This window comes from Mustela erminea, chromosome 16 (assembly GCF_009829155.1).
Source record: "Mustela erminea isolate mMusErm1 chromosome 16, mMusErm1.Pri, whole genome shotgun sequence".
NCBI lineage: Eukaryota > Metazoa > Chordata > Mammalia > Carnivora > Mustelidae > Mustela > Mustela erminea.
Window position 1 is genome coordinate 76,880,859 of NC_045629.1, and position 71,477 is coordinate 76,952,335.

Sequence of the window (71,477 nt, forward strand, 5' to 3'; positions counted from 1 at the left end):
TATCTCTCTCTCTGTCTCTGGCTAGACGGGTGATGGGCATTCAGGAGGGCCTGCTGCGGTGAGCATCGGACATAGCAGGGCATGGATGAGCCCCTGAATTCTACTCCAGAAACCAATATTGCCCTGTATGGTAACTAAGTAAAATTTACATTATAAATAAATAAATAAATACATAAATAACAAAGACATCTGTCTCCAAGACAAGCATCACCAGCGACACTAGATAAACAGCATGCCGCCCCCCCCCCAGAGGTCCCCTTTTAGAAAGCTGGGGGGTGGGGGGACAACTCGAAGTGACCCCACTCTTCCCTTCCCAAGGCCTCATTCTTGCTTTTAGGTTTTCAGTTCACCAATAAAGAGGAAGCCTGCCAAAGCCCGGCACCCCACCCCTCAACCCCAGGAAAGGCGGGACCCCAGTATCCTCACTGGCTCAGATCTGGGTCCCGAGGGCTCAGCATAAGAAGCCAGGAAGGGGGGTGTTCCTAGGGTGTGTCCCTGGAAGTCGTCCTGGTGGAAGCCCTACCCAGAACAGTATTTGCAACTCACCGCTGGAGGTCCGGACTGCTGTGTGTCCACAGGGTCCTAAGCACCCTCACGTAAAGCAGCACATCTGACCCGCATGACTTCTGGATGAGGATGTCACTACTGCTGTCTTTGGTGCGTTTTGCCCACGAGAAAACACGGATCAAGGCAGGCCCAGCACCTTGCCCGACATGGTACATACAGTGGGCCACAGAAGTGTGATCTGAACTCAGGCCTTCTGCTTACACTCTTCATCTTGCTCTTAAAACTCCTCCGTGGCTCGCAGGAGAGTGGTGTTAAGGCCGGGATCCTGGGTGGGCCTTGCCCCGTCCTGCTGTGGCATTTGGACTCTGTCCCAGGAGAGGCATGGACACTGAAGACAGGAGCGACATGACTGGACGCCCTTCGGGAACAAAGTTTATTGGTCAATGTCCAAACGCTTCTCATCCAGACATGACTGGAATAAAAATTAGTCATTTGAGGCCGACTCAGTCTGTGGGCTTGGCTTCCCAAGCACAAAGGAAACTTCCATGCTTCTGGTGGTCTGGTGCCCACCCTCCCTGCCTCTTGGGGCACAAGTGTCACCCAGGCCTCTGGGCCCGGCCACCATGGTTATTCCGAACGTGCGTCCTCCTGTGGAGGAAAGGTTTCCGCCTCAGCCGGACACCTGTCCCAAGCCGGCAGGGAGGCCAGTGTGGCTTGGCTAGGAATAACAACGCGGTGACGTGTCACACTGACTACCGGCCAGGCACCGGGCCTGGCTTTGTGCGCCGCGTCTCACCCTGACAGGCCCTCACGGGAGACGGTCTCCCTTATGGCTGGGAATCTGGGAGGCAGAGCTAGAGAGACACAGACGGAGGAACCTCCAGACCCACCTCACGCAAGACCTATTATGATGAACCCTCAGAGCCCGTAGATCCCGGGGGGTCCCCCACCCCTGCTGGGTGGGACTGGCCCCATCTTCCCAGGGAAGAGAGGCTCAGCAGGTTAGGGACTGCACCGATGCTTGCTGCTTCCCCCCTTCCAGCCGGGTTATCAGCCAGGGCTGGACCTTTGAGCCCCTTAGGGAGGGCATGCACCATTGCCCACTGCCCCGGTCTCAGGTGGGTGCCGGACCTTTCTGGAAGATGCTAATCTCCTGCAACCACGGTGAAGAGCATGTGATTTGACATCCAGAGCATCCGTGGGTTCCCCACTCTGTTCTACAGACGAGGCAACAGGTGCAGGGAGCCTGGGGCTCCGAGGGCACTGGGACCAGTGAGGGACCGAGGAGGGCTGCTGCTGGAAGACACGGATCTGCAGCCGGGTGGGAGAAGGTGCGAGCAGAGGGAGCAGGCAGAAACCTGCGCTGTCACCAGGTCTCCATTCCTCACCGCTGGCTCTCCTGTGCCGGCTCTCGGACACCGCTTGCAAATGATGTGTGGACGGATGAGCCTGGGGGACTGTCTGGGACTGGCGGGGGTGTTGGGGCTCAAACACTGTGACCACGCAGTTACCATCCCCTCTGGTTTTCTGTGTGTCCACCTCCACCTGCTAGTGAGCCCAGGTAAAGCTCGTGCAGAGCAGTCCCGGGTTGTCCCGTGCTGGCGATGTCCTTTGGCCCTTCTGACCTTGGCCACTCGGGCTGTCTCCGACTCACTGCTCTAAAAGAATCAGGCAGCAAGGATCACGGACAGGCAGTATGGCCAGGGGCCTGGGTGCCGGAGGCAGACCACGTGCCTGGAGATCCCGGCTCCTCTGCTTACTGACGGCTGAGCAATCTGTGGCTGAGTTACTTAACCTCTCTGTGCCTCCACCGGCGACGAAACAAGGAGCATGACAGCAGCCGACTCCCAGGGTGGCTGGGCTGGAGGAGGGGGGGGGCGGGCTAAATGTGCTGATGCTTGGGGCTCTAAGAAGAGCACGTGGCCCACAGGCAGACCTTTGTAATTGTTGGCAAATGCTCTGCCAGCACCTGCACTCCCGAAGTTTGTGTGATTGCTCAGAACACACTCCCGGGAGTGGGATCACAAGGTAGAACTCTTGTGGAATGGCCAGGAAAGTGCCTTTCAAAGTCCCAGCAGCACTAAGAAGAGCAAAAGTCTTTAGGTCTCATCGGTTAGCCCAAGAACAAGGACTCAGAGAGCTCGGAGGAACCGGAGGGCAAGTCCACCCTCCTAGAGCCCCAGGATCCCCGCTGCCAGCCTTCCCGCCAAGTCTCCATCCTCAGCCTCCTGCTGTAATGAAGCCCTGGTGCCCAGTCACCCCTGCGGCCCCAGGGTCCCCAGGAGAGAAGGCATTCTTCCCGACCCTGCAGGAAGCCTGGCCCAGCCCAGGGAGGCTTAAGTTCCAGCCCTGGGCTGCAAGCCACTTTCCTAGGGCTGGTCTTGTCTTGTCTTTTCTTTCCAAGACTTTTTCCTTTCTTCTTTTCTTTCCTTTTCCTTTTCTTCCTTCCTTCCTTCCTTTCTTTCTGATTTTATTTATTTGACAGAGAGAGAGCACAAGAAAGGGGAGCAGCAGGCAGAGGGAGAGGGAGAAGCAGACTCTCCGCTGAGCAGGGAGCCCGACGTGGGGCTTGATCCCAGGACCCCAGGAACATGACCTGAGCCAACGGCAGATCCTCAAGCAACTGAGCCACCCAGGTGCCCCTAGGGCTCATCTTTCATTTTAAATCCGTAACTCGTATCATTATTTCTTAAAGAGAACGCCCAAACTGCATTAGCTATGGGCCTCCCTGTAGCTCAGAGGTGCATCTGTGCCTAGCACCGATCTGTTAATTTGTCTGTTTCTCCCACTGAATTACCACCATCTTGTCTCACTCGGTTTTATCCCGTCCTCGGCACGGTGCCAGGGACCCAGGAGTGTCTGCTGCCTGAGCGAACGAATGAATGCTTGAGTGGATGAGAAGGCAGGCAGGAACCCCACGGCCCCAACTGAGACCTCTCTGTGAATTCCACTTGCTCCCATGGATTCCCTCCTTCAAATCGCCCGGTGCAGGCTCGCCCTTCTGCACCTGCCAGCCCTGCAGCTCCTCGAAGCTGGCTCCCCGGTATCTCTCCCAGGTCCCTGTGCCCACAACTGTTGCTCTTTCTTTAAGGTTATCAGCAACAGAAATCCCACCCTGCTGCCCATTTCTATATCTGTGACCGCTAAGACCGCCTCTTATCCACTGAGTGCCTTGGCCTCCAGTTCACCTCTGGGCCAGCTGATAACATTTACATTTTTTGGAGGAAATGCTTGAGCTCTGAGGGAGAGAGAGCCCATGTATGTGACTCCTCAGGCCTGAAAAGATGCACAGGAGCAGACAGGCTTCGCTTTCCAGGGTGAAGCCCCTCGGGGAGGGTAATGAGTCCTCCGTGTGTGCTCTGATCAGCAGCCCGGGCTCCCTGTCTTTGCTGCTGTGCTCTTTCCTCTGGGCAGTGTGACGGGATTCCACCCAGGGCTCCTCCGAGTGCCCCTCCAGGACCAGCACGCCACACATGCTCTCCGTCCCACCCCGCCCCACGCTACTGATGTTCATTTACGCCCTGGCTTACTGTCCATCTCTTCCCCTTGCCCTTCTCTGGCTTTTGGCTAACGCGTGAGCTCCCTGGGGCTCTGTCTGCCCAGGACAGTGCCTGGCACACAGAAAGAGCTCAGAAACAGCTATTGATGCACGATCAGAAGTAGCATTTATCAAGTTCACCTCCTACAAGTGCTCTGCTGGGAGCCGGGACACAAATGTGTTTCCAGTTAAAGCCTCTGGGCTGTAGCAGCTCAGCCTGGAATGCCCCACAGCAAGAGAGGAAATGCGCTCTCCCCAGAGAGGCCCACTTCTGCTTTTATGCCCGCAACCTGAACCTGATCGAGGGCTTGAAAGCACGGGACCGCAGCCGCCCACCCCTGCCAGGAAAAGGCTCGAGCACACACAGCCCCATGCAGATGCCCGAGAGGCAGCCGGTAAACACCTGCCGGGAGTGACGGACGTGGGCGTCACCAATGCGCCATCTCCTTCCTGCCGCTAGGAGCCTCAGCCGTCTCGGGTCTGTGGGACAAACGCTCCCGTCACCCTTGGCTTGGGTTTTCCTCTGAGGCACCGGCCTCCCCACAGGCCATCGGCTCTGACGCCAACAGGCCAACAGGCACTCAGGGTACGTTTGCCTCACTGGCTCGTTGTACAACGTTGCAGAAGTTAATTATCTTTTCGGAGTCTTGTTTCCTCATTGGGACTTGGGCTGCTTGAGGAGCAGTAGCAGCAAGAGAAGGGTCTGGAATAGGGTCTGACCTGTGGTTTAATAAATGTGGTGCTCGGTGGTATTGGCCGTGAGACTGGGCCAGCATCATTGAGACAGACGTGGGTTTCAAGAATGTTGCGGCTAGCTTCGCCAGTGTGCGCTCACCGTGGTTTTAATATGCATGTGTGCTGCTTTAGAAACGATCTACACGACGTGCCTCTATAGGCATATTCACACATATATATGATGGGTACGCACGTATATGCTGATACATATACACAGGTCTATATATACAGATATGTGTATACGCATAATATATACGCACACACGGAAGCATGCACACACCCCCACACTCCCTATTTCCCAGCTCTGTCTGCTCAGAGGGCCCAGGGGGAGGCTATCTCGGCAGCCACGGACATATCCATGACCAGATGGTATTTCTAGACACCATTCTCCACTGAAAGGAGCCAGGCCCCTTGACCATTGGCTGATGCCATCATTAACCAAGGAATAAGGCCAACACTACAGTAATGGGACAGACCAGCCCCGGCCCTCCACTTATGAGGCATGGAGGACACCCCCTGAATTCTGTGGGATGCCGGGCAAAAGCAGGAATGTAAATGGAATCACGAGGGAGCATCAGGCAAGCACCAACCAAGGGACACTCTGAAAAATGATTGGCTTAACGTGTCAAAAACATGAACATCACGAAATACAAGAGTGAAGAAGTTTTCCAAAAAGGCCATGTGCCCAGTAGGTTTTCTTTTGCTGGATAGGACCTCACTTGGGGGCCTCTGGTGAAATCAGAAGAAGTTCCGAGGCTCAGATAACAGCCGCGGACCCGTGCTAAGTTTCTGACTTGGTTGTATCACAGTTTTAAGAATCTTTGGGTTTCAGAAAAAATAGAGAGAGGACAGGATAGAACAAATATAGTAAAATGTTAGGACTTAAGGAATCCAAGTGAGGGGTATCCAGGAATTTTTTGGTTCTTCTTGCAACTTATCTGTAAATCTGTAATTATATCAAACTTGAGCAATTGGAAAAAATGTAATCGAAAAACATGCTCTGGGTTCATGTGCTGAGAAAAAGTGACTATAGTGCTTAGCACAATAATCTGAAGCTAGTATAATAACAATTATTATTACCAGAATGGTGTACATGGCACACAATGAGCTTGAAATGGATGGACGATATCATCGCTGTTAACATCATCGTCACCACCACCTCTGTTGTCCCTGGTGTGCTCGATACTATGTAGCAAAAACCAGTATCTTTTCTAATTGTTACTTCTAATTACTTCATATCTGCTTAAACTCCACTGTTTGAAAGTCTGCTGTGGAAACACCTGTTTCAAGTGACTCCAACACTCACCGGCAATGGTGAAAACTTAAAACCCAACCAAGAGGAGAGAGGCAGGGCCCATTTCCAATCCAGAGGTACAGATACACATCAGTTCAATTCTTTTCCATCATCTGAAACTCTGCTTCGTTCTTGCTAGTTCTGGGGGAACCCGAGGCCAAAAAAAAGCCCAGATCCTACAGACACAACGTGGAGCCTTTGCCCATAGTCCTCCTGGCCACCTAGAGTTTCTTTTCTGACCTGTCCATAAGCACCGTGCAGCTCAGTGACTGGCCCTCTTCTTCAGCACTGCACATTCCCTTATTCAGCAAGTAAAATCTTCGATTATGCTTCCAGTCCTGACCCACCCAAGATGGCGGGACTATTTCCAAGTCCAAGCTTCTCCCCATGGGTCTGCTGTATAGAACTGGCTGTACTCAGCCTGATTCTGAGATGGGATAAGTTCCCAATCGTCATGATTCTGTTTAACACATTCTTTGAGAGTAAACCCATGGTCCCTCCCTGTCATCTTTTGTCTCTAGCATTCCTCCTTCTTCCAAGACTCACAGGCCCTGTATCTTTAGCTCACTTTCTTCCTCTCACTGTTTCTTATCTCTCTTGCTCCATCTTCAGCCGATGGGGAACACTATGGCCATTGCTTCATTCCCTTTACAGGAGACCCAATACTGTGTCTGATCTTCCTGTGACCATGGGAAGGCTCATATTTGTATCAAGGTACCTGCATATGTAAAACTGATAAATCTCAAGGTCCAAGTGGCTTAGTTTTTACACAGACTCACATACAGTGGCCATAAGTTGGCTGGCCAAAGAAATTCTAGAAGTAATTCCATTTTTATGGATAGGTAAGTAGATAAATAAATAGATGTACTCACCAATAATCCTATAGAACAGTCATACACACACACACGGACCAACCCTCCTTCTTCTACAATGGCCGCAATTATATCCAAGCTGAGTCAGACACTCAGAGCAAAGAGAGACACCCCAGGACGACCATAGTTTTCCCAAGACAGCTTTCCTTGCTGATGGAAACATTCTCAATGTACACTGTTCAAAAGGGAGCCACCAGTCATATACGGTTATTGAGCACTTGAAATACGGTGAGTGTGACTGAGGGCTGCATTTCTCCTTGTGACTAATTTCAATGAATTAAAATTTAAATAGCCACACATAGAGTGGCCTCATGTGGACAGCTTAACTCTAGATCAGGAGCAGGCACACTCTTCCCATGAAGGACCAGACCGTGAGTATTTTCGGCTTTCAGGGCACACAGCCCTCTGTCACCACTGCCGTTGTGGTGTGACACATATCTGAAGGAAGGAGTGTGGCTGGGTACCAATAAAACTTTATTTATAAAAAAAATGACTGGGCCACTTTTGTCCTATGGGTCAGAGTTGTTTACTGACAGTCACTACAGTACGGTGTCATTTCAGACCTTCTCTGGGATGGCAGGCACTGGTCACAAGAGGCTGTTTCTAATCCAGGTTTTACTTACTTGTTTAATGAGAACACAGAAGGCCTTCCTCTTAAGAAAATGAGGCTGCTTGATATGCTAATGACCCTGCATTTTTCCTGAGGTAGAAAGTGTCCCCTCTTAATGGCATATCCCTGGGAAAGAAGGCCAAATTACAAAGATACCAAGATACAAGGGAACACCTCTCCCCGCCTACTCAAAGTCAATCTATGGAAGAAACCAGAAAAGACAACACATCTCACTCGTGCTGGAGGGAGAGGGTGGTCCTTTACCTCAGGAGGCTGAGGGACTGTCCATCTCTGGCACTCAGAGGAAACCGTCCTGGTCACGAAGCTCAAAGTGTTTGCTCACCACACCTCCTGGCGATGATTATGACATCTATTGGCATTTCCAGGTCAGAAAAGTTGATCCTGAAAGTAGTCCCGGCTGGGAGGGAAGAGGAGAAAAGTTCAAGTCAGTTTTGACATTTAGTTCATCCACTGCCTTGTGACGATTTTATTCACTTATTTGAGAGAGAGAGAGAGAACGAGAAGGGGAGGGTCAGAGGGGGAAGCAGACTCCCTGCTGAGCAGAGAGCCCAATGCGGGACTCGATCCCAGGACTCCAGGATCATGACCTGCACCGAAGGCAGTCGCTTAACCCGCTGAGCCACCCAGGCGCCCCATCCACTGCATTTTGAAGATGACAAAAGACCATTAGAAGGCATTCGCCCATCACTCCACTCACTCACCCAGTGATTTACACGTCAAGGTTTTTGTTTTGTTTTGTTTTGTTTTTTTCCAATAAACACCTATCCTGTTCCATGCATGCAGCCGAGTACCAGAGACAGAAAGATGAGGAGACCATAGTTCCGACCCTCAAGAAGCTCAGCCTCGTGGAGAAAACAGACAGATAAACGAACAACTCAGGGCAATGTGACACGAGGATGGGAGTGATATTTGGGAGAGCTAAGGGAGGAAAGACCAAGCCAGTAGGAGAAGAGCACGTGGGTTTTTAGTTGTTCTTCGCTCAAGGGAAATGCTGTGTGGCAAAAAGAAAAGGTTTGGAGAAAGTGTCTCTGAGGGGCGTCCGCGTGGCTCAGTCGGTTAAGCATCTGCCTTCGGCTCAGGTCATGATTCCGGGGTCCTGAGATCGAGTCCCGCCTCATGGCCCCTGCCCCATGGGAAGCCTGCTTCTCCCTCTGCCTCTGCCTCCCTCTCTCTCTCTGTATCTCATGAATAAATAAATAAAATATGTTTTTTAAAAAAGAAAATATCTCTGAGGAAGAGGATAGGGGAAAATGTAACTAGTGAACATGTGAGATCAGGGCTAGGAAGCACAACCAGGCCGAGGCCGGGTGGGAGAAGGCTCTGGAAGGCCCCACCTGAACAGTAAAAACAGAGACCCCCAGTTGAGCTCTTAACTACGTCCCACACACTGAGGGATATACTGACGCACGTTTCCTCACGAAATCCCGGAGGTGGTCTCAATGACTAGTCCCGCTTTATGGAGGAGCCGCCCGGGGCCTGGACCCATTCTGTCCAGCTCCGCAGTCCTCATCTTAGCCCCTGGGGCAGGTGCAGAGAGTAACGGCCCCCACCGGCTTGGGCCACCTCAGCAACATGGCTTTGCTCTGCCTCCCCACAGGGACTGAGGTCCACTTCTCCACCCTCTGAATCTGAACTTGACCACATAACCTGCTTCGGCCAGTGGGTCAATAACAAAAGACACAAATAAATGCTTCGACAATGCTTAGGCACAGAATATCCTCCTTTCTCGCGCCTGGAATCTTCTGCAGCCGCATCACCGCAGCTGAGCTGGTCCCCAGGAGGCACGGGCCATGCCCCTGAGCCCCAGCCATGCTTCCCAGACACAAGAAGTGTCCGATCAACCCAGAGAATCAGGAGAAATAATGAACGCTTGTTATTGAAGGCACTAAGGCCCGGAGCTACTTGTTATGCAGTGAAAGCTCACTGATATCACCACCAGGGAATCCTGACATGGCCAACAATGGTGATAAAACACAATAAACTTGCAACCTAGAAAGATCTGCCAGGAGCTGATGATTGCCCTGAGATGTGGAGAGCCAGGACCGAGGCAGGGTGGCTGTGGATGGCGGAGAGATGGAAGATTCAAGAGCTATTTTATTGTATTTAAATATTTTACTTATTTATTTGAGAGAGACAGAGACAGAGAGAGCAGAAGCAGGGGGAGCGGCAGGCAGAGGGAGAAGCGGGCTCCCCACTGAGCAGGGAGCCCGGTGCTGGACTCGATCCCAGGACCCTGGATCATGACCTGAGCTGACGGCAGACGCTTCACTGACTGAGCCACCCAGGCGTCCCTCAAGAGCTATTTTAGATATAAAATCAACAGGATTTAGTTACAGACTGACCCAAGGCTTGTCTAAGGCGCCTGGTGTCGACAATAAATAGATTCTATTTGGAGCTCGCCGGCGGGTGGGGCGCAGGATGTTTCCACGGGAGACACACAACGTGGCCTGAGCTGGAGAAGTCAGGGCTCAGTGTCACGGCAAAGGCAAGCTCCCGGAATGAAACTTTCTTTTCAGTCCCTGATATTTGAAAGAATTAAGGCGGAGTGCTCACTGCCCCAGCCTCGGACCTGCCGTCACCTCCTCTGAGGCCAGCGTCTGCTCGTAGCAGCCCACGGAGGGACCCTTGTAAGCTGTAACCCAGACCTCCCTCCCTCCCTCCCCTCCCCAGCTCACACTGTCCCCTTTCCCTGTGCACTGCCTCCTCACGCATTAGATTTCACCAGTGACGGCCCTTCCCAGGGACATCTTCACGGACTGCCCAGAGGAGGCCAGGCAGCGTGACTACCCAGGATTCCTTGCACTCCCAGAGAGCAGGTGTCACCGGCCTGATAGCCACCTGGGAGCACAAGGGTGCCTGTCCCACACCCCACGCTGCCACCACACTGCCTGCCGCGCACCGCCGGCCACGTGGGAGAAAGTCAGTTTCTAGCTCCTGAATGAGAGAATGAGCAAAACAATCCGTTCACCTATCACTCACCCCAGATGTTTCCTGCCACCTGCTCCCTTCCACACGCCAAGCCGAGTTACCACCTTCCCTTCAGCTGCCCAAGGCTTCCTGTGTGTCTCTCCGTTCCTCTGCGCTGGGATTCCCAGCCCCGACTGGCACACTGGCAACTAGGGGACTTCCACGAGCTAGAACCGTTCCCCAGGTGTCACCCACCCTCCAGACCCTGGTGCCCCAGCTCCTGACACAAAGCTGGGCTGCTAAATACACAGAAAACATACCTATCTCATGTTCCGTATCTGCTTAACGATCTACAGAGACTCTCCTTGGCTTTTATGTTTTTTTTTTTTTCTTAGGATTTTATTTATTTATTTGCGAGAGAGAGAGAGTGAGACAACACAAGCAGGAAGAAGAGGGAGAAGCAGACTACCTTCTGAGCAGGGAGCCTGACCCCCAGGACCCTGAGACCATGACCTGAGCCAAAGGCCAAAGCTTAACTGACTGAGCCACTCAGATGCCCCTGCCTTTTGCTTTTTAACCTGCACCCTGAAAGTTTCTTCTGGAATGTGACACCACGGCTCTCTTCCCACGCTCTGCTATTCTGCCCTGTCTCCCTGGATCCCACCTGCTTCCCCACCCTGCCCTCCCCCTGGGCATTCACCCCTTCCTTTCTATCCGGAGGACTGGCGGCCACCAGGTACCGGTCCGGGCCCCCAGCAGCCAACTGCTTGGCTAAACCAGGAGACTAAGCCGCAGGAAACACGTCCACCAGCTCTACCTACCGCACAGGAGGTGAGGGCCCATAAGCCACTCCTTCGCCCCTAACAGAACGTCACCATCGACAGCCCCTGCACCATCATGCATGAGAACGTGATAAATCTCCTGAGAGCGGCTGTTCTCCGATTTTGGTTCTTTGGGGAGCAGAGCAGAGGACCGGACCCGAAATTCCTCACCACTTCTAGATTGCTTAAGAAATCCCGGCCTTTCCCTCCGCTTGAGAAGCGATCATCTGGAGAATTGTGAACGTGAACGCAGGGCCCCGCTGAATAATAGTGCTGCCCCTTCAATACAAGGACGTCTCTTCTCAGAGGCCTGTGGCCACGTATTATCTTGAAACAGGGTGCCCCGCGGCTGCTGTGTCTACCAGGAGACACTGTGCAAGCCAGGATGTGTGACGGCAAACAGTCTTCCTCGGAGTCTGAGTTGGCTCCTTGTTAACACAGGCACCGTTCCGGCTTCAACTATTTTGCAAGGCCGTACCGAACAAAAGTGGATAAAACCAACATGGGATCACTTAAAAAACAAAAAAGGCAAAGTAAAACTAGTAGTAGAAATTGGGGCAGATACCACTTTAAAGGGCTGGCTGGCACTTTCCCAAACTAAGCCCTTTGTCCCCAAAATCTCTGCTCTTCTTCACAGTGATGTGACGCCCGCTGTCATGTGTATCATTTTGCGGATGAGCAAGTGGAGGCTTGAGGAGGGTAAGCAACTTGCTCAAGGTCACGGTCAAGATCGGAGCCTTGGTTGATAAACCAATTCCTCCCAGGACGAGTGCAGTGCACTTCACATGGGCGCTCTCTGAGCCCCTCTGCGGTGCCCTGCCCTGGTGGGACAACAACACACTCTCAGGGGTCAGCTGGTGGGGAGCCCACTGTGTGGGGAGGGGTGCGGGCACACGAGCCAGCAGCTGCACCACCCTGCGCAGGGGTCAGGCGGAGACGGTCAGCACACAGGTGGGTGGTTTCTTAATCTGAATTCCTGTCCAGAACACAGTGATCTCGGAGAGTGAGCTCAGCACGGAGACTGTCTGGCAGATCTGTCTGCGGAGGGGACAGGTGGCCCAGATGTAGGCAGGTGCAGGGGCCAATCAGAACCCGGTGGTGAGATGACCCAGAAATACCTGGAGTAGGAGCTGGCATGCCTGGAGCAGGGCTGCTGGCCAGGCTCGGTGAGGGGCGCAGGGCGGGGGAGCCACGGTGCTGGGGCTGACGGAGGGTGCAGGGCCTGAGCGGCCCCTTCTTGATGGGGCTGCATCTCCCCTCCTGGCCCCGACAGCTGATGTGAAACACGCCAGACGGGGCAGGGAACACAGCTGCTTGCTGGTGGGAACAGTCCTCCAACGCGGACCCGCCCCCACCGGGAGGGCTTCAACTGGGAGCAGCCCTCGGAGTGAGGGGATTTCTGAACGCGGAGGGCAGGTGCTTCTCTGGGAGAGGTTATCACTACCAAGGGCGAATGGATGAGCGCACAAGGACGCCAGCCCGGAGCTAAGCATCTCGTGCACCTGACTTCACGCAGCCTTTGCAGCAGTCCTCTGGTGGGGGCTGAGCGGGGGTAGGCAGATCCCCATTTCACAGATGTGCAAACTGCGGCTCTGCAAGAGTCGGGTCTTCTGCCCAAGGCCACGGGGCGGGAAAGCTGCCGAGGAGCTGTTCAAAGCCAGGGCCGCCGCCTACAAGTCCACGGCCGTTTTCCTCCTTCTCCAGCCTGACTGGGCCCTGGAAGGTCTTCAGTCCGTGTTCCCTCGCGCACACACCCCCACAGATCCACGAGTGGGGGGCGACACAGTTTACTGGTTTGTATCTGTGCTCTGAGTTCCCAGCTCTCTCCAAGCAGCTTCATCTTTGGGTTCCCAGCACCGAGCGTGGTCAGCTCTCAGAGCCCAGAAAGACAAAGACATGGGTGCTGCTCGCATGTGGGGGACAGACACCCCGACACGGCTGGTGATCTCCCCCAACATGTCCCAGTTGCGGGGCTCGGGCCACTCCCTCCTGGCCGCTGCCAGCCTCCATCCGCTGGGGTTCCTCCCACGTGGGTCTGGCTGAACCCCTCCTAGGGGCAGCAAGGGAGACCTGCGCCGCCCCTCATTACTGAAACAATGCAGGCCGTGCAGGGCTCCCAAACCGCAGCCTTGGCCATTTCCTCTCTTTACACCCCCTTCCTCTGAGCACATGACAGGGAGGGGCCCAGTTCCATGTCAGGGTTCCTCCAGAGAGGGCACTGGGCCTCTCTACCCTGACCGCCACTGTCACCAGGTCTTTCAGCAGGAACCTGTCTGTCCTCTGGGGCTCCCCTCATCCTCTCCTGTTTTATTTCTCTCAACTCCTAACCAGAATGCTGGATGGTTTTACCCCAGAGCACAAGTGGGGAGACTGAGGCTCTGACATGGAATTCACCTGCCCCAGTCCCACAGCTGCCCCAGAGCCCATGTTCTGCGGGCCCTGCCCTCCCCCTCTGCCCCCAGGCCTTCCCTGCTGGGGAAACGGAACGTGCCTTCAGAGCAGGGAGACGCAGGTCTCTGGGCTGCCTCCGCCTCCTCTGGGCCCCACGGGTTCCTCGGTGCTGCCCAGAACCACACACAGAGCTGGGAGGAACGGGGAACCGCGACGCACGGGTTTGTTTGCCAGGCAAGCACAGGCCTAATTCGGGAGGCCTGACTACGGACTTTCAAACAAGATTCTGTGGATGAGAGGGAGGAGGGAAGCTTGTGCTGAACAAGGGAAACCTCGAGCCAGAGGACAGGGCTGGCCTCACACAAAATCTTTCCATGCTGAATGTGACCTGGGACACCACCCTGAACCGTCCTATTTATAGTCCTTTGAAATATGGCTTGGGCTCCATCAGAAAGGATGAATACCCAACTTTTGTAGCAACATGGACGGGACTGGAAGAGATTATGCTGAGTGAAATAAGTCAAGCAGAGAGAGTCAATTATCATATGGTTTCACTTATTTGTGGAGCATAACAAATAGCATGGAGGACATGGGGACTTAGAGTGGAGAAGGGAGTTGGGGGAAATTGGAAGGGGAGGTGAACCATGAGAGACTATGGACTCTGAAAAACAATCTGAGGGTTTTGAAGGGACGGGGGTGGGAGGTTGGGGTACCAGGTGGTGGGTATTATAGAGGGCACGGATTGCATGGAGCACGGGGTGTGGTGCAAAAATAATGAATACTGTTATGCTGGAAATAAAAAAAAAATAAAAAATAAATTAAATAAAAAAAAAAAAAAAAAAAAAAAAAAGAAATATGGCTTGGGAAGGGGGGACTTTGTTCTTTTGGCTTCTTATCTGATTCTCAAGAACAAAGGGGAGGGAGGTGTAGGAGGGAGGCTCTGACCAGCTGTTGGTGTGGGCAGTGGGAGCAGACACACTGGACCCAGGAAACTTCTGGTCCATGTGCCCATGGGGAGACAGTCGTGGTGGGATGCGAGGGGGTCGTCCCAGCCCCCGACTCGACCCAACCTGGGGGACCTTAGGTCAAACAGCCAATGCCAATGAACTTCGGTTTTCCCAACTGTCAAAACACCAATAAGAGGAATGACCACAGAGCCCTGTTGAGGTTAAAGGAGTCCAAAACGTCCAGTACATGGTATTTCCTGGGCAGAAACTCAGGAAGGAGAAAAGGGCAGAGAGCAGCCAGAATTCACAAAACCCAGCACGGGCTTGCTCGGAGGGAGGTCTGCAGGAGCCTGTGGGCACCGGTGGTCTGGGACGTGGGGGTGTCAGAGCCCACCGGCAGCCCGGTGCAGGGTGTCTGTGGGAGACCCAGCCGCTGGGGTCCCTGGCTGCCGGCCTGCGGAGGGCGCGGGCGTCTCGCTCTCTAGGACATCCTGAGCTTCCCAAGCCGAGAGGAAACCCAGCGGGGAGGCAGGACTTGGCAGCTTGAAACTGCGGGCTGGCTTCCAGCCCTGGCTCTGCCTATTAACAGGCTGAGGAACCGCACAGGTCGGGCCTCTGTCTGAGCCGTCTGCTCAGCTATGAGACAGGGGGCAGGGAGTACCCACAATGCCTTGTCCTAGGTGTGCTCACCTGACCCTAGGGTCCAGTGGGCACATCACAGCCCAGCCCACGCTTTCAGCCTTAAATTCAGATATCTCCGAAAGTTGCACCCTACCACCTTCTCCGGGAAGCCCTCCATGATTGGAAGCTCTGTGTAAGGAAGAGCTGCCTCATCCACAGAGGTGTCCAGAGGACAAAGGGTCACTGTGTGGGGCACAGATCTAGTGATCAAGTGGACAGAAAAACCACCACATGGGAGAGTGCAAGTGAGGACCCAATTCGTGGGAGATCAAGCAAGAGGCCTCTAAACGTGCATGATGTTGCAGATGATGGCAGCACGCACTTAGAAAGCCCTTAGGGTGGACACCCTGCAGGGCACAGAGAGGTAAAGCAGCTCCCTCAAGGTCACACAGCTAAGGAGTGGCAGAGCCAGTGTTTTTTATTGGGCAAATCAATGAGTGAGTCAGAGAATGAATAATTGAAATCTTGGACTAGGGGAAGGTTGAAACAAGGGCACCGCTAAGCCTCTTTGCAAATGCTGGGATTCTACGATTCTTTCTTGTTTCGTGCTCTGCAAATACGCCACCTCTGTCACTTTGTTATCATTCAGTCTACTCACACACCCCTTCCCTCCACCCACTCCTGTAAAGGTCACAGCTTTTGACACCACAGCCCCCCACTCAGAGAATAAGAGAAACTTCTTTACTTCATCCCCGGGGCAGGTCGGCAAGAGGCAGACATACTCATACCCGAAACTGTTGTTTGGTTTGGGAGAGACATCGGCTTAATTTTTCTAATCCTAGAGTTCCCAGATCGGTTTTCTTCGGCTCAGTTTGTTCCCGGCCACAGGTAGAGAAGGAAAACTAACAGCAGACCTTCTGTTGGCACTAATTCTTCAAACAGCTCCGAGAGGCTTGTTTTTCATTTGAAATTTCTCTTAGGCGGTGGTGCATGATCTCACGGGCTTCTCAAGTCCTCTTTTGATTTAATTTCCTTTTTCACCAAAAGACTGAGGTTTGAAATTTCAGATTTTTGCTTTAGGAACGACCAGGAATACTGCCCTACCCCCCCCCCCCCGCCCCCCAACAAGGACATTCTTGTTTGTGGTAGCGCCTGTGTTTCCCAAGCAATGTCTTTCTTCATCACACCCTCCACCAGGTGGTAGGAAACAAACGGAGGGTTTCGGAGGGAGGGGAGGGGGTGATGGGTGAACTTGGAGGTGGGTATTAGGGAGGGCACGTATTGCATGGAGCACTGGGTGTGGTGCACAAACAATGAATCTTGGAACACTAAAAAACTGAAATTAAAAAAAAAAACACACAAAAACCAAAAAACAGTGTTTTCAAGGAGGAACAACAAGCAGACCTTTCTCTCCATTGTGACGATGTTATTAAAAGGGAATTTTTCAATGTTGCCAGAGCAACTTTTACTCATCACTTTACTCGGAGCAGGCCCTGGAGGTGGGTGGGTTTACACGTCTGGTGACAAACAGACTGAGCCTTCCTGCTCACAGCCCTGTCTGTGCTCTGCGACTGGCTCCCAGCCCTTTCTCAATCCCCAGGCACCGTGGGGCTCTCTGAATTCCATGTATGACAACAACGCAGAGGGTGAGGGCTTCCAACCAGCAACACGGGGACTCCGCGCAGATTTAAACTCCCGTCAGACAGCCACGGGTTAGCTAAAGAAACCCATCCAACCAGCACAAGTGGGGAATATGGGAAGAGGCTGGGAGCCCCACCCGTGGACTGGGACGGATACCCGGTGTGATGTGTTCTCCATCCGCACCCCTTAGGGAAGCTGCCTCACCCTTCCCAGTCTCCCTGATGTAGAGATATGTGATGATCCCAGGGATTACACGGGTGGAGAGTTGGCCGTTAGGAATTTGGGCTCTGCCAACTTTCTAGCTATGTGACTTGGGGCAAGTGGCTTCGCTTCTCTGAGCCTCAGTTTTCGCATCTGTAAAATGGGATTAGAGACAAAGTATGAGCAGTAATTTTATAGGGCTGTTATGGAGACTAGGAAAGTCCTATTAGAAGAAAGGTCAAGTCTGCTGATGGAAAGCACGCCTCCTGGCCCAGCCCCATGTGGAGATGCTGAGAGTAGACCCCAGCCACAGGTAACCCAAGATAGCCATCACTCTAGCCTCCACAGTTCAACTCTTGGGGTTTTCTAGGAAATCCACCAATGGAAAGGATATTCTTTGAACTCCGTGTCAAGGACAGAATGCACACAACCTCCCAGCTCCCTGCCAGTTCACCAGTTCACCTGCAAAAGACTTAGAAGCAAGACTCCTGGTTCCCAGGATCTGCCAGTTGTGTCTCTCCCTTTCTCTTTTAAATTCTGTTTCTGCCTTTATTCCTTGCCTTTGACTTCGCGTGCTTGCTGACTTCCTCACCTTAACAAGATTATTTACATACAAAATAACTACAGGGTTGGGAAATCAACTAACCGAATGTCCATGTCCGAGTTATTTGTTGACAGCTTCTTTCGGGGGCTTCTGGGGTGATCTGCCTCCCTGGGCCCACACCCCTTCACCAGCAGAACGTTCCCTGGGCCCCTCCCCCCAGGCCTCCCCTGGGGATGGAGCGATCTGACTTCCTAATGCCAAAGCTGGTTCTCAGCCAAGTCGGCTTCTGGTTCCGGTTCATGCGGACCTACTCGAGGGGAACGGTAAACTGTAGGGACAGTTCAAGGTGAGAAGGTGGAGGTTGGGAGGGGTGAGCTGAAGAAGACGAATTGGAAGCATGGGCTTTTGCCCTTTCACTCAACAGAGACGTAATTTTGGGCACACAGAAGGAAAATCTGCATGCGGGAGCCGTGTGACCTTGGGCTCGTCACTTCCACTGCAACATGGGGAAGACCCTTATCCTAGCCCAGCACTTAAGACGAGCTGGAGTCCAAGCAGAGTCAGGGGTGCAGATGCCGGTGGCTGTGAACGCCAAGCTCAGGGGTTTCCGTTCTCAGACCATGGGCGGCTCTCTGAGGACATGACACTCAAGAAAGGCAAGGGGGGGGGGGGGGAACACAGCCCTTTCGTCACCAGGCCAAGCGACTCGTGGGCTTTATTTTGGGCTCCAGTCGAGCCTTCCAAGGAAAGAGGTTTTCTTTTCTTCTTTCCTTTTCTTTCCTTTCCGCTGAGCCTTTTATCTCTGAAAAGGTAAATGCCCAATTAGATGGATTTTCATCTGTCATGTGGGGTTGTTTTAGGCTCTTTGAGCATGAAACAATATTTTGGAGTCATTCCACCCTCTCATTTAGAGAGGAAGCTGGGTTTGCTCTCGTTGTGGTTCTTCTTTTCTCTCTCTCTCTCTCTCTCTTTTTTTTTTTTTGGTTGAGTTTTTCTCAAGAGCCCTCTGCTAAGTAAATATTCATGAAGGGAATTTTTAGCCACTCTAGTTTGTTAGTTCAATGTGGACTCAAATGGATTTTTTTTAAATGTAGCATAATCTATCACAATGATATCTATTTGAGTTTTGAAGCTTTTGAAGGTAGCTGGTGAAATTCAAAGAAAGAATTTTCTTTGCAGACCCACATGGGGACCTACCAAAAGTCATCTGAAACTCCTTTTTTAATTCCGCCAATAATTTGGAATGTATGTTCTTTCCTTCTCGACTTCTCTGGATTACTGAGATTTTTAACTTATATTTCATATTCTTTTAAGGGCTCCTGGTTAGATAACTTTTACATATTTTAGAGGAGGAAGAAAAAGTACACACATACACACATGTACACAGACACACACACAAAGAGAGTCAGAAGAAATGGTCCAAACATCCCCAGGTATCTTTGGAAGGAAAAGCTTTTAAGATCAAAATATTCAAACAGTACTATCTGATTACGGAATAGGCCAGAAGGACAAGAGGGGGTACAGCCAGCCCCCACCCCCCAAGTTGGAACCTTGGTCCTCTCGGGAAAAAAAGCTAATGTCTATTGAGTGACTCGTTCATTTTCCACATCAACTGTACAGATTATCATCCCCATGACAAAAGAGGAAACTGAGAGCCAGGGAAGGTAGGTGATATGATCACTGAGCAGTAAGTGATAAGCCTCAGACTGCAAAACCTTAATACTGAAGTTTTCTGCTTCTCAAAGATGCTTCCTAAAATGTAAAGGTCTTTTTTTTTTTTTTTTAATTTTTAAAGACTTTTTTATTCATTTGGTGTGGAGGAAGCACTAACGGGGGAGGGGCGGAGGCAGAGGGAGAAACAGACCCCCCGCTGAGCAGGGAGCCTGGTGATCCAGGACCCAGGAGCAGGACCTGAGCCAAAGGCAGAAGCTGAACGGACTGGGCCACCCCGGTGCACTAAAAACATAAAGGTCTTAGTAATAACATCTTTTGATTCTTGCATCTTACTAGGGGAACAGAACACAAGGGTTCAAACTTGGGCTCTGACCAGTGGTGTGGCCCTGAGCAAGGGAGCTCCTTCCCACCTCCAGCTCTGTTCTTCCAGGATCCTGGGACCAGCCAGGCCCCTGGCTGCTGAAGGATCAAACGAGATGACAGGTGAGTGCAAGGTGAGTGCAGACCTGTCCAGCTGCTGAGAGACTCCAGCAAAGGAACTCCCTGGCTTCTGGCAGCTGGGTGAGTGAGTGCAGCTCTTGGTGGCACAGGATAGTGAAAAGCAGGCAGGACACAGCAAGGGGGCAGCCTTTCCTTGGGGCTGTTACCTGCCAGGCTGAGGACAGAGGCTTTCCTCAGAGGCTTTGATGAGCTCTGATTGCCACACTCCTGGTTCCCGCCCCCCATCCCTCCATCTGCCTCGTGGGGGCTTTGGTGGTTGAGGGTGGGAACCTGCTCAGGTCCTGCTACATTCTTGGCTGCTCTGGAGACATTCCTTTTATTAAAGTCTCTGCTCCGTTTGTTTCCTCCTGGAACCCGGAATGAGTCAATTTTTTAAAATACTTGCCCCTCTTCTGGGCATACCCTAAATACTTAATAAAAATTAGAAGCTCCTGAATTTATTACCAATGAGGCAGGTTCATGGCCTCATCCTATGGGCCCCTCCCAAGCCCCCCGGGGCAGGGTGGGAATTGTACAGTGCCATCTACCAACTGAGGAAACGGGAGATTCTGAAGAAGTTCAGGGACTTGAGGGACACAACCAAGGTCCTTGGCCGGAGCAGGTGGAGTGGGACAGGACCAGGAGCGAGGAGTTCTGAGTCCGAGGCCAGTGGTGGCCCTGCCTGGATCCACTGGACTCAGAGGAAGTATCCTGACCCCAGCGACTTATCTGATAGTCTTTCCAGTATAAACCATGATAGATGGTTCCTGACTATAGATAGACTGAAGTGCATATAGATAGCAGTATTCCGAAGCCAATGTCTTATCTAATGCTTGTCCCAGTGTAAACCATGATAGATAGTTCCCTCCTAGTGCCTCCAACTTGGTCACAGATCACACCTGTTACTCAGTCAACAAGACCACGCAGGAGGGGCCCGGGGCATGCAGCACCCTCACCTGTGTACTCCCCTCGGAACCCAGACATCTCTGTTCCTAGTAATTCCCTGTGTTGTGCCCTAGAGATAACCTTTGAGTTTCTTTATCAATCCTCAGCAATGAGAAAAGCAAGCTGTACTCTAATCCCGTCATTAGGCTCTTTCCAGTGGGGGTTATTAACAACCATTTAACATTAACACCAGCCTTGTATGTCAAGTGTTCTTCCACCAGCATTCTAGAACATTCCACCTTCTGTCAACTTCTCTATTTCTCACATGCTCTGTTTGGATACCGTGCCTCGAGCATTGAGCACTTTCCATGCCAACTCTCCTGCACAGGCTCTTAGCTGGGCTATGAGGAGGCCCCTCCAGGGGCAGACTCCTAAGCAGGATCTTTGATCCTCACTGAGCATCCAGAGAAAATGACCCACCGGCACTTCAGCCCCAGCCCCAGAATGCAAGGCTTGCTGAGCTCACACAGTTAGATGCGGTCCTGTGCCTGAAAACTTGGGCACTGTCCCCGCACACACTGCCCGCCATCCTTTAACCCCATCTCCCGAGACAGCCATTTAAATCTGAGATCAAGCATAAGGACAAGGATTAGAGATAAAGCACCGAATTTTATTTTTCTTAAAGCATAGCAAAGCAGGTAGTCTCTATCGTACATGCTATCACTGTGATGCCCATGACCCTGGGAAGATCCCAATTCAAGGTCCTGTACTCTGGCTGAGAAGCATGAAGAACAGACAGACCTATGCCTGGTCTGTTATTTTATTTTACTTTATTTTTCTGGGGCACGTGGGGCACACACCACTTTAATTAGATACCGGTTCAGTGCATGGAAGAAAATACCTTTGCTTTCGAAAGTCTGGTTCTCCTAGGTATTCAGACTCTATCTTCTCAGTGAGTCCTCCCGTGGGTCTCATGAGGCAAAGAAATCCGTTCCCTTCTCTGTCCTAGCCTCTCACTGCACACGCATGTGTTCCACCTGTACAAACCACTGCAACATACTCTTCACGCCCCTGGGTGCCTCTGCAGCACACAGTGACGTCTGGGGGCAGGCAGGGGTCAGGGGTTGGGGGGGAAGGATGGATCACATGTTCTTTCAACCCTGTATTTTCAGCATCTTGCATGATGACCAGAACATAATTAATACCTAATAAATATTTGTTCAACTGAAATCAAAACAAAGAAACCAATAACAAGACCCAAGGAACCATAAAACCCCAGGACTCCCAAGGAATGCTGGTTTCCAATGAGGAAACTGAGATGTAAACCTGCAGAAAAGAATATGGGTGTGGGGAGGGGAAACAGAGAAGGCTCACCTAGTTGGGAGCTTAGGAGACCGGGGAACGTTCCAGGTTAGCTCTGTCACCCAGTGTCCCATGATTTTCCCTCTGGGCCTCAGTATTGTTTTCATTAATATGAAAGATTGAATAAAATGATTTCTATGAAAATTTTCAGCTCCTGGAGTGGGAGTAAAATTGGTCCTAGTGAGGGCATCAAAGCTCCTCTTGGCCACATGCATTACTGGGAGTCTCCACAAACGTCACCTCAGCTCTGCCCAAGTTCAGAACCCAGACTCTGAAACTTCTGGGCCAACTCAATGTCCAGTGCTGAGAATTGCCGGTGAATGACTTCACTGATTGGGCGTGGGCTCTGGAGTCCGGAGCACTCTCTGTAAGGGAAGGGAGGAGGCCCCGCATGGATGGCTCTGTTTCTGTGACACCAGGAATATCTGGACGGTTCTGAGGATGGAGCTGGAGCAAAAGCAAGCAGGGTGCAGGCTGTCTTCATGAAGAAAGGCTTTAACGGCCCCAAGGCCATGTCAGCAGAACTGCAAACCTCTCATTTTGCAAAGAGTGAAACTGAGACCAGAGCCTGGAACAGTGTGGGTGCCAAGTTACAAAGCAATTGAGTGCTGGCCCTAGGGGACTAGAGCAGGCTTCCTCTGGGGCCCAAGGCTGGTCTTGTGTGCCCAAATTAGAGGAGGGAGCTTTCAGATCCTTGGGTCTGCAAGGGGGGTATGAAGTTTCCACACATGCTCCACAACTGAACAAAGTGCCTGTAAAACTTATTCCAGAATTTTCTGTGACTGGGCCAAGCAACAACTCTAGTGGCCAGTGGCGTCCGTCCTTGGTGCATATAGGATTTACTGTGAAGCAGGATAAGGAGATGACTGGTAGATTTTTTTCTTTTCTTTTCTTTTCTTCTTTTTCTTCTTCTTCTTCTTCTTTTTTTTTTTTTTACTTTGGTTGCTTTACATGGTGTGGGAGGGAGCCTGGAGAGAGGGTTAGGGTTTAGCTCCCGTAAGACAAAAAGCCCTGTCCAAATATAACTCCTCTGAGTCAGCAACCACAAAGTAAGGGACTCAAGCAAGGTGAACTGACCGGGTGATTCAAAGAAGCCCTTTCCTGGGGGTTGGGGAGGGAGGGCTGCTGAGAGTTTGCTTCCAGAAGCTATCCTAGCCTGGGGGGCTGCTTGGTGCAGAGGGCTACAGAGACCCACCTGGCACAAAGCCATACACACCCCTGAAGCTCCAGGACCCAAAAGGATCCCTCAAGGCCAGAACCACAGATGGATCCAGCCCTCATACCTTGGGGACCAAAGGCTCCAGATAGCCAATTCTGTGGAGGTCCCCAACTTCAGCAGGGTGCTAGTAAACCCAGCTGGGGGAAAGGCCAGTCTGTGCCTCCAAGAGGAAACCCAGCCCTGAGGTCAGCGAGAAGCCTGGTCAGAAGTCAGCCTCCTCGGCTGCTGAGGCAGAGCCTGGAGCAACAGAATCCACGCCCCCAGAGAGCCCTTGGCCCTCACTTCTGGCAACACTTCCTGTTTCCATTCTCAGGGCAGCATTCAAGAGGCACCCTGTGGCCTGCCAACCCAGTAAGGTGGGAGCAAGAGCCTGCTTCTGCCCAGGCCCTCGCCCTGTCCCAGGGGTAAAGCCTGGATGGTAAATGCGGGACTAGGAGAAGGCAGAGGCGGCACATTTCCAGGCTCGTGGGGTCGTCCAAAGACAGAGGAGGGAGCCCCCGACTCATTCTGTTATTTACTTATTCAGCAAAAACAAATTCTTTGTAAGATGAGATTCCCTTTCCCAGATTTGAAGTCAAAGGTCACGCGGACATGCACGTGGAGTGTGAGTGTGTAAACGTGCATATCCCTACATGCACACACATTCACACAATTACATGTAACACTCTGTGCCACACATCTGGAAGGTAACAATAAGGACCCGGTTTTACAGACACCGAAACTGAGATTCAGAGAGTTCGAGTCCGCTGCGGGAACATCAGAGAGGGAGACGGTGAGAGACCCGGATCTGGGCAAGGGCGGCGGAGGCTGGAATGGTGAACTCTGGTGGGTATTTTTAGTCCACCACGGGATTTCGGAACACGTCCCGGCCACGGTGTCTGGGGCAGGAGGGGAAGGTGCAGGATCTTGAGGGAGACCAGACACCCTGCCTCTGGGGCCCCCTCCCCACCTCCGAGCCAAGCGGCAGTTTCCAAAACGGCCGGCAGGGGGCAGTGCACCTTGCCTTTTGCGAAAGTCCCGGCGCCCCAACGCAGCTCCCGGGGGCAAGACCACCAGGCGACTCCGCCCTCAGCTTCTAAGAAAGCGCAGCTTTGAACCCCGCACGTAGTAGGTGCTCAAGGCACGTCTAGAAACCTGAAGGGCTGGATTAGGTGGATGAACATGGATTCCGTAGAGGCAGTAGGGAGGACAAGGAGAGAAGGGGCCGTCCGGCCCCTGCCTGCGCGTTTCATCCACAGGCCTTTGCCAACAGCCTTTCCCTACTGTGTGTCAGGCGCGGCGGCGGCGACTCCTGGACAACCTAATTCCCTGCTAATCTCGCTCTCCCCGCGCTCCCCCCTCCCCGCCCCAACACACACACTCGGCCTCAGAGCAGAGGTGGGCGCTCGCTGTCTCCCTGGGGGACCATCTCAGCCCAAATCTGCGGGGCCTGCGAGGAGGGTGAGTCAGAAGAGGCGAGGAGTCCCCAGAGGTGGGCACGTGAAAGCCAGGGGGATGCCTGAGGCGGCCCCGGGGCAAGGGGGTCACTGCCCTCAGAGACGGGGCTGTCTCCGGCTGCGGGACACGCAGAGCCCGCGAGACGCAGTGACCCGCCCAGCCCCCACCACCCGCTCACTTCTGGGCGCGCACGTGTCCACCCGCCGAGCGCCCCCAGCAAGCCCCGCGAGCGGCCAGCGCTGGCCAGGACCTTCGGGAGGCAGGCTGGAGGGACTCCCGGCCCCGCCGCCGCGCAGAACCCAGACTCTGCAGACGCCGTTCCCCAAAGACCGGGCCTGGGGCAAGGAGAAGGCCGACCCGGCGCAGTCTCAACCCCCATCTCAAGTTCAGCCGCACTTCCTCCCGCAAGGTCACGCTCAAACACACTCACGCTGGGCAAAAGGAGGAGCTCAAAGTTACGCCACGGTCCCGATTCCGAATCTAGCGGTGGTCCCATCCGGGGGCTCTGCCCCAGAGCAGCGGCCGCCCGCCCCCGCGCTCTGGCAAAGAGCTGCCCCTGCCCCACGCGGGTCACACACCCGAGAAACGCAGACAAGTTGCTAACTTTTGTCAGATTATTCGCTGCAGCTGCGGCGCCTAACGGGGTTGGGGCGGACTCCAGAGTTTTGAGTTGCCACCAGCACCACCCCCGCCCCGCTGCCCTGCGCCCACCCAACCCCTCCCTGCCCAGCGCGCCACGTCCAGCTACCGCGCCAACTTCTCCACCGTCTCCGGAGCAACGTGGGCCGGCGGCGTCCCCGGGGGCGATGGCCACCTCCCGGATGTGCTCCTGCTCGCAGCGGATTTGGAGGCTCGATCGCAACACCGTCCCGCTGCCGCTGGACCTGATCACCCGCAGCCTCCTCGCGCCCCCGCGCCCCTCGCTCCCACTCGGAGGCGCCGGAGCGGGCCGCCCAGAAGAGACTCATCCCAGCCGCGGCCCCGCTGGCCGCTTCGCCCTCTGGCGGCCCCGACCCGGGAGATTCCAGCCTGGCGCCGGTGCAGTGCCACCCCGGGGACCGCTGCCCCGGACCCGGCGCAGGCTCCCCGCTGAGGTCCCAGCAGCTCTTCTAATAACGGCTGAAGATCCCGGAGCCCCAGTCTCCTCTTGGGCCTCCTCCCTCTCCCAAAGACCCCAGTGACGCCGTGGCTGGGGAAGGGGTCTCCCTACGTCTGTCTTCCTCCAGGCGCCGGGGTCTTCAGTCCCACTTCCACTGTCACACCCTCCTAGACCCCTCCCGACCACTTCTGTTCCCGGCTCCGGGCAATCACCCCTCCACTCGGAGAACACACTCGAAACTGCCCGAGCCCCAACTCCGGCGGACGCAGTCCCCCGCGCACCCCGGCAGCGCTGGGCTCGGCGCGCTCACTCACCGCAGCTGGAGACACGCGGGAGTTTCCGCGGCTTTGGGGATGAGGGGCTCGGAGGAGAATAAGAGGGGGGTGTCCCGAACACTCGACCCCCTTCCAGCTCACAGCGCTCCGTCCTCCTCTCCCTCCTCGTCCTCCTCTTCCTCCTCCCTCTGGTCTTTGTCTTTGCAAAGTGTCGAAACTGTCTGGCATAGTGGAGCTCCGCCGGCAGAGGCTGGAGCCTGGGGAGCGGGGAGGCGCGTGAGGATGGGAGCGGTCTCGGGAACACCTTCCCCCGGGTGTAACGGGAGGGGCGGGCGGGCGGCCGGGGAGGGGCCGCTTCCCTGGCCGGCCGGGGCCGGGAGCCGGGCGCGCGGGAGGGGGGCGGGCGCCTCGGCGGCGCGCGGCCCTCCCCTTCCTCCGCCCAGCGCCCGCCCCCCGGGCCCGCGCTCCCCCCGCGCCCCCTCCGCCCGCTCTCGGCTCGGCTTTCCGCTCGCTCTGGGCTTCCAGCGAGCTCCGGAGCCACGTGGACCGCAGCCGGCTAGCGGAGGCCAGGCTGGGGAGACGCCGGAGGCGGCGCGGGGACAGGATCGCCGCCCAGAGAGGGCTCTGCAGGGACAGCTCCGCCACTCTCCGCGGCGAGGCCGCCGCCCACAGGCTGGCGAGACAAGGGAAGAACCGCCGGGGGACCTGTGGGGTCAGCCCCGGGGAGGAGGCGACGGGCGCCCACCGAGAGGACGTGGCGGTGCCCCCGAAGAGCCCGAGATGGGCGCGCACCGTAGCAAGAAGAGGCTGATCCCCCGCTGGCGACCGGGCAAAGCCGCAGACTTCCTCTAAGGGCGCGGGACTCGAGGTGGGATTCGGGGAGGGGAGGACCGCGGCGGGGCTGGGCCCCGGGTCAGGGACGAACCCTGGCCCCGTTCCGAGCCGCAGAGCGGCCCCCGCCCCGGCTCGCCTGCCCGCCGCGGGTTTTTCCTCCTAGATGCGGAGGCTGCACCGCCGCGGTCCAGAGGAGGGCGAGCGCCAGGTAGCGGGACTCCAGGCAGGAGCCGGACCCGGGGAGGCCTGGTGCTGGGGTTCCTGAGACCGGGCCCCTTTTCTGGCTCAGGTTTGGGGCTCGGGTTTGCCCTTTCTCCGTTAGAGGGAAGTGGGGGCATTGGAGACATCTTGCTCAATGGCAGAATGCCAGGCTTAGAGATTGAATGCTGGACACAAGGTTTAAGAGGCATTAAAAAAATGTGGCTGTACAGCTTTTATCCCCTCACAGGGATTGTACCTCTTTTGCAAGTTTTTCTGAGCAGTGCTAAGAGGAAAAAGGCACAGTGTGGCCTCAGGGACATTGAATTCTTCCAGCTTCCATTGCTTACCTTGGAGAGGTCAGTCTTTTGCCGTGGAAGGGGGTAGCTCCCTAGCCCATCGTTCTTCAGAGGGACGCTGTAGTGTGTGCTTCAGATTAGGGCCAGCTGGATGGGACTTTCTGCCTCTGATCCTGCCTTGCCTTCGTTGGATGTGTGATCTTAGACTAGATAGTAGCCCTGTGCCCCAGTTTCCTCTTCTGTGAAAACGGGTCTAGTAATTGTCTAGCCCATAAGGTGGTTGTAATAATCAACTGAATCTATACATGTTGAACCTTAAAACTATGCCAGTCATATAATAAGTACCGAGTGGAAGTTAGCTGTTTCGATGGTGGGCCTCCTGCCTGCGCCTCCACCCCTGGGCAGGGAGGTGGCCTGCCCCAGGGAATGGGTAAAGGTTGGTCCAGGAGAGCTCTTGGCCTTGGAAGGAAACAGGAGCTCTTCAGAGCAGAGAGAAGTAGAAAGGAGCAGATTGAAAAAGAGGGGGACGAGAGAGGGATAAATTCACCGCTAGGAAATTAACTACTTAGTAGTTAGGACTGTACCATTATATCCTAGCAGTCTGGAGAAGAGACCAGATTGGGCAAGTAAGTGGCCCCGATCAACCAGCTGTTTTTTCCACTTGCAGCTAAGAACCAAAGTCAGCACTTAATTTCAGCCCCAGGTTCTTGGCAGTTCCCCTAGGTGACTCCACAGTGACATGGGAATTCCTAATTAAATGACTCTGTGGTGAAGCATGCATAAATCATCACCGTCTCTGTAAAGATGAGCATCCCAGGCTCCGATGGGGTAACCTGGCAAGGCTTTTTTTCTGGCCCACATCCTTTCTGTTGTAATATAGTTCTTGGGAAGTAGGAGAGAAGGCTCCCCCACCCTCCTGTTTACTCTAGGGTTGTGATAGGCCATGGGGACAGCTCCTCCAAGGCCCCTGGACCTTTCCGGGAGCCCACATCGAGGACTGTGTGTCACAGCATTCCCCGTTGTCACGCTGAGTGTGTCTCCCGACATGCCCTGCCCAAGAACAGCCGTCCTAGTCATTGCTGGGAGTGTCTGCACAGTGAGTGCCCCCAGGGAGCCCCGACATCGATTTAATGCTCACACACACACCTCCCCCACGTACTCTGAGCAACTGCAAATCTGTCAGTGATAATGGCGAAGGAAATTGATCTCGTCCTCCCCCAACCCCCTTTCTTCACGCATCAGATGGAAGGATCCTGATGGGCCCTGATGCCATCTGGGTGATTAGGCAGAAAGGGGCCGCCTCGTTCGTCAGTGGTTAAGTTCAGAGCTGCTGTGTACTTGGTGGCTTGTTTGGGGGCCGTGTTTTCCTTACCATGGTTTGGGGGGCCCCACTTTCCTTAGATAAAAGGAGTAACAGAGGGATGTACTGAGGGAAGCCGGAAGGAGAAAGACAGCCAGTCGTTCTCACTCTAGCTCTGGCTCCGGAGCTCACCTTCTCTCCCTCATCTTTCTCCTCTTCCTCTCGCCCTCTCTCTGCTCTGTTCTCTCCCTGCCCACACTCATTCTCTGTTAAGCCCTGGGGTCTGCCCTACTCTTTTCCCAGTGGTTGCAGCCGCAGCCCTTCTAAGTCCTGATGACTGTTAAAACGCCCCTTCCAGGTTCACTTCCCACTGTTCATTTATTTGGGGTTTTAGTTTTTCCAGGAGAGGAGTCTGATTGGCAGGGCTCCCTGGATCATGGGCCATCAACAATCCCAACCATGAACAGGCTGCCCAGGCAGCATGTGCCCATCTCCAGAGTGAGCATGTGGAAGGAGAGCTGTACATTTTACATCACAGGGAATGCGGGACGCCGGACCCTTCCATCCCTGGGAATCGTGGGGGCATTTAAGCCAGCAGAACAGACACAACCACACTCTACACTAATGTATATTATACCCACATCCATACTAAAGCAGCTGATTAATCTTGTCCAATCATGAACGCCCTCTCTTTTGCGCCAGAATTCAGCTCGGGAAGACGTAGATTTAATCCCTGTTTGGATCAACAAGATAAAGAGAGAAATATGCTGTGTCTTCTAGGAAAGGAGTCCTCTTGAATCCTGGGAATCTTCTCTTTACTTCCAACCGTACATGAACATGCAAGTATTTTTAACTCAGTAACTCAGTTCCTCTGGAAGACATCTTGTGCTGATGAGAGGAGCCAAATCAAAGCTTAGTAGATCCAGAGCCCTGATCACACCATACCTGAAGCATACTTCTAGACTTTCTGTTGTATGAGTCAGTACAGTTCTTTTGTTTAAGCCACTTTGGGTCACAGTCCTGTTACTTGCTGCCAGATGCTTGAAAACTGATACAGAAGATCTGACTATAGCCAGATTCATTTTTCCTGAAGCCACAAGGCATTTCCAAGCTCAAAATCCTTAAAACATCCTAATGGCTGAGGATGAAAATCCAAACTTCTGAGCCTAGCAGTGAAGGTCCTCCTTGATGTGGTCCCAATGTAGGTTTCTCATTTCGTTTCCTCCCAGTATTTCTCTTTTTGAGTCATGTATAGCAGACATGATTCAGTCCAGGAGCTCTGGTTAAATGACATTTGTTATGTCCTTGAAATCAACATGGATCTCCATCTTGCTGGGTCCTGAAGATTTCACTAACAGCCATCATGGGGCTCCGCAGCCCCTGCAGTATATAAAGATCTAGGGGTCTCATGCAAGCCCTGGTGTCTCTGCTTCCTAGCCATCCTCACTATATCAGCTGAGCCTCTTTGTTCTGGACTATGGGACCCATAGAGGATCCTGACTCCTAAACATGTTTGTCCCTGGGTTCAGTCTTCTTGGATGTGATCATTTCCTAGCACTGTGATAACAAATTATTACAAACTGGGGGACCCAAACCAGCAGAAATGTGTTTGCTCACAGTTCAGGAGGCCAGATGTCTGAAATCAAGGTGCCTCCAGACTTGGCTCTTTCTGGGAACTCAGATAGAGAGAAATCTCTGAGAGAGAATCCGAGCCTCTCTCCCAGCTTCTGGTGGCTCCCGGCAGTCCTTGGCTTTCTTTGGCTTGTAGATGATCTCTTTGATATCTGGCTCCCTCTTCACATGGTTGCATGTGTGTGTGTGTGTGTGTGTGTGTGTGTGTCTGTCTGTCTGTCTGTCTTTCCGTCTATCTGTCTTCTGTGGTGAGGACAGCAGTCATTGGATACTTTGGGCCCACCATAATCCACCAGACACTGTGCTAAGTGTTGGGGACATGGAGGTGGACACAACATAGTCCCCAGCCTCCAGGAGCCAATGATCTGTCAGGGGACCGGAGTTGCGGGGAATTCCAACACATTCGGGCTGCGCTGTGATAGGCTAACAGGTGGGCACTTACAGGGTGTTGGTTCACAAGATCGAGAGCATTTGGGGTGAAATCTGAAACTGGCCCCGTGCACAGAAGCCAGGGAGAGATGAAAGAAAGAGGCTGGTGAGTGTCGGGTTTAATAAGCAAGAGAATTTACTTGTAAATCTTATCTTGGGGGCCTTAAGATGAATAGACCTCTGAACCTACCTTCTAGAATCTTAGAAGTTTATAGAGGGGCTTTAACGAGATTCAGTGATGGACACTGTCCAGGTGGTCTCAGCAACACCTCTGACAGCTGTGCCCCGGAAAAGAGCTCCCATTATGGGAACAGGGTGTGTTTGAGGCGGGGTGTACATTCCGAGGACAAGGGCGGGGATGAAGATCCTCCACCTGTCCTGGGCCAGCTCTTCTTTCAGCTGGCGGTCATGTCCCCTGGATGAACTCCTCCACCCAGGGGTAGCTCCTGGGGACAGGTGCCCTGAGATCTCCGGGTGAACTAGGGCGTATGCGGTGTGCGGAATGCATAAGCTCCTCCAGTCACCCACAGCCTTGCAAACCAGGCGGGGTCGTCTGGGCTTTATCTGGACAGCCATTGGCATCTCGGAGACTTCACGTTTGGAAAGAGGCGCTGAGGACACAGTGATGTCAGCATGCCGGCCAGACCACTCGGGCAGCCTTGTTCAGTCTGGAGGCAAAGTTCCAATAATCCAGGTGTCCGGCCTCTGACCCGAGAAGGTGCAAAAGCCTGGGCAGAGGCAGATACGTTTCAGAGGAGAGAAAACAAGCAGAACACGCCCACGACAGGTCAGGGGCCACGAGAAGAGAGGAACACTTCCATCTCTGCGTTGGCGACAAATCCGGCAGGGACAGTACGCTCTCCCAACGTCCATCCCCTACTTCTTTCTTGCAACAGAGTTACATAGTTAACACACACACACACACACACACACACACACACACGGAGGGGCACAGGACATCTGAGGAGATGACAGCCATCTTTCATGGCAAGACCAGCATGCATGTGATAGGGCTAAAAGCTAGAAAAAAATCTCTGGTCCCTGAAGGCAATGCTGAGGAACGGATTCAGTGCTGGCAACATCTTCTTCCCTCGGATCCCTCAGTCTATGAAAGGAAAACACACAGCAATCCCGGCCCTATGTCTTGAAAGTACCATAGTGAGATTTGTGGATGGTGGATGGCAGCCATCTCCAAAACACCGCACCTCAGGGAGGAGAAAGGAGTACTTTTCCCACCTGTCACATTTCCGTGTTTGTGGGACCTTCCTTTGTGGTTTGTTCTGCTCACCTATCCTGCAAAATCGTCCCCCAAACCAGAGGCATGAAACGGTAGAAACACTGCATTGGATCTTAGGGTTCGGGGGGGTCAGGAGTTTGGATGGAACCGCACAGGGTGGGCTAACCTCTGCCCCACGTGTCTGGGAAGCTGAGGTTAACTGGAATGGCTGAGGCTGTTAGATTCGCAGGCAACAGGTGGTGGTGGAAACCAGATATGAATGGGAGATCACCTGGGGACGTTGAGGAAAAGGAAAAGGGACAAGGTCGGAGGCCTGAGGACGGGGTGCTTGTCAGTAAATGGTTATGGAATCAGTAATTCATTCAAGAACATACCTTTATAGATAGCCCCCCAGGTCAGTGGCTCTGCCTTCTGACCCAAGCAGGAGAAGGATCACAGCGAAGGGAGTCTCCAGTTACTTCCCGGAGCCAGAAAAGGAGTCCTTCGAGTCTACTTCTCAAACTTCAGTGTGCACAAGGATGTCCCCAGCAGGCTTATTCTAAACAAAGAGTCCTGCGTCCCACGCACGGTGTTTTGAAACTCACGAGACCTGCGGCGGGGTCCAGGACTCTGACTTTTTAAACAAATCCCTTTTGTAATAATGGCCACAGGGGCTGGGGGACAGCACTCAACCGGCGACATCCCAATAGAGCTGCGGACCAAGCGTTTTTGATAAGACGTTCTGGCCCCAAGTGTCGGCTCTGCTACTTTGTAACCATCTGACTTTGGACACTTTCCTTTTTCTGATGACTTTCTTATCTGTACCATTAGGAGGTTGAGTTGGAGCAATGTTTACTTTTTTTTTTTTTCTTTTTAAGACTTTATTTATTTGACAGAGATCACAAGTAGGTTTAGAGGCAGGTAGAGAGAGAGGAAGGGAAACAGGCTCCCCACTGAGCAGAGAGCCCGATGTGGGGCTCCATCCCAGGACCCTGAGATCACGACCTGAGCAGAAGGCAGAGGCTTTAACCCACTGAGCCACCCAGGTGCCCGGAGCAATGTTTTCAATTCGTGCTCTGTCGGACCCAAGGGGATTGCATGCTGGGTATCCACCTCCATTAATCCATTTAGCAAATATTTATTGACTGGTTGGATCCTGGAAATATTATAGTACCCATGATTAATTATCATTATGGTAGTTATTTCCAAAGAGAAGCACAAAACAGGCTGAAAGAGGGAGCTGACAAAGATGACTTAAATTGTGTGTGCCCTTCCACTTGGGATGCCATTTGGCCGAACTGTTGTCAGGACGGAAACTACTGGCTTAGATAATCTTAAGTGTCCTCATAACCAGAAACCTTTTGTTCCATGATGTTTTTCAAAGAACTTATTTCTGAGTAAAGTTGAAACAAGCAGAATGCATTTACTGTATTTGAAATATGTCAAGGGCCCCAAGGTTAACACTTTCATTCTTGAAAAGAAATTGTGGGCTCTTTAGGGATTGAAAATGGTCTATATCATGGTTTTCTGATATTTAAGAACCAGCTCCTTTACCTGGGAAATTGAAGGAAAGAAGTGACAGCGAAACTGAAAGGAAGCTCTGTGTGCTTGCTGGAGGAAACAGCAAAGCAGGGAGGGTAGGACAGGGGCTCCAGCCGGACAGATGGTCTGCACTTTCTGCAGAATGGGCAGATGGTACCTGCCTCCAGAGTCATTTTAAGGAGAAAGATTATATATAAAAATTATTAGTTCAGTGTGAGATACTTAGTAAGCATTCAATAAATGATGGCCATTATTAATTTAAGTATCTTTCTTATGCATATTATACTTGTCAACATTCCTGCAAATGTTTTATATATGAGAATGGAAAAGTACTCAGTGTGGGAGCTGCCAAATATCAGGGCTTTGCCAGGCCAATAGCATCTCTGGGGGAAGAAAGCCTTATAATTCCCTCTTTTCTAAATTACATGCCCCTGGAGCTGGCCTTACAATTTTGAATTTGCCTGCACATCCTCCCCTCCTCCCACCAAGGAGAGCAAGTTACTTTGCTCAGTAAAAACCAAGGCTATATCCAAATTTGAGATAGTGGGGTTTCCATATTTAATAAGAATAACGATGACAGCCTTATAGACTGTTGAGAAATTGCAAAGAAGCCCTGAAATAATTTCTTTGTATTTTTCTGGAGACGAATAGGCTAACTCGCCTTAAGACTAAACCAGCAAGCATCTTTTTGTTCTCTTCTCTCTTGATCATTAAAGCCATAGGGAGACTGCTCCCAGGTGGGGGGTCCCTCTAACACTTACCGGTTTGTGGAGAGCAGCTGCACATCTGAGCTTGGGTGAACCATGGGGCTGCAGCTTCCTTTTGTCTAAAATGAGAGTAATGACAGATGTCCCCCCCAGGCTGTTAGAAAACTTAAATAAGGTGGCTTTTAGACAGCCATGCACATATAATAAGTGCACAGTAAGCTAACTATCGCTATTTTCATGTGTATTGATGTACTAGATATTTTGGTGTTTGGTTGTATATGTCGAACTGCAAACTCATCAAATATAAATTAATGTTAGTTTCTTGCATTTAATGATCTGCATGTAATGATTCTGGAGGCAGCTGAATCGACCTTGATGTTGTGTTGGGACCTATGGCCTCAGTTTTTTTTTTTTTTTTAAAGATTTTATTTATTTATTTTGACAGAGAGAGATCACAAGTAGGCAGAGAGGCAGGCAGAGAGAGAGGAAGGGAAGCAGCTCCCTGCTGAGCAGAGAGACCGATGCGGGACTCGATCCCAGGACCCTGAGATCATGACCTGAGCCGAAGGCAGCGGCTTAACACACTGAGCCACCCAGGCGCCCCATGGCCTCAGTTTGAAAAGATGCGACATCTGCTATGGATTTGGGGTGTCAATTTGGTAAGATCCTATAAGGCATTGGGGCACCTTAGGACTGTAGTCTATAACCAGACACGGGAGAAGGCAGAATTCCATCAGGTGGTAAAACAGCTGGCTGGCAAAGAATCCTGTTGTCTGGGGAAGAATTTGGAATTTCACCTATGCAAACCAGGCAGGAGTGTGTTTAGTGGTTAGGATTGGGTTCCATGGCAGAAAACACCACGTCACAGAAGTCAGGTAGAAGTTAATCTTTCCTTTTTCTAAGTCCTGGGACACAAGGTTTACCTGGCATTCTACAGTGACAGAGACCTAGGTTCCATCCATCTGGTTCCACAGTAGGGAACACCACCCAGCCCCAAAGGACTTCCTAGTCCAGGTTGGCTGCTCCAGCTCTGGACATCAAATCTGTATTCCAGTCATTCAGAAAGAAGTATGAACAGGCCCTCACCTTTAAGGACATTTTCCTACAGATAGCCCACAGCACTTCCACTTAGGAGCTCATTCCCCAAGCCACTCCCAGCTGCCTACCTGCAAGGGACACTGGGAAATGTAGTCCTTATCCTGGGAATGCATCCTGTGGGAAATGGATGTTTGGGGACAATTAGCAGTCCCTGAAGCAAGGTTAGAAGGGGTTAGAGCACTCAATCCAGATGCAGGGGCAAGAGCACAGAAGCGAATCCCAGGTGCTCAGTGTGGACTTGGAATAGCTTGTTGCTATAGTAACTAGAAAAAGCCTGAAGGTGCCAACTGTCATGACAAAAAAAAAAAAAAATTGTCCTTGTCCCTCAGACCCTGTGTTCTGGCCAGAAATCTGATCGATAAGTTCGTAAGTTTAGGTCGGTCCTCCTTGTGATGTTGAAACAACTTGTTTATTCTGCTAGTGCTGACCGCTCTCCACCCTGGCAAAGGTTTGGAACATATTATACAGAGTGAAGAGAAAGGAAATCCCAGAAGTAATGTCTGTGGGGAAATGAGCATATGTTTGGTATTTGAAGTCTGTGGTATAATAAGAAGAAAAAGAAAGTGTTTTGATACATTGGAGTCCAATTAGCCTGATAATGCCATTTTAAAATGTAACTGAGCAGTGGTGTAATTTAGACTTGTAAATTTCCATTGAAAAGTTTTTTTTAAAAATTAGAAAGTTTACCATGTTTGATTGTTTAGAAGAATTGGAGAGTCTTAACTTAGTTATAAGTTGAATGATAACTTCATTAGATGTTTTCAATCCTTAGGCAGGCTTTTGTCACATCAGTTTAAGCAGTGGAGGGGATTTAATGAATGGAGCTCTTACCTGGGCCAGTCCTTTGAAGTTAGTTAGGGTTCTTCCAACACTGAACAAGAGACTCCTTGAAAGTAGTTCTTAAAATATAGTCCATCTTGAAAGAGATTTGTAGGTTGAATTCAAAGAAAGACCTAAGGAAAAAAATTTTTTATTAATTTTTAAAAGTTTTTTTGTTTAAGTAATTTCTACCCAATTTGGGCTGGAACTCATGATCTTAAGATCAAGAGCGGCAAACTCTTCTGACTGAGTCAGCTAGGCAAGCCCAAAATGGATTTTTGAATGATTTTCTTGGGGGGGGGGTGGGGGTCGGGGTACCAGGTGCTGGGTATTATAGAGGGCACGGATTGCATGGAGCACTGGGTGTGGTGCAAAAATAATGAATACTGTTATGCTGAAAATAAAAAATAAATTAAAAAAAATTTCCACAAGATAATAAAAAAATAAAGTAAAATAAAATATTCGTCTCCAAAAAAAAAAAAAAAAGAAGATGTGGTATATATATACAATGGAATACTATGCAGCCATCCAAAGGAATGAAATCTTGCCATTTGCGACGACATGGATGGAACTAGAGGGTATTATGCTTAGTGAAATAAGTCAATCAGAGCAAGACAACAATCATATGATCTCCCTGATATGAGGAAGTTGAGAGGCAACATGAGGGGTTTAGGGGGGTAGGAAAAGAATAAATGAACACAAATAAAATTTTAACAAATTAAAAAAAACATTTTTCAATGTACAAAAGTCTCATAGCAATAATAATATAATAATAATAACACAATGCCAACTTGAACTTTTTCCTGTTTTTATTTAGTCATATACAACATAAGAAGGCTCTGGGGACAAGTTCCTTTTTTATTTTTTATTTTTTTGTAGTGGAACTCTTTTTTGTTTGCTTATTGCTTCACACTAAGTCTTCTGTGGAATCCCCTGTTGCCCTGTGTCCCGAGAAATGCCTCTCCCCCATTCCAAGTAGTTCTCAGAGACTTCCAGCCATGAGACCGTCCCTTTCCTCAGTTACAGGTGGCAGGCGTCACACACTAAGCTTGTCATGCATGCCACGTCCCTGAAGACACCACCGTTCCTTACTTTTTTCCACCCAGAGCACTAAACATCGCCTTCCTGCTTCTTGTTTTTCAGCATAGCGGTCAAAAGCATTGATTTGGAAACCAGATCTCGTGTGTGTTCACATCGTGGTTCAGGGGCTACCTAGCTGTGTGACATTGGGTTTATTACTTAACCTCTCTGAATCTCAGTTTTCTGAGCTATAAAATCAGCATTAAAATAGTGTCCACTTTTGTATTTAGTATTATTCTAAAGCTTAAGTATGTTAACAAACGTAAAGCTCTTGAACAGACAGACGGTAGGTGCTCAATATAGGTTTATTATTATTGTTAGTTGTTGAGCCTTCCTTTAATTTATGTAGAGTGAACCCACATTTTTTCATTGAATTCCTTTTGCCCTCCTTACTTTTTCACTGTGGACTGTTTCTGTTACTTGCAAGCAACATTTTCTGGTGGAGACAACCCTTTTAGAAAAAAAAGATATCCTCAGTGCAGGGGAAGGGGAGCTCTTGGACTCTTCTTTACCTGCCACAGCAGCTTAACATCCTCCCCATAGATCATGGACACAACTTGAGACCCACCAGATCCAGTCACGTCAAGGGCTCCTCGGTCTAGGTGCTCTGATATTTTTTTTCTCCGGTTACACCTGCAGTCCTGGCCCTAAGATTTATGTGTTCAGTCATGACCTCAAAGTCTGGACAAATATGCAAATGTATTTGTGATGTTCCCTAGAATCTCTTCTTGTTAAGACAATGGAATAAACTTATAATTTTATAATATATTCTGGAAGGGTCAATTGAAAAAGGAAGGAGAACGGAGTGGGGGGAGGAGGAGGAAGAGGAGGAGGCGAACACCGTCAGCAGCAGCATCTCGGGACTCCTCGGGCATCCCCAACTCAATGTGTTCTTCTGCAATCCCCCTCATGTGCAGGATATAAGTGACGCCACGTCAGCAGGGCACCGAGACCTCCCTGGACTGCCCTTGGCCGCCTCCCCATCCTAAATCCTGCTCCTTCTCTCCTCATTGTAGTTTATTTCCTAAGCCCCAAACTCCCGTTGCATGCTGCCTGTTCTCTGCTTTCTCAGGCCGCCATAGTTTTGTGTATTGTCTTCTTGCCATCTTGCCCAGCCAGCACTGACGGCTGGGCTTCAAGCCTCAGATGGCGGGCCGTGGTCCCTGAAACAGCCCCTGGCTTTCCCAGGCATGTTCTTTTTTGTTTGTTTGTTTGTTTAATTTTTTGTTGAAGATTTTATTTATTTATTTGAGAGAGAGGGAATGAGAGAGAGAGAGCATGAGAAGGGGGAGGGTCAGAGGGAGAAGCAGACTCCCTGCCACGCAGGGAGTCCAATGCAGAACTCAATCCCCGGGACTCCAGGATCATGACCAGGGCCGAAGGCAGTCGCTTAACCAACTCAGCCACCCAGGCGCCCCAATGGAATGTTCTTGAATCCCTTTTCCTCGTGCCCCTTGCACCTTACACATAATCTCCCTTTTGCTCGGCAGATGTGACTCTCTTGCAGGCAGGGTGCATGTTGCCTCCATCACTTTGTGCACACCCGGCCTTGTCCCTGACCCAGAGCTGGTGATTGGAACATTTACTCAGCACGGTCTCCCCTAGACCATGCTCTCCTCTGATGCGCCGTTTCCTGTGCATCCTGGGAGGGCATAATCCCAGCTGGAATTTGGTTGGTGGGGGAGAGCACTAGTTCCATTTCTGCATTTCTCTTTAAACAATGCACAAGGAGGGCAGAGACTGTCTTCCTTTCCTCCTGCTAGGTCTCCAGTGCTTAACATGAGAGCTTAAGAAGATATATGTATTAAATAAAACAATAAACCCATCCACGTATCTACCTGCAGATCTCTCAGTCCAAGACTACCATGTCCTTAAATGAAGTGATCTCGCCCGAACCGACGGACTGTCACATCTGTTCTCCCCAACCATGAGAGGCTGTCTGAGCCTCCCCCAGAAGCAGAAATGCGTTACTTGAAATCTGTAGATGTCAGGGTTTGATGTCAAAATGAGACAATTCTGATACCCATGAGCGTTGAATCTGGTCCTGGATACCAAGACAGAAAGAAAACATGTCAGTGCCGCTCTCTGGGGACAGTGTGACAACGTCAAAATAAACCCACAGCAAATGCTATTAGCTTGGACTGAAGGGGAATGTTTGGACTTCCACAGACACGAGACACCCCCACCAGGTAGGGAGAGGGTGCCCGGGTGCATCGCTCCCTCCCCCCCTTCCTTGTCCCCCCACTCCTGCACCCTGACAATGTCTCAGCCTGGCCTCCTTCAAACCTACAGAGGAAGTCAAAGGCTCTGGGTTTCTCCCACTGCCACTCTTCTGGGAAGGTAACAAAAGAAATCTTACCTTGTTTATTTTATGCAATAGTTTAAGACAGCTGGAAGTGTTTTATGGTAGATCATGTGACAGGTAACATCTCGGAAGAAGTTTTGAAAAGCCAAACCAAACCTTCACCTAGCCCCAGTTTCTGGGAAAGCCGCAGGAGCCACGTGCACAGCCATGCTGGGCACCCAGTGCGTGCCAGACCCACGGTGATCCAGCAGACAGAGACACAGACACGGGAGCTCGAATCCAAATGTGCTCTGGTCCTTAGGAGAGCCCGGTTCGCAGCATGCACACTAGTCCACCCCTCCCGAGCTGCCTAGGCCACTGGGCAGCTGCCATCCTTTAAACCAGGAGCCATCGAGCACGTAGAAGGACACCCATTTGCTCATCTGTAAGTTGCCAGGAAAAGCCCCCACCCGTCAAGATGGGATGTGGTCACATATTGAGCCCCGAAGCTTAGGTCTCTGCGGTCGTCCTTTGTCCCTGGAACAGGATCCGACAGCTCACTCTGCAACCGTGTGCAAATTCCTCAACCTCTCTGAGCCTTCCCTTTCTCATCTGCAAAATACAGGGAACTCATCACCACCTCACAGACCTCTTGTAAGGATTGTTTGTGGCATAATTTATACAAATCATAGGACCATTTATGTAAGATCTCAAGACCATCCCTGCCCCGCAATGGTGCTGGATTCACATTAGCCCCCAGGTTCTCTTTAGAAAACAGAGGCTCAGAACTAGATGAGCCCTTTATTAACGCAAAGCTTTCATTTTATTGTTAAACGAACTGTGGCCCAGAGAAACTCACTAACTTCTTTAGAGTCCTCCTTACAAGGTCACGGGATAGTCCTTAGTTGACTTGTCTGTTTACTAAGCACGTAAATACTACTGGCAATGCAAAGGACACATGCTAGGTCTTCGACATTATCAGTACCCTTAATATTTGCAGAAACCCTATGACACAGGAATCATCGTCATCTGCACTTTCCAGATGAGGAACCAAAAAGTTCAGTGACTTGTCCAGTGACAGCCTTGTAACTAATGGAAGAGGGATGCTAAGCCTGGCAGTCGGTCATGGCCTGCCATCAAGGCTGTGCACTGAACCATTGTGGCACTGTTGCCAATTGCTGGAGTGCTCTTGATCTTCTTTAATACCCACCTCCAGCCAGTGGCACCTCCTCTCTCTCTCTCTGTCATGCTCTGCCTCCTTCTTCCTCCCTTCTTCCTGCCTTTTAGCTATCCTAATTAATAATAATGAGAAGGAAATTACTTTTTCTTAGAATCCACTGAGCAAAGGCTGAGGAAGCAAAAGCTTCCTTGTTATTACTTTACCAGAGAGAAGAATTTTAAAGAAGCTAGGAAAAAGGTGGGGAGGGAGGGAACACCCCGGAGGGTGTGATACCCAGGCACTCCACATGGTATTGTTCTACCTCAGGGACTGTTCCTAAGAGGCACAGCAACTTCTGCACCAGGGAGCAGACTGTTGGGGGGGAAGGGGAGGGAAGGAAGGGGAGGGAAGGAAGCAGGTTCACAGTTCCCACTTCCAATCCATCTGAGGTCTGACTTTGTGGGTCTCCCGCCAAGAATGCAGGTCATGTCCAGGCTTCCAGGAATCACATTTCAGGAGCAACAGAGACCACCCCATCCCCCGCTTTGGAGGGGGGGGACACTTGTCATGGTGAGAGGGGCTGGAGCCCTGCAGTGTGGGGTGGGAAAATGGTCCAAGGTCAAGTTTGGGCCCCTTGGGGATGGAGGCTGTGAGGAGCTGGCGTGCGTGCTGGTGGGGGTGCTGACTGAGGCACTTGCCCAGCGCAGCTGTTGAATCCTCTCAACAAGGTCCAGATCTAGCCGGGGCTCCCAGTCTTCCGTATTCCCTCGTTCCTATTTTATCCGTAGTCTAATTATCTCTGTAATTTGGGGCAGGTCTCTTCCTATCGCTTTTCCAATTATTAAATGGAATATTATGAAGATCAGATCAGCTCATGAACAGGAAAGGCACACATCCAAGATCACACAGCGGGTGGATGGCAGAGCCCAAAGAAATATCCAGTTTTGGCAATGACATTGGGGTACTTTTCAAGCAACACTGTAGAGGGAGAAACTCTTAACCATCTCCAAGCTCACCATGGAGAGAGAGAGCCTTAGGCATCCTTTTCCAGAGTCCACTGTGAATGGCTTCCCCGCCCCGCCCCCACATCAGGGCCACCCGATGGAAACTCACAGAGAGCCAAACTCGCAGAGAGTCAAGAAAGGGCACTTTCCTGTTTCCCGACTTCTCAGTCATCCAAATGGGGCTTTATTCCCAAGTTGTAAACAATGCCGCTGCCTCACGATGGTATCAGTAGCTGACAGACCTTCCCATCTTTACCTGAGAGTGACACACACAGGTCAATGAAGCATAAACGGTGTCGGGTAATCTTGATAAAACACGAGATTAAAAATAATGATATTGCTTAAGCTTCTCTTAGGTACCAGAAACTGGGCTAGGTGCTGTCTATCCAGTGGAATGGTTAATACATATTATGTGCTTCTGCCTTTCTGGGCACTGCTCAGTGCAGGGAAATGTGTGCAATTCGTTCTGTCCCTGCAGCAGCCTTGGGAGATCGGGACTGGTGTGAATTATCTCTGTTTCACAGATGAGATGAAGGAGGCTCAGAGAAGTTAAGTAACTCACCCCCTGTCACACAGCTGGTGACACGGGATTGAGATGACTGTTCGGGCCTCTGACTTTGCTAGAATTCATGCTGTACATGTCTACTTGCTGTTAGTTAAGACTCAGTGAGTCAGCTTGGGCCCCCTCCTGCACCGGGTTGCCAAACTGCCATCTTGCCCGTATGACAGAGTGCAGACTCTCTATGAAATGTGTTACCCAGCTGAGCTCCCCAAACCCACCAACCCCTTCCCACCCCCTGCCCCTCTGCTGGTCCCAGGCAAATTGCCAGGCAAATGCTGATCAACGCTCCAGGTCTCTGACCTTGAACAAGTCCCCTTCCCCTTGGGACTTCTGTGTCCTTATCTGCAGACTGAGGGGAAGAAGCTCTTCCCTCATAGGGTCTCAGGAAGCACGCTCAGCACTGTGTGGGAAACACGCCTGTGCCAGGAACCGAGAGGAGTCTCGCTGATGCCCACGTTCGTCCCTTCCGCCCGCTGGGCTTCTGGGCTGGAGCTGAGATTAGTTTGCAGCAGGAACCAGGCGCCTCTCAGCGGACATGTCCCTCCCGCACTTCGCGCAAGCCTGGGGAGTGAGCGCACCGTGTTATATTTATCACGGTCAGTGTCCCTCCTCCTGCGGGGTCATGTGAAGGGGAAGCTTCTGGGTTCACCTCTTCATCACTGCCCTGGCGCCGCTCACGGTCTCTGACAAGCACGGAAGCTTCGTGGATGACCGCCCTGCCGGATAAACGAGTAAACAATGCAATACTGTGTTTTGGGGGTGCACAATACTCATGCAATAATGATGTGCCGACCTGGGATTTGACTTGGTTAGACTTGTGTGCGCCTGGCTGGATCTCTGGGGATGGGGGGGCGAGCTGTCAGGGATGATCTTTTAGCTTTCCCAGGCTCAGGTCTGTTCAGCCAGGGCGAACACCCACAATGAACCCTCAGTGGGGACAGGCGAAGGCCTGATGGTCATGAGGAGCGCCCTGCTCTGCCCTCATTTCTGGGCTTGTCGTGCCCGTTCTTCCAAAGCCATGCACAAATTAGCCACTCGAGGAACATTTTTAATGAATACACCTTTGTCTGTGTCCTTTGCCCAGGCTCACAACACAGGAGAAAAAGGAAGCAGAGAGGCTCCAAGAGAAAAGAAATTTGAGGTTTTTACCTTTTAGTCCCCTCCCACACACACACACACATGTGCACATGTGCTATATTCTCCAGGTTTAAGAGGAAGCCAACTCAAATAGCATGGAAAGAGCAGGCCTGTCCCTCCCTCCAGCAGGGGTTTAAAATAGTTTGATGACTGCTTAGCCCCGGGTTTGCAATGGAACATTTCCCAGACCCAAGAGGGACGTGCCCAAGCTCCCCCCACCGAGAAGGGGACTGGCACAGGACAAGTGGGGCCCGGACACTCTCCAGATGGAGGCCACACTGACGTCCTCACAGCGGGCCTGTTGTTCAATTCATCAGCGCACAAAAGCAGCCTCCCCAATTAGCGTGATGCTCAGGCTAAGCAGGGCCAGGGACCAGGCAGGACGCGCTGTACCGCCTCTGTGGGGACCAACGGGTGACAGACGATCCCACGTCATCTAACTTAGCGTGAAGGAACCATGTTCCAGGGAAGAAGGGGCCTGTCCAGGAGACAGCATGAGTTCCTGCTGGTGGGTGGTGGACCGGACTCCTGGCTCTGTGACCCCATTCATCAGTCTTCACAGGAGTCGCGTGAGGCTGAAAACGGACGAGGCGTATGGACGGCATGTGGTGGAGAGACACGTGAAGGAACATGTGCCCTTTCCACAGGGTATGACTTCTGGATAGGGCACTGACTTTCAATGTCAAGCTCAATGACCTTGGACGTGCCAGGCACCTGTGTAGGGAAGTGCCAGCAAGCAGGAGCAGCCCTGTCTTGGCATTCTGGAAGTAAATATCTCTTCCCCCAACATACATTACCCCTAGGTCCTAACTGACAGGGATGAGCAAAGGCCTTTGAAATGTAGCATGCTATTGTATCATGCTAAAAATAGACATTAATGAGAAAGTCACCCCAATTTATTGTGGCTTCCACAGCCATTATTTTTTTCCCACTAGGTATGTACTGAACATTGTCGTCAATAATACGATGACCATTTATAAAGAATTTGCTTTGCCAAGAAGTTATAAAGACATGGCCCATCCCATAACCCCATCCGCAGCTCCCCTGGTCCTAACTGTGACATTTGGAGAGACGCCCATAGAGACTGCCACTTGGAGTCAGTTTCACTCCAAGCCACGCCCCGAGCAAGTCACCTACACTGGGCAAGTCTGTCGGCCTCCTGAGGCCTGAGATTCCCCATCCAAAACCTCAGGGGTGGGTGACATTTGCTTTTTTTTTCTTTCTCTGTGCTTTGAAGGTGAAGACCCCTTTGTCCTCAAGACCACTCAGGCCTGGCTCCCTCCAGATCCTCAGACACAGCTGGGACGTGGCTGGCTTCCATGGAGTCTCTGTGCAGTTAGAGAGAGGTGCCATGCTTGCTGGAAGCAGCCCCACAGCTCAGGGAACGGGTGATCTCTTCATGAAAAGAAGACTCCCGCTTCCTTCGGACAGGTAAAGTCTCGCACCAGGAAACACATTTAGCCGGAAGATGGTAGGTTGGCTTTGAGCCTCTGCTCATCTTCTTTGTGCAGTGCACAACCTGCAGAACTGTAGGGTGGTGGCAGGATAACAGGTCTCTCTTATATTGACACAGCCCTTTGTCACTCCTGATTTAGCTGACTTCGGCTTCCTTGACAGGGTTTCCAGCATGGACCGCCCCCTCCACTCGCCCCCACTACCACTCCAGGTCGTTGAGTGGATCCTTGGCATTTGAGGTTTTCTCTTTCCTGGTTTTGACTCTTTACCAAACACATTCAGAGGTTCTCAGTAAAGTGATTCATTTAGAGCAGGGGCACTCCACCCAGGCTTCACCACTCGCTAGCTTGGTGACTCTAGTCCCATTCTTTATGCTTTCTAGGCCTCCATTTGCTCATCTGTAAAATGGGACAATGATAGGTGTCCCACTGGGTGTATTGACTGGGCAGAGTAAGAAGGGTCGTGTGGGAAGACCACCAGACAGGGAGTCGACACTAGACAAGGGAGCTGTTCCCAGCATGGTTCTCGGATCCAGAGAAGCAAACCTTTCTCAGATTCATTTTAAAAGTATAAAATCTATTCTTGGACAGTAGGCCACAAAACATCAACCATGGGTAGGTTTGGCCTGTGGGTCACTAAGTGTATTTTATGAAAGAAGAGCACGGGATGAGAAGAGCACTGGGTGTTACATGCAATGGGTGAGTTATTGAGCTATACATCTGAAATTAACGAGCTGCTATATGTTGGCTAATTGAATTGAAATAAAAATTAAGTATTTGAAAGAATCATCCACCTTCTAATTTTTCAGTTATCCTTCATTGAATTTTATGCAGGAAAATATGATTGTGCGTGTATGTTGTTTGTGGGGTTTTGTTGTGCATGCGTGTGTTTTTGTTTGTTTGTGATTCGTGACATTTGTGGGGAGCTCGATCCCTCACTGACTTACTCTACAGTCAAAATACAAGCTCCCTTTTATTGAGTGTCTGTATGCGACAGGCCCGGCATCCAGTATTTTGCAAACATTTAATTTAACCTCCAGGGGTTAGGTCCATCCCCATTTCATCCATAAGGCCAGAGAAACTCGGAGTAAGTAAGTAATTGATCCAAAGTCACCCAGCAAATAAGAGGCAGAACCAGATCCTACTTCGGTTCTGTTTGTCCCTAGAGCCCTGGGTTATCAGCGTTGCTCTCTTCCAGCCTTTACCTTCCTTAGCTGACCCCTTGGGTCTAAATCTGGGTTCTGAACAACCAGCTTTCCCCAGTCCCAGCCCCTCCTCATGGGGTGGGGGGGAGATTCTGCTTAGCACTACCTGAATATATTCTGAGCCTGGCGCCTCTTGTCTCCTTGCGGTCTCTGAGCCCAGCAATGTTGGGAAAGAAGGTCCGAAAAGGACCTCAGTCAAGTCCAGAAAATCCTCAAAGACTACAAGACAGGAAGGACAAAGCCAGCGCTGGATCCCAGTCACCTAGAGAACCGGAGGTGGGACACAGCTGTCTTATCTCTGAGATGAGGGCACGAGCCAAGGCCACCACGAGGGGCCCCGGGGACTTCGAGGGAGAGCCATCAGGTTGCTGCCTAAGCTTCTAGGTGCTCTAGGATCAAGGCACGTCAGAAATTCAAAGAAACCAAAGACAACAGAAACAAGAGGGGCGGATTCACATAACACACGTCAGCAATCGCAACGAGAGAAGTACATCACCAGAAATGTAATATTGATCTCATTGGAGGAGAAGAACATTTTGTCTTGCCAGAGGTTCTGAGGTCAGCTGTTGGCTGATAAGCAAAGTGGTTATAAGCTTTTCTGGTCAGATGATATTTTTGAGACGTTTGGAGGCTCTCTGTGGCTGGACCAGGAAGCTGAGCCTCATGAGGACGACTCCAGCCATCCTTCTTGAGAGTGGTAAAAATTCCTCCTGAAAGGCCGAAGTGATAGCCCTAGACAGGTGTTTCCTGAACTCTTATGTACAGACAGATCACCCAGGGAGCTTGTTGACAATGCAGATTCTAATCTAGTGGGTCTGGGCTGAGACTCTGCATTTCTAACCAGCTCCCAGGGACTGAGGATGCCGATGGGCGGCGGACCAGGCTCCAGGTACCCAGCCTTTCTGCACCACAGCCTGCACACAGCTGGCCCCACTTCAAGGGACCTCCAGGATTCATGTAGGGTCGCTTTGCCAATCTGTTTGCAGCTGAGACATAGAAGAAGGGTCTGCCACACTAGGGAGCAGGATACGGGAGTCCGAATTTGGTCAGTCCTTGCCTGCATGGGGTCTTTGGCAAATTGTTTTGGTTCTGAGGATCTCCGTTTCCTCACGTCTCAAGTAGGGAAAATAAACATCCCACAGAGAGGCTGAAGGGGTCAATGAGGTAACGTGGGTAAAGAGATTCGGCACATGCGTACATGTATCTGAATCTGAGATCATTCTCAAGACCAGCCCTCACTCCAAGACCTTCCGGGCATCCCTGGGGGGCTGCAGGCTGGAGCCCCAGAGTGTCCGTGGCGGGGTGTCCGCTCCGTGCTTGAGAGTTTGGAAAAGCAGTTTCTTTTCCAACATCTGTTCTCACCCTGTCCCCAGCCTGGATGTCCCTCTTTTCTCTTCTTCCTCTCTTGTCCCTCTCCTTTGCTGTCACCAACTCCCCCGTTGTTTTCACCCGCACCTTCTTTGCTCTCTTTGAAGGTTTGAAATTCCTCTCACTAGGGTCTTTCCAAGCCTTTCCTGCTGCCCAGTCCCTCAGGTCCCTAGTACTGAGCCCTACCAGCCAGCGAATTCAGATGGACAGGAAGGAAATGGCAATAGAGTCCCTACCCTGACCTCAAACTGTCCTTCACAGAGCTTCACTCACTGGTGGGTTCCTACGGCTTCTCGGCCTTGTTCATACTACCTCAAGTACAAGCACTTCTCGCTGTCCCTCCAAAAGCTGCCCACATGTGGCGGGGGGGACCCTGAGTCCCTGCTTAGAGGACCAGGCTTTGCTATCAGCCCTGAAGACACCGCAAGCACCAGCCACAAAAGAAAACATAGAAACTGGACTCCTTCTAAATGCAGAACTTCCATGCAGGAAGGAACATTATCAACAAAATGGAAAGACAGCCCACAGAATGGGGGAGATATTTGCAAACCATGTAATCTGGTAAGGATACAGTATCCAAAATATAAAAAGAATTTTTACAACATAATATACACAAAAGGACGAACAACTCAACTAGAAAATGAACAAAGGATATGAATAGATATTTCTTGAAAAAAGGTACACAAGTGGCAAAGGAGCGTATGAAAAGGGCTCAGTGTCAGCAGGTCTTTTGAAAATGCCAGTCGAAACCACAATAGAATAGCGCTTTACATCCATCAGGATGATGATAAAAGCTTAGAAGGAAAGTCACAGGTGTTGGCAGGGCTGTGGAGAATGTGGACCCCTAGGCTGTTGCTGCTGGGAATGGAAGGTGGTTTGGCCATTGTGGAAAAGAGTTTGGGAGAGCCTCACAAAGTTAGACACGGTATGACCCAGCAATTCTGCTCTTCCGTATGTGCTCAAAAGCGAGTATTGCTTTTGGACCCGTTCTTGTCCGTGAATATGTATAGTGGCCTTATTCACAAGCACCAAACATGGAAACAACTCGGATGTCTGTCGGTAGATGAATGGATCAAGAGAGTGTGGCCAATGCGTACAACGGAGTCTCAGTCGGCCATCGGAAGGAGTGAGTTCTGGTACCTGCTACAACGTGGGTGCATCTTTTTTATTATTATTAACATATAATGTATTATTGCCTCAGGGGCAAATCATCAGGCTTACACATTTCATAGCACTCACCGTAGCACATGCCCTCCCTGGTGTCCATCACCAGCCACCCCATCCCTACCCCCCATCCCCCCAGCAACTCTCAGTTTGTTCCCTGAGATTAAGAGTCTCTCATGGTGTGTCTCCTTCCAGACCCATCTTGTTTCATTTTTTCCTTCCCTACCCCCACAACCCCCCTTGCCTCTCAAATTCCTCATATCAGAGAGATCATATGATAATTGTCTTTCTCTGATTGACTTATTTCACTCAGCATAATACCCTCTAGTTCCATACGTGGGTGAATCTTAAAAACAGTAAGCTAAGTGGAATTCTGATTCCATTTGTGAGAAATTTCTAGAACAGGCAAATCCGTCCTGACAGAACCCAGATCGGTGATTGCCAGGAACAAGGGAAGGAAGAAATAAGGAGTAAACTGCTCACTGGGTGAGAGATTTTAGTTTTGGTGATAAAGATGTTTTGGACCTGGACAGAGGTGGTGGTGATCTAACACACCGTGAATGTAGGAAATGTCACTGAATTGCACATTTTTTATTTACTTATTTGAAAAAGAGAGAGAAAGCGTGAGCAAGGGGGTGGGGGAGAGGGAGAGGGAGAAGCAGACACCATGCTGAGCAGGGGCCCCGATGTGGGACTCAAGCTCAGGACTCTGGGATCACGACTTCAGCCAAAGGCCGACTTTTAACCGGCTGAACCACCCAGGGGCCCTGAGCTGTAAATTTTAAATCAACGGTTTACTTTTTCCATCATGTGATTTTCACCTCAATGGAAATAAAGTATCAGAGGAACTAAAAGATAACAATAAATGTTCCAACTTCCCTAAAAACCCTCCGGAGAGCGTCTAACTGTGTGACTCTGGGTAAGTCTCGTGGGCCCCCTGAGCCCGTGTTCTCTCTCTGTTCTGTAGAGTGGGGAGGACGGTGGCTCCCCCGTGAACTGCTAGGACAGCTAGATGAGAACGCCTCTAATGTCAGCTTACGTGAGATTTTCAGGCTAAAATAATAATAATAAATAAAAGCTGTGAAATAAGACACATACACAAAATAAAGTTTTTTATTGCTCAAAAAAAAAAGGAAATTAAAAGATGCTCCTCACATGTTTCATTTCAGTCTGAAGTCAGTGTTTCTCCTCCTTTTTCTCTCTCATAAAATCTGTCCTGCTCTCCACCTCGCTCAAAGCCACTTAGTCACTCCCTCCCTGACATTTGGTCCTTAAGTTCTCCCCAATTTGACGTCCTAGCTCTTGATCATAAATTCCAGGAAGGAGGAGACCAGGTCCATAATTTACCCCTCTCAGCTTCTCAGTGCCTGGCCCAGCATCAAACACACAGGAATCACCCAGCCGCCCCTGGGCAGTGCTCCTAGGAAGCTGGCTTTGAGGTTAAGCGTCTTACCCACGTGGTGTGTTATTTAATTCTTACGGCCCTTCTATGACATAGGGATTGCCTCACCCATTTTGCAGATGAGAAGGCAGGTGCGGGAGGAGGGGGGCATTTCCAAGGGCACGCAGCTGGTGGGAGACAGAGCTGGGATGTGTGGGAAGATCTCTTCCGACTAGACCAGAATGCTCCATCCCTAGACTACATCCCATTCCAAAGACGTGCTGGACTGAGTTTGACTTGCTTCACGACTGGGCGCCAGCTTTGAGAGAATGTGGGCAGAAAAGAAACATGACGGGCAGCCATGCAAAGGCGTTCCTCTGACTGTCAGGAGACTCGTACCTTTGTCCAAGCTTTGCTGTTTTTCTCCCAGGGCCTCTGTTTTCCCATCTGTTCAGTGGGAGGGTAAGATGGGTCCTTCAGCTCACCGCGGTGCTGTGAGTTCCCGTGAGAGGCTCTTTACGGAAGAATGAGAACTTCAGACTTCCCTGGTTTCTCTTGGAGTGCCTCATATTTTCTTCCAAGGGGAAACTGTACAGAGTCATTTCACTATTTGAGAAATGAGAAACCTTTCTCAGGTTGACTTCTATGAGACAAGAACAGGAAAAGATCCCCTCTACTGAGGGTGGTGGGGCTTCAGGGTGTGGCTGCCTCCGAGCTCCACACAGCACCCCTGCGAGCTGTGGACGGGACTCTGTCCTCAGCTTCCCAGGACCTCTGGGTGGGGAGACTCGTTGCTTCGTTCATAGCTGAATCCCTTCCAGGATTTTCCCTCCATTAAAGGGATCAGCCTCCTCCCGGGTCACATTCCCACCTCCAGGTCACCTGCGCCCCACTAGTGGCCTATGTCGGGGGACAAAGCCAGACCCCCACACTCCTCAGGGCCACAGAGTTCCCAGAGGAGAGGGCTCAGCCAAGGCCTCTGCTGGGACCACAGTACCATCCAGCTCCTCTGTCTGCCCCATCCTGCTTCCTTCCTGACCACGGAGTGGAGGGGGCCATGCCTGATGGACATCCTGTACCCCATCTTTTCCTCAGGGCTTGCTTCCCAGGGACCTCGAGCTGGGATGATGATGACATTATGGTTGTTTGTTTTTAGGAGAGAAGCAGAGAGGCCAGGGAATGGCACGACTTTCCCCACGTCCCAACTTGTAAGTGCCCTACCCTAAGAGGGCAGGGCTGCTGGCTAGGTTAGGGGGGAAGGGGACAGGGGTCTGTCCGTGTGGCTGTCCCACCATACACAGCCTGTTTCTCTCTCATGGTGCAGCAGCCCTGCCCTCTTAGGGCTCACACCAAATATCCTTGACTCTCTTCTTGCCTAATTTTTCCATCTGAAGCAACGTCAAGTTCCCATGCACATGTGGTGATGTTAATCCGAGGGGCTGATCTGGTGTGGCCTCAACTTTCTCCAACACACTTCTACCTGCCTCGGTCTCCAGGAGGCTGATAGTGAGGGTTAGTGTTTGCTGCAGTTAGAACTGAGAGGGGACAAGGGGAAGCCTGTGGCACTTCCTGAGCACCTGCCACGTGACAACAGGCATGACCTGTGAGCGCAGCCAACATCCAGGGTGGCAGGAAGTATATGCTCATGTGACAGCAGAGACAGCAGTGGCTCAGAGCCGTGAAAGGACTTTCCCAGCCTAACCTTTTTTTTTTTTTTTTTAAAGACCTTATTTATTTAATTTATTTGGCAGACAGAGATCACAAGCAGGCAGAGAGGCAGGCAGAGAGAGAGAGACGGAAGCAGGCTCCCTGCTGAGTAGAGAGCCTATTGCGGGCCTCGATCCCAGGATCCTGGGATCATGACCTGAGCCGAAGGCAGAGACTTTAACCCACTGAGCCACCCAGGTGCCCCTCCCAGCCTAACTTCTAAGAAGACCCAGATTTTCCTGCCTCCGAAGCCCTACTTTTTAATCCGGGGCAATTTATGGTCAGGCAGGGTCAGCGGCATGATTGTCCTGGGAATGAGATAGGGGCAAGATATGGGGACATAACCATACAGTGGATTGTTGGGGACCCAGTGGGGACTTTTTGTCCCCTCTTTTTGTTGCCCCCACTGTGACGAGGCCCCACTTCCTCGTCTCCTCCCCTCCCCGGTGCCCTCTGCTCTGGCTAGGAAGAGGGACAAGGGGACACGACTAATCTCTGCTCTGGTCATTGATATTTTGGCAGACACACAACCCCTGCAGTTGGGAATACTGGGTGACAAGGTGATTTGAGCAGAGGGGGAAATGTGGCTGTGGATGATCTGAAGTTGAGAAGAGGAGGAAACCTGGAAATCAGCAAGTGAGTGTCCGACCTTGTGCAGGGACACTAAAGTGTATTGGGACAGGAAGTCAGCATTGTGCCTTTCCAAACAAACTGGGTAAAAGTACATTGGGTTTTTTTGTTTGTTTGTTTGTTTGTTTTTTAATAAAAAAGTGATCAAAAACTGAAGAATTGAGTGCCCACTTGTGGAGACATGCACCACCCCCAGGGATAGTTGGCCCCCACTCTAGTCCAGTTACATCCTGACTCTGTCTACACTCGCTTGCCCCAGGACCTTGAAAACTCATGTTTGCATATTACTTGGTCAGTGGCTCTCAAACATCTCTGTCTATTAAAATCACTTGGTGGCTGATACCCAGGCCCCATCCTGGACCCATCCAGCATGAATCTGAGCGCTGGTATTTTGTTTACTCTCCACACCTGGGTCTGCTGTGCAGCTGAACTTTGAGAATCCCTGGCTTCCTATGGGTTGACCTTCATAGACACTTTCCAAGGACGGGTTTTCTTCTCATTTTGAGAGGTCTGTCTGCCTCAAGTGCTGATGCTTTCATGGCCTGCCTTGCCTGTGGAGGTGGGTTTGGGGCATGCTGAGGACACTGGGAGACACAGTGGCTGAGTGGCTGGAGAAGAGGGGTTGCCATGGGGCATGCAGCAGGCTGGGTGCACTCACGGTGAGCCCTGGGCAGTCCCGGAGCCTCTGCTTGGAGCCAGCAGGTGTCGGGCTGGCTGTGGGGGACATGCAGAGGGATGCAAGCTTGGCTTCTGCTCTGGGAGGTCATGGTTCACTTGCTTCAAATCCGAGCTCCTGGATTGCACCTGGGAATTGGCTCAAAGTACACATTGTTGGGGCCCAGAGCTTCTGAGTCAGAATTCTGGGTCCTGGGGTTCAGGAATCTGTGTTTGACAGCCCTTGTGGGGGGATTCCGAGGCCTACTCCAGTCTTAGAGCCACTAGGCAAGTGGGTCATGGAAGACAGGTCTCCAGAGCATCAATTTCCTTATTCATAGGATGGGGTGGGGGGAATTCCAAATTCCCCAGGATAAGATCAGAGCCACACGTAGACTTCGCAAAATTACCTAGAAAGCAGTAACCACAACAATGACACATTTAGTATTTTTTTTAAATTTTTTTATTTTTTATAAACATATATTTTATCCCCAGGGGTACAGGTCTGTGAATCTCCAGGTTTACACATTTCACAGCACTCACCAAAACACATATCCTCCCCAATGTCCATAACCCCCCCCTTCTCCCAACCCCCCTCCCCCCAGCAACCCTCAGTTTGTTTTGTGAGATTAAGAGTCACTTATGGTTTGTCTCCCTCCCAATCCCACCTTGTTTCAATGATTCTTCTCCTACCCACTTAAGCCCCCATGTTGCATCACCACTTCCTCATATCAGGGAGATCATATGATAGTTGTCTTTCTCTGCTTGACTTATTTTGCTAAGCATGATATGCTCTAGTTCCATCCACGTTGTTGCAAATGGCAAGATTTCATTTCTTTTGATGGCTGCATAGTATTCCATTGTGTATATATACCACATCTTCTTGATCCATTCATCTGCTGATGGACATCTAGGTTCTTTCCATAGTTTGGCTATTGTGGACATTGCTGCTATAAACATTCGGGTGCACGTGCCTCTTTGGATCACTACGTTTGTATCTTTAGGGTAAATACCCAATAGTGCAATTGCTGGGTCATAGGGCAGTTCTATTTTCAACACTTTGAGGAACCTCCATGCTGTTTTCCAGAGTGGCTGCACCAGCTTGCATTCCCACCAACAGTGTAGGAGGGTTCCCCTTTCTCCGCATCCTCGCCAGCATCTGTCATTTCCTGACTTGTTGGTTTTAGCCATTCTGACTGGTGTGAGGTGGGATCTCATTGTGGTTTGGATTTGTCGTTCCCTGATGCCGAGTGATGTGGAGCACGTTTTCCCGTGTCTGTTGGCTCATTTAGCATTTTCTGCTGTTCCTCTTTCACTTGGTCTTGCTCCATGTTGCTGTGTCTTTGAAAGAAATGTTTGTCTGTCCCTCCTTCATTCCTCCCATTTTCCCTTTCCCCCCTTTCCTCCTTTCCACCTTTCTTTCCCTCTTTTTTCCCTTCCCTCTTTCTTTAAACAAGAAAGCATCACAAACATACAGAAAAATGCACTCAGCACTCATACACTTAGGTATCACTGAACGAACTCTCGCGAACTGCACGGACCTCCACGCACCCACAGAACCTGCCAGCAGGTAAAGAGGAAGAGCATAGGCAGCTCTCTCAGAACCTTCCTGTCAAGTCACTTCCACTAGCCACTCTCCAGCAAGGGCTCTGCACCCACTTCTACTGCCACCACCATAGATTAGTTTTTTTTGTTTTTGTTTTTGTTTATTTTTCTGTTTCTGGACTTCATAGGATGGACTCAGGCATGCTCATGCACACTCTTGTCTCTGGCTTCCTTTTCAGTGTGACATTGCTGAGACTCACGGATGCTATCATGTGTAGTCATAGAGGCTGTGTTCTCAGGGCTGGGTAATGTCGCATGGAGGGAAGATACCACAATTAATTTACCTATTCATTTACCTATTTGCTTATTCATTAATTTACCTATTCATTCTACAATGCCTGGGATCTGGGTGAGTCCCAGGGATGAACAGTGTTTCTCTGGGTGTTCTAGTACATGTCCAGTTACACAGATCCAGGTGTGGAATTGCTCGGGCAAAAACCAGCACATACTCCGTTTTTGTAGACGTTGCCGAATAGACCAGGAGGTCCAGTTACTCCCTACCTTCCGGACATGAAGTAACTTTGTCTTCTATGTCATAGCCATTTCGGAGGTGCCACCCCGTGTTTTGAGCCCAGCATAGACACCCTTATTGAATTGCTCAGAGGCCATTGCAGACAAAACCAGGGAGATGAGGATCTAAGCAGAGGCAGGAAAGAGGCACCTAACAGTTACAGATACTAAGGTCAGATAGAGCATTATTATTTCTGCCTCACAGGTGAAAAAAGATGCTCAGAGCACTGAAGCGATTTGCCTAAGGACACACAGCTAACAGAAGATAGACATTGGATTTGGCTGAGATTTGTCTGACTCCTGTTCCCTCGCCATAGCAGGACAGATGCTTGGATGTTCCCTTCGACTTCTGGGGCACCTGAATTCCTCCTCCTGCCTTTACGGTCTTGGCTCTGGACCTCCCTTTTCTGCACAGCACTATCTGTGAAGGCGAGTAAGTGACCGGAATGTGGTTTCCTACTTCTTCTTCTTCTGATTTGAAGACCTGTAGACGGAGGCTCAGAGAGATGAAGTGAGGTTCCTGGGTTCTGGAAGATGACAGGTGGGTGAGCAGACTCCTGGCCTGATAAGGGGCTTGCCCCCCACCTCCACAGCCTCTGTGGTCTCCAGGACAGTGCTGAGAATAGAAGACACATTTCCGTTTTATTTTCTTGGCATGAAATCATATTTGTTGTGCCGTAGGGTGAAAACCGTTTCCCAATGGTGCATAAACGTGTGTGTGCACACATTTAGGCAGGCAGACCCTCACACAGGTCCACAGGAAGGGCTTTAACAATGCCCCTGTTTTGAGGGTGAGTAGTTTAAAGACTGAAATATGTACGTTTTCATTGCTCAAGGTGTTGCCTGGGATTCCTGGAATATGAGGAAATGTGTTTACAATTTAGTCCTCATTACCGGATATGACCCAGAAATAAGGGCAAGCCTGGCAATCAGGGTCACCTGGCTTGTGAGGGGTCACGTCTATCCATCGAACATTTACTGAGCCCCCAGTCTTCACCAGGCATTGAGCAGGGTGCTGGCATATGAAGGTGAGCAGGACATGGTCCTGGGCTTCACAGAGGTTTGGAGATACAGACATCAGTGCTCATATTGAGCACTCTGCATAAGGAGCGCTTTGCATATGCTCAGGGTGGAGACTCCATGAGGACAAGGTCTCGCCTTTCTCATCCCCACTGGGTGGGGGGTGAGACTGAGCGTGAGGGTGAGACTAACTTTACGCAAGGAATCACAGAGGCAGAAGTTATCTAATATTAGAAGCTGGGTACCTGTGCACTTACTCATTCATTCTTCATTCTTCATCTTCAGGTGTTAACCGAGCCATTTATTTGCTCCTGTGTTGGTCACAGGACGGGAGGAAAGGAGGATGACTAATAGCTACATTGCAGCATATTTTGAACCTGCTGCACCAAGGTCAGAGTGGCATGGGGTTCCAGAAGAGGAAGGGCCAGTTAGAGCAAGGGAGGGAACGTGGTTTCCCAGAAAGGGTAATACTTGAACTGGCCTTTAAGGGCAAGTGGAAGTTTCTGGAGGCTCAAAGGGGATGTGGTAAGAGAATGGCAGCATTGTGGGGCCATTGCAAGGGAACGTCCCAAATCCTGAAGTCCTCGATCTTAGCAGAACCGACAACACACTACAGTGCAACAGTGTTTATGAATGTGCTTTACAAACTGTGAAGCACCTGTGAATGACCCTGGCAAGGCTAAGCAGAGGAACACTAACTTGAATGTTCGTACATTTTGACGCTACAAGTCCGCAGATAGTGTTGGCTTTGGATGGACACGGTAATACTCTTGAACCCCAGTCATACCCAGAGCTTTGGTCAACCTAGTGGACTTGGGAGCGATGAGGCTATCAAGACTCCATAGTAATTGGGTTTTGTACTCATTCTTCTACTGACTTATTCATTCCTTCATATGTAGCAGTGGATCTCTTTCTTCACTGGGGCTTCATGGAGCCCCCATACCTAGACCAACCACAGTGGAATTACTTAGGTGGGAGGTAGAAGGGGGAACCCGGCCAGGACCCCATCCTCTTCATCCACCTGCAGTCCCACTGCAGCCTCCAAGGTGCTTCAGGACTTCCAGGGAACACAGTTGGAAAATATCCCCTGGAACGTAGAAAGTAAGACCCAAAGAGAGCAGGTGACTTGTCTATTAGTTGGGCAAGTCTCTTTCCGTGAAAGTGTTCAGGAAACCCAGGCTCACCACAGGCAAGGAGAGAAACCATAGCCCCAAGAGGCCAACTGAGGCCTCTCCCCCCCTCACTTAGGATGGCAGACCTGCCCTGGATGCTTGCTCCCTGACTACCACCCCTGCTCAGATACAATTGGCAGAAAGCAGCGAGCAGGGCAATGAGCCCATAACCCCGCTCCTGTTCTGTAATAATCACACAGTCTTAGGAAGCATATTTTCCTCTCTCAGGCTCAGTTTTCTCATGTGTATAATGGAAGCATACTGAGAGGATTCAACAAAACAAAGTTTGCCAAGCATAGATCCCATGGCTGGCACAGGGACAGTCTGATAAAGTGGGTCTTTGATAAACGCTATTGCTTTCTCCTTCATTACTCCCCAATTTCTGTTTTAGAGATATTTGCATTTGACCCTGCAGTTTTAGACTTGTCAGAAAATAATTAGTCATAGACCTCAGAGCAACATTCTTCTTTCTCAAACCGCCAACCTTTAAAAAGAGTCACCCTTTCAAATGGACCACAATGACTCTGTGGTTGCTGTCCTGCTTTCCAATCTCTGGATTGTGTGCGAGGAGGGTTTGAAACCACCTGGAACAAGAATAAAAGGATGGGCCAGGAACAAGCCCCAGAAAGGCTCCCAGCAAACCCATTGTCCTTTCAGCTGGAACTGTGTTCTCGAAGGACAAATGAGCCTGGAGAACAATACACAGCTTTTTTTCTTTCTTTCTTTTTTTTACTGGTCAAGAACAGTTGGAGCAGAAGTGGAAGGTTTTAGAAACTCTAAAGAGACTCTGGGTTAACAGCTTGCTTTTGTCCTGCTCGTGACCCATCGCGGAGAACCTACTCTGAACCAACTCTGTTCTGAACTTGGGGAGTCAGAGCTAGATGAGAACCATGTTTCACAAAGAGAGAAGGGATTGCCTGCTAAATCTGGATGCTGGCACCCAGCCCAGAGGCCCTGGTGGTAAGGCCTGGGGACATTTAGAAAAGCTATGTGAAATTCAAGGTCATTGCTAATGGGAGAGACAGGCAAGTAGGGAGGTATGGCTACAGACCAGGGGCCCCACCTACCATCATCACGGGACTCAGGGCGGTGCCCTGTAGGGTGATATCAAGCTGAGTTTTGAAGGTCAAGAAGGAGCTGGCAAGTGAAGTGTGAGCCTCTGAAGAGTGTGAGCAGAAAGTTCTGGGAAGAGGAAGAGCAGGGTAGAGAGAGGCAGCTCAGCATTGCTTTGTGTGGGGGTTGTTGGGGGGTTGGGGCTGGAGGTGGAAGGGCAGCCAGATCACAGCAGGTATGGGAATCTCTGTTGGCCCTTAAGTTTTTGGCTCTTTAGAGCCTTTGGAGGGCATTGATAGGAGCATAATAATACCTGACATATATTTTGGAATGAACACCACAGAGATAGCAGAGAATATGCTTACAGGGGAAAAGCTGGGACAGGGCAGTTGCTGAGGGACATCAGGAAGAGCCTGAGAGGGAGGAGGGAGGGCTGGATCTTCCCAGGAGCAGAAAGAATGGAACCATGGAGCTGGGCAAGAATGGGAAATTCAGATCATTTGGGTGGAATGAGGAAGGCATAGGGTGGACCCTGACATCTCTGGGTAGTTATAAGGAACGTGGGGCCAGTTTCTGAAGGACAGAGAAGGGGGGAGCAGACTCAGGGTTATGTGTCCTGTGTGGTCTACCAAAGCCCTCTTGACTTGGATGGAAACACTGAAATTAAATCCCAGAAGGTTGGCTTCACCCAGAGTGACTCAGACTTTGTTTAGAAACATCAACTCCTAATATGTCAGACTTAACCCTCAGAGACCATCCTAATGAAAGAACCAAGAAGGGAGTGTTCATGTGTCAGACATTGAGCCCCATGAGACCAGCCCCCAGAGTCATCTCTGTCACTTCCTTCTTTGTGATGGTGGGGTTGTTATTCAACACTTCCTCTTGCTTCTTCATTCATAAAATTGGGAGGCTTCCCCAGTCAGTACGTTGGTTATGCAGATGAGACAAAAAGGTGAATGCAACATGTTTAAGGCCATGGTGGTCTCCTTTGAGTTCAGAAAATATTTCTTCATCTAAAATAACTGTGTGGTGATTAGATTTCTAGCCTATCCCTTCTAATTTGGGAAACGCAGAGGTAAAAGGAAGTGGCTTTTTCAAAGCCAAAGAGCCACTCAGTGGAAGAGTGAGGTCTCAGACCATCCTGCTCCCAGTCCTAGTTCCCACCCCTCAGCATGGGGCCAACTTGGCTGTCCTTCCCAGCCCCAGGTTCCATCTTCTAGACCTCTAGTGTCAAAGGGTCCCAAACCAGCCCAGTGGGTTGTGGAAAATCCTAAGCTGGCTTCTAGGATTTGCACAGGTGAGTTTCTTTGTGAAATTTCAGAGCAGTGGCTACAAGCTAACAACATACATGACTGGCCTGACCAAGAGGCTGTTGAGGTGGTACAGTCTGGCTTCACAAGGCCTTTCTACAGACACTATCAGTCAACCAAAGAAAAAGCTATGTTTAAGTGCTTGTCTTTTTGACACAGTGATAATGACAACTTCAATCAGTGTTCCCTAATTAATTAAAACACTTCAGTGGTTTGGTTGAGATTCATCCAGGATAGCTAGTGTTTTGTGAGCACTTACTATGAGCAGATAGAGTGCTAAGTGTTTGTCCTCACTGAGACCCCCTGTTTGTCCTCACTGAGACCTCATGACGACCATATAAGTTGGGTGTGGCCATATTACACTTGAGGGACTTGGAGCTGTAGAATCATTTTAGAGTTGAGTGAACACATGGCATGGCCAGGATGGAAAGGCAGGTGCTTGCCTCCATGTCTAGTGTCCTTTCCATCACAGGAAATGTCCCTTCACAACAGAGTTGACTGGTCATTCGAGTTGGGTTGGGTTTACCCCAACCTGGCAAACTTTTCTGGCACAGTTTATCTGTAGTCACTGCCATGATTGACAACATGCCAATTTAGTTGAATTGTGGTCCAACTGGTTGTCCCTGGGCAGATGCAGAAATACTGATGACCTTATTTCTCCCAGGATCTGTCAAGAGCAGCATCATAAGGCTGGGGCCAAAATTCCCCAACCCACAACTGAACCTTCTGGGATATGTTGATTGGGTTCTCTAGGAGAGCAAGAGAAGAAGCCAAAGGCAAGAGGAATCAGGATGTATTATGATGAGCTTTTAACAAATTCCAAGTCCTGTGGGGCATGAATTTCAGTGGGTTGAGTGGGGCTGAGCTGGGTTCAGATCCCACTTCTTACACCTCCTAAGTAAGTGAGCTCTGACACTAATGTTGGCTTACCTTCCCCCAGTCTCTGCTTCCACATCTGACAAAAGCTTTCAGAGATTATGGTGGGGATTACCAATGATGCCTCTACAATCAATTCCCATACTCATAGATCAGGCAGGGAGCTCTGTGGTTGAAAGCTTGGCTTCCTGAACCAGGCTTCTTGGGGTCAAGTCCAGGTAGTGACCTTGAAGCACTTCATTTGATCTAAGTTTCAGTGTCTTATTTATTTTTAAAGATTTCATTTATTTATTAGAGAGAGAGAGAGAGAGAGAGATCATGAATGGATTGGAGAGACAGAGAGAGACAGAGAAGCAGGCTCGCTGCTGAACAGGGACCTAGATGTGGGGCTCCATCCCAGGGCCCTGGGATCATGATCTGAGCTGAAGGCAGATGCTTAACTGACTGAACCACCCTGGTACCTCCTAGGATCAGTGTTTTAACCCCAAGATAGAGATGGTAACACACTTGCCCATCAGGCTATTCCAGGAATTAAATCAGTTTAATCTCAGCTCATGCCAAGTGACCTGGTGAAAGGAGGTGCAGTATGGAATAGTCCAGAATTTTAAGATAGAAACTGAGTCCTATTCACCAAAACATCATCATACAGAGTCCTACAGATCTGGCTCAATTCCTGCTGTGCAGGGGTTTCTGTGAAAGCAAGAATTTCTGCATGAGAAAACACTTCAACCACGAAAACCTTGACACATATAAGGCAAGGTTGGTGCTCAAGGCTGCAGCCATGGGCATGATCATTCTATCCTGGAGCTCCATGTCCATGTCTTTTGGTTCTCTAAGACCACCCATACAGAGAAACCAAGTCCCCCCAGAGCTTCACTCAGTGTGTGGCACAAGTATGGGGTTCCTGGTGTTTGCTGAGTTGTGTAAGTATCTGCCGGGGTGGGGGACTGATTTCCTAAGACTCTGAGTCCCCCACACTTGACATGGAGTGAAACTCCAGTATGTTTTAACCGCTGCAGCTTGTGCTAATGATATGCACATGTGGAAGGTGCCTTGCCAAGTTTAGTGCTTCACCAGTGTTCACTAATATTATCATCTGCCAAGGGACTTCCCAGTGCATTTACCCTTTCCTGGAAGGGCAAAAAGGAAAAAAAAAAAAAAAAGAAAAAGAAAAGAAAAGAAAAGAAAGAAAGAAAGAAAAAGGAAGTAGTTATCTGTTTGTAATATCCTTCACCTAGCATTTTTAATATGCAGCTTGTCATGCTTTTAAGAAGACATGGAAATCAAACCATCTCCAGAAAATCTTTTTCCCACTCTCTCTAAATTTTTGCATTGACCTGAGGTCCTTCAGTACAACCTGAAATCAAACCATGCTCCCCTTAAGTGGTCATTTGGAGATTTGCACGTTTCCAGGGAGGAAAGACAAGAAATGGTTGATTCTGCAAGACTTCTGCCTCTACGGAGACATCCTTGACCATCAAGAGTGTCTGGTTTCTGGCCTAGAGCACAGCATGAGCCACACTCAGCCTCCATCCTCTGCCTTCCTTGGGGTAGCTCTGACCCAGAGGGAGTCCATTCCTCTAAATATTCTAGCTACACAGCTGCAGGTGCCTGGAGAAGACTACCCCTTGGAGGTCTGATCTTGTTCTAGGACATTCTTCCTTCCATCAGGGACAGTGTCTCCCACACGTACACTCATATGCCATCCCAGACACTGAACAGGGCATTTATTGTCCTTGTTCCCAGGCACCCACACTTCGTCTCTGATCAGAGCATCTGACATTCCCCTGGTGCACCATGTCACCCCCATGCTGGTCCCCTGGGCTGCCTCTGCCCTCTGCATGGAAGTCCAAGTCCTTGCTCATGGTTCCAAGATGCTGCGTGCTCTCCTGTCCTACCCACTCTGAGATGCTCTTCTCCTACTAACACCAGGATCAAAGGGACCCTCAAGGCTATACCTCAAGGCTGTCTAGCCCCTTCTGGCCTCAGGGCCTTGGAGATACTCATCCCTCCAAACCCAAGCTGTTGCTTGTCTCAGTCCTCAGCAACTTCAGTTTCTGCGCAATGTCATCTCCTCCTCTGGGGACCTTCCCCAACAAAGCTTTAATGTAGTTGCCACCCCTCCCCCAGCAACTCCAGCCCATCCTTAGTTCATTTGGCTATCAAACATTTTACTTACTGCATAGTCAGTCATGTTTTAGCCATTTGCAAGCTTCCTGAGGGCAGGAATTCTGTTCCTTCTGTCCCAATGCTGCCTCAGCTCTCAGAGCAGGGCTTGCTTACAATATCCCTTAAAGAGTGTTTGGAGTGAATGTAATTCAGAGAGAGGTGGTGCTCCCCATTCCTTGTTCCCCTTACTCCACAGATGACATACTTCCTCTGCCTGCCCAGGCAGCTCCTTCTACACTCCTGGAAGCAGGGATTGGCCCAGGGAGAGTCCATCATCCCAGGAGCCGTGAAGAGGAAGCTCCTCTCTTCTCCAGAGTTGGAAGACTGATAACAGGTGGACTCACAGCTATGGGAGGCCCCTGACTATTCCTTAGGGCGATGTGCCCATGGAGGAGCTCCTGAGAGCAAAGCTAAGCTAAGAGGTGGTGACAATCCTGCCCCAGGGCCTTTGAACAAGCTTCTCTCTCTGCTAACTCTCCTGAGTCCATCCATACCTGAATCTCTACCTTTGGGCCAATAACATCTATCTTTGGTTTAAGCCTGTGGGAGTTGGGATGAGGCCCCTTGCTCCACCAAGGATCCTGAGTAGTTTCAGTTAAAGTGCTTCCTCCTGGGGAAACTCTTCCGGCTTCTCCTGGAAGACCAGATTTGCTCGTTCTCCTCTCTTGTCCTGCACATTACTGTTTTCCTCCACGATGACTCTCCTGTTGTGTTGTAAGGAATTGTCTGCCTCTCCAGTCCTCACCAGCCTGGGCCTTCTCTCAAGGCAGGACCCTATGTGAGTCATTCTTAGAAATGCTACACTGAAACAAACAGGTAAGTATTCATTGAATAAAGCTCTGTATGAATGAAACAGCTCATGGGCCTCCCCTGGGTAAGTTTCATTCAGGGATTTGTGGGTGTTCAGACACATCTGACCTGAGCTCCCGGAGCCTATGGAGAACCCTCAGGTGCTGACGTCTTTCCATGTGCATGCGACTTCTTGAATGGTCAACCCAGGGCAAGCCGAGGGGCTGCTTGCTTCTCAAACAGACGCCCACCTGTGTCACTCAGAGAGGCGGCATTTCAAACAGATTAAGTACAGCAAACTGAACCCTGCAGGGAATTAGAAATTCGTTTTGATTAAAAAATGCCCTTTATTTCCAACACCGAGAGTCAAAGAGTTTTATGTTTTTAACCAGTTTCATAGTCTGAATTTGATTCCCTTTTCTACAGTGGAATGAAAGGAAAACTGCGGGTTGGGGGGATGTTTTGGCATCAAAGTGCTCATTGGTGAATGAGGTTTGGGAGTGGGGAAGGCGGGAGTGAGGACAGCATGGATCCGTGATTCGGGGGGTTCTTCAAGCCCCTGAGTCACAGATCAGGGAGCAAGCAGTGCTATAGGGGAGGTGGTCTTGTTTTGGAGAACAGTGTGATGGGCAGCTCCCCAGCTCGGAAGCTACCAGGGCCGATGCATTTTCCCAGGGATCTGTGTGCAGAGGCCACGTCTCCACGACCAGATATCTCAGTTTCCAGCCCAGCAGGGGGATAAGAATATCAACAGCATCCAGCAGAACTTGAAATTAAGTCTTGCCACCAGCAGATCTCAGAGTGAGGGCATCCTGTATTCCGTGCTGAATTATTCCTCTGTGGGGAGAAGGCGATAGACACAATCACCTGCCCTTTCCCTCCTGGGGAGGGTGCAGCTTCAGGCCTCCAGCCCTGCTTGCCCTGTTCCTAGGAAATCCAAAACACTGTGTTTAGGGCTCCCAGTACAGATCATAGGCACAGGGAATGGTGCAAAGTGTCTAACAGCCCCTGCACTGGGATTGGGAGACTGGGTCCCCATCTGGACGCTCTCGCCCATGTTGTGCATTCTTGGAAAAGCCATAAGACGCCTTGAGCCTGGTCAGTGGAATGCTGCACAGGTGGAGGACCTCTAAGACCCCTCCTGGCACGTATCCCTCTAAGATATATGGGATTTCTCTCCACCAAAATGCACCGGTATAAAAATTAGAGTTCTTGTCACCTATAGGGAGACATGACTGATCCTGATTAGCTGAATTTATAGCAAGAGGAACTGGCTGGTCCAACCTGTCTCTGGGAGCCCCTCTGACCTGTTCAACAGTGAATGTGGTGAGCACTGGCCTGGGAGTGTTCTCAGCCCCAGGGATTGTGGCCTGACTACCCCACATTAGCTCCTGGACCTACTAAACTAATTGATTCCCTAGCAGCCCTCAGTCTCTGGCTCCAGATCCTTCCTGGGCACTGGTGGTGCAGGCTGGAGTCCAGCTCTTAACCTTGACTTACCAATGCTTTTGGTAGCTGACTGCAACCTGCCTCCAACCTTATTTCATTTCTAGCCACATTCTCCACGATCATTTCCAGGACACACCATGCTTATTAAGGCATCTGAGCTTATACACACTGGTCTCTCAGCTTAGAACACCCTTTCTCCTCTTCTCTGACCAATGAACTCCTACTCACCCTGCGAAACCCAGCTCAAATATCCCCCTCGCTAGGATGCCCTTTCTGATCTCTCCAGGCATACTGAAAATAATTGACTTATATTTTCCCAGTACCTTTGCAGATAGCCATCTGCATCTCAAACCCTACCCCAGTGAAACTTGACCCATCTCCAAATGATCCTTGGTCTCCCCAACAATATTTACTGAAAAGAGCTTGACCTTAAGATAGAGATAGACTGGGTACCTGGGTGGTTCAGTGGGTTAAAGCCTCTGCCGTTAGCTCAGGTCATGATGCCAGGATCCTGGGATCAAGCCTGGCATCGGGCTCTCTACTCAGCAGGGAGCCTGCTTCCCACCCGCACCCCCTGCCTGCCTCTCTGCCTGCTTTTCTGCCTACTTGTAATCTCTGCCTGTCAAATAAATAAATAAAATCTTAAAAAAAAAAAGATAGAGATAGACTCAAAAACTTGGTCCCCTCCCCCTCCAAGAGCAAAAGGCAAATAAGTGGCCATGGCACAGTATGGCCTGAGCTGAAGCAGAGGAAAGCTCCAAGGTCAGTGGGAGCAGAGAGCACCTGACTCACCCAGCTGCAAATGCATGTAAAGTGTCTTCAGTCTCCCCACTGGACTTGAGCTCCCGTGGCTAGGGTCTGGGTAGTCCTTTTACTCTCCCAGCCCTTGTCAACCAGTGAGGACACTCAGGCTCTTACTTGAGTGTCCTGCAAGATGGAGTTGCTGAAGACCACACACAGCAGCCCAGGCAGTCAAAGGAAATAGTCTTGCTTCATAAGTACAGTGCTCTAAATGAGGTTATAAAAGATCATTGTTTACAGGTATCTGATATCTGACTCCTGATACGCCTTTTGTTGTGTTATTACCTCTGGCAATACACACTTATTTATGCAGTTGGTGGATCAGGGTCACTCCTCCTCACCCTGGCACTGGGGGGCGTGTCGCTTCAGCTGTTAGAGTTTTTCCTTTGTCTGTTCCAGTGCTCATCCCAGGACCTTGCATGTAGCAGGTCTCCCCAAGTATTTGCCAGGCAATGGATGGACAGGAAGGGGAGCTCAGGTTTGGGGCAACAGTTGCCTGCACCTGTCTTGTGCATGGCCAGTGAGAGTTGCCCAAGTGGTCCGCTGATACATAGCAGCAAAGAACGGGAATGGGCTGATGACAGTGACACCTGTTTCTTCAACTTCCTGACAATTCAGGCAGCAGACAATGAGGGTGGAAGTAGAGGAAGGGATGAGGGGAAAATGGGGTTCCTATTTAAGCTAATTTTCACCTTCCTTGAAGCGATGCCTCCCAGAAGCCACAGGTGCACAGTATGGACTCAAATCATTTGTATCCACGTACTCTAAATACATACGTGGAAATAATGCATATTTCTATCATTTATTTCTACTAACTAGACATGGAGTCTTTTGCATCTACTGAAAACACATAAATTATTTGTTTTTGTAAATTATAGGTGGTGTATTTATAATATGTACATGTAAATCCCGAGCGCATATTATAAATACACAATTCTGTCTGCTAGCATTGAGAGCTGGGTGCCAAGTTCTGTGCCGGGCATTTTACATTCCATATTTCATCTTCATAGTCACCACATGAAGCAGACACAAAGCAGTACTCTCTAACTTGCTCTTTCTTTTTAGGTGGAAACTTTAAAAATAAAAAAAAGTTTACAAAAACTCCAATATACAGAACAGATGGAGGTTTGCTTTATGATTGTAGCAGACCTGGTGACCTTCTCAGGTCTCCTACCTCTCTGAGCACCTCACCAGCACCATGTGCAGGAGGCAGACATCAGGACACTGGACTCTTAGCTAGAAGTTCCTCACTTGTCATTTGTGTGATTTGGGGTCAGTGGCTTAGAACTCCGAGTCCTAGCTTCCTTACCTCTGATACCTCCGGAAAGTTCATTGTAAGAATTAAATGAGATAATGTATTAAAACAAAACACAAAAAAACAAAAAACATAAAACCCTAACTCCTTGTGATTAAGCTCCAGTTTCAAAGCATTGTGGTCTCAGAATATGCAGGAAATAATGTCAGTCTTTTGGTATTGGTTGAGTCCTGATTTGTGACCCAGTAGGTGGTCTATTCTTGAGAAGGTTCCGTGTGCACTTGAGAAGAATGACTATTCTTTTGTTTTAGAGTGGAATATTCTGTATATATCTATGAGGTCCATCTGTTCCAATATGTCATTCAATACTCTTGTTTTTTTATTGATTTTCTGCTTCGATGATCTGTCTATTTCTGAGAGAGGCATGTTAAGATCTCCTACGATTAGTATTCATACCAATATGACTCTTTATCTTGATTAACAGTTTTCTTATGTAATTGGCTGCTCCCATATTGGGGGCATAGATATTTACAATTGTTAGATCATCTTGGTGGTTAGTCCCTTTAAGGATTATGTAGTGTCCTTCTGTATCTCTGACTACAGTCTTAAGTTTAAAATCTAATTTATCTGATATGAGAATCGTTACCCCAGCCTTCTTTTGAGGCCCATTGGCATGAAAAATACTTCTCCATCCCTTCACTTTCACTCTGGGTGTATTTTTAGGTTCAAAATGTGTCTCTTGTAGACAACATATAGATGGGTCCTGTCGTTTTATCCAACCTGCAACCCTGTGCCATTTTATGGGTGCATTTAGGCCATTCACATTGAGAGTGAAACTGGCAATGAAGAAGTCAAACTCTCTCTCTTCGCAGATGACATGATTCTTTTTATGGAAAACCCAAAAGACTCCACCCCCAAACTACTAGAACTCATACAGCAATTCAGCAACGTGGCAGGATACAAAGTCAATGTGCAGAAATCAGTGGCTTTCTTATACACTAACAATGAAAATACAGAAAGGGAAATTAGAGAATCGATTCCATTTACTATAGCACCAAGAACCATAAGATACCTGGGAATAAACCTAACCAAAGAGGTAAAGGATCTGTACTTGAGGAACTACAGAACACTCATGAAGGAAATTGAAGAAGACACAAAAAGATGGAAGACCATTCCATGCTCTTGGATCGGAAGAATAAACATTGTTAAAATGTCTATACTGCCTAGAGCAATCTATACTTTTAATGCCATTCCGATCAAAATTCCACCAGTATTCTTTAAAGAGCTGAAGCAAATAATCCAGAAATTTGTATGGAATCAGAAGAGACCCTGAATCGCTAAGGAAATGTTGAAAGACAAAAATAAAACTGGGGGCATCACATTACCTGATTTCAAGCTTTATTACAAAGCTGTGGTCACCAAGACAGCATGGTACTGGCATAAAAACAGACACATAGACCAGTGGAACAGAGTAGAGAGCCCAGATATGGACCCTCAACTCTATGGTCAAATAATCTTCGACAAAACAGGAAAAAAATATACAGTGGAAAAAAGACAGTCTTTTCAATAAATGGTGCTGGGAAAACTGGACATCTATAGGTAGAAGAATGAAATTCGACCATTCTCTTACACCGTACACAAAGATAAACTCAAAATGGATAAAAGACCTCAATGTGAGACAGGAATCCATCAGAATCCTAGAGGAGAACATAGGCAGTAACCTCTTCGATATCAGCCACAGCAACTTCTTTCAAGATATGTCTCCAAAGGCAAAGGAAACAAAAGCAAGAATAAACTTTTGGGACTTCATCAAAATCAAAAGCTTCTGCACAGCAAAGGAAACAGTCAAAAAAACAAAGAGGCAACCCATGGAATGGGAGAAGATATTTGCAAATGACAGTACAGACAAAAGGTTGATATCCAAGATCTATAATGAACTCCTCAAACTCAACACACACAAAACAGGCAATCATATAAAAAAATGGGCAGAAGATATGAACAGACACTTCTCCAATCAAGACATACAAATGGCTATCAGACACATGAAAAAATGTTCATCATCACTAGCCCTCAGGGAGATTCAAATTAAAACCACATCGAGATATCACCTTACACCAGTTAGAATGGCCAAAATTAACAAGACAGGAAACAACATGTGTTAGAGGGGATGTGGAGAAAGGGGAACCCTCTTACACTGTTGGTGGGAATGCAAGTTGGTGCAACCTCTTTGGAGAACAGTGTGGAGATTCCTCAAGAAATTAAAAATAGAACTTCCCTATGACCCTGGAATTGCACTCTTGGGTATTTACCCCAAAGATACAGATGTAGTGAAAAGAAGGGCCATCTGTACCCCAATGTTTATAGCAGCAATGGCCACGGTCGCCAAACTATGGAAAGAACCAAGATGCCCTTCAACGGACGAATGGATAAGGAAGATGTGGTCCATATACACTATGGAGTATTATGCCTCCATCAGAAAGGATGAATACCCAACTTTTGTAGCAACATGGGTGGAACTGGAAGAGATTATGCTGAGTGAAATAAGTCAAGCAGAGAGAGTCACTTATCATATGATTTCACTTATTTGTGGAGCATAACAAACAGCATGGAGGACATGGGGAGTTAGAGAGGAGAAGGGAATTGGGGGAAATTGGAAGGGGAGGTGAATCATGAGAGACTATGGATTCTGAAAAACAATCTGAGGGGTTTGAAGTGGTGGGGGGGGGGTGGGAGGTTGGGGGAACCAGGTGGTGGGTATTATAGAGGCACGGATTGCATGGAGCACTGGGTGTGGTGAAAAAATAATGAATACTGTTCTGCTGAAAATAAATAAATTTAATAAAAAAAACAAAAGCAAAAACCCTAACTCCTTGCCTGACACAGAGTAGGTGCCAGATACTTACGATCTGCGTATGAGTGCATTTTGGGTTGGGTTCTCTAGCAGTAGACCCCGACATAATACACATGGAAATGGTGTATTTGGAAGTGTTTGCACCAAATCACTGGTGTGTTTGGAAGAAAGTAGGATTGGGGTGGGCAAGAGGTGACGCAAGGCTGTGATGTCAGGCAAAATCCCATAGAGGGTGAATTTTGCTCAGCCCTGCTAGGGAGTTTTGGGGACAAGGCAGGTCAGAACTTCAGAGTTGTACTCTCCAGGGGCCAAGGGACCCAGGCTATTGATGTTCCTGCATCCATCAACTCGAGGCTGTTCCTAGGCTCTTTGCTTCCTGAACAGACCAGCCAAGTGGTCTCCTGCTGCCTCAGGGCATCCCTTCAGTGCAGTGCAGTTCTAGAAGGACAGAGATGCTGTTGGGAGCACAATTCCCTAGAGGCAGATATTTTGAAATGGCAAATTTTCCCCAGGGGCATGGATGGGGAATCCTACCACATGCAACGAGGACTGCAGAATCCTATTACGTGATGGTCTATAAGAGATCTCTGCACACGTTAGAAGAGGTTCTTATTCATCACCTGTGTCTTTGATGGACCAGGTCAAAGGGCAAAGTACAATTGGGCCTTGCATCCCACTGACTTTCCCCTTGGTATCTGAAATTTCCTTCCTGGACAGGCCTCCCTGGCAAAGAGATGCAAGACCTTGTTTTCCTGGGGAACAGAGCTCCTCACACTTGTGCCTTCAGCTTCAGCTTAGAACCAGGAGAGGACACATTTTCAAAGCAGGTGTGCCCAGGGGAGAGTGATGGAACCCCACTGGAGAGCTAGGCACCCCAAGACAAGGCTTTCTTGAGGACTACACCATGCTAGGTCCTTAGATAACTCTCAGTCCTTTGGTCCTCACACCAGCTCCATGTGACAAGTTGCTCCCATTGTTCCCATTCTCTACATGGAGGCCTTGAGGCTCACAGAGGTTGTGAAACTTCCCCAAGATCTCAGAGCCACTCAAAGCCAGAATAGGAATTTCGGGTCTGATTCTTTTGGATTTTGCTTCACCATTCTGCCCTTCAATTAACCTAAGAGATCTGGGAGCCTGGAGGGAGTCTTTAACATTGTTAATTGGAAAGAGGCTGCAGAGATATTGCTCAACCTGGAGAATGTACTCTGGGATCTCCAGGTATTGCCCCAGGACCTTGTCCAGCTGCCAAGCCTGGAAGCAAATGAAACTTCGGGGAAGGACAGTCTCTTTTGTCCACTGAATTAACCTATGTCAACTTCTTTCCCACTAAATTCCAAGCTGTGGTATAGAAACTCTAATTAACACTCAGAAGCAAGGATGTGTCCAATGGGAATGTTCCAAGAACATGTGCAGATAAGCTTGTCCTCCAAACCCATTCCTAATACTAATGAGCCCCACAAGTTCTCCAAGGGGCTTGTCTGCTAATTTAGACCCTGATGATGAGCTCTGTCTCTGCTTAGCCTCAGAGATCAAGGACACACATCTTTTCATCTCCATTATTAGTGTCATGCCAATGGCCAAAGGGGACCTCAGAACCATCAGTGACTCCCTGTTGATCAGGTGTGAGTCCTTCACAAAGTGACTCTGTCAAGTTTGCTCCCTCCTATTTGACT

The 71,477-nt window shown here is 50.1% G+C and overlaps 2 long non-coding RNA genes across 3 annotated transcripts in view; both read right to left on the reverse strand.

Annotated features, from left to right (window-relative positions):
* Nucleotides 1-3,114: 3,114 nt before the first annotated feature.
* On the reverse strand, nt 3,115-26,465 carry LOC116574755. 2 transcript variants are annotated; one of them, XR_004279471.1, is made up of 3 exons: nt 26,121-26,465; nt 7,821-7,974; nt 3,115-6,792 (listed from the first exon to the last, which is right to left on the reverse strand). It is a non-coding gene; the product is annotated as an uncharacterized LOC116574755 (long non-coding RNA). The 2 variants fall into 2 exon arrangements; XR_004279472.1 differs by lacking the exon at nt 3,115-6,792 and adding an exon at nt 6,799-7,682.
* Nucleotides 26,466-54,135: 27,670 nt separating this feature from the next.
* The window catches only part of LOC116575366, a 19,610-nt gene continuing 2,268 nt past the window's right edge, over nt 54,136-71,477 (reverse strand). The window contains exons 2-3 of the long non-coding RNA XR_004279736.1: nt 54,846-54,852; nt 54,136-54,227 (exon numbers count right to left, since the gene is read on the reverse strand). This is a non-coding gene — a long non-coding RNA (uncharacterized LOC116575366). The remainder of the gene's footprint in view (nt 54,228-54,845; nt 54,853-71,477) is intronic.